Below are 70,232 nucleotides of genomic sequence, written 5' to 3'. Positions count from 1 at the left end.
GAACCTGTACTCTTTGAGGATATTTTATGTCAAATGATTGATATGATTGGACCAGAGGTTCTTCGCTTATATTCAAACGACACTTAATCTTTTATATATCTGTGAACATTAGCTGTTCTCCTAATGGCTTCTCTTTGTGCAGAATGAGTGCTATTTTACACTACATGATTTGAAAGGCTGCAAACTTTCGGGAAATATTTTTAATATCCTTTTTAATCTGAATAAATTTATGGCATTTGAAACTCGTGATCCATTTCTCATTCGTCAGGTGACTGCAATCTGCCACTTTTTTTTTTTTTTTTTCCTTTTCATGAGGAAGCTTTTTGAGAGCAATACCATGTAGAGGCACTGAATGATCTGAATGTTTATTCAGGAGCGTGAAAATCCAACTTTGACTGAGTGGGATCGTTTTGCACACCGGGAATATATTAGATTGTCCATGGAAGAAGATGGTGAAGATGCTTCCAACGGAAGTGGCGATGTTTGGGATGAATCACTCGAGGCACCCTTCTGAATTCTAACCAATGTGAGCAGCTTTTAGATTTTGGTATTGCATTATTGCTTCACGGTTGATGTTTGTTTTACTTTCCTATTTACAAAATGTTCTTGCTGTAGTTTCAAATTTCAAGTGTGAACAATATGGTAAAACAATGTTGTGGGAATTTCATAGTGTTAGGAATATTTTTTGTATAAATACAATATGCACATGCATGCAAGGAGGGAGTTCTATGAATTCACAATTCGCACTGCTGTACTTGATTTTAGGCTCTTCAAGATTTTCTATAAAATAGCTATCACTATTTTAGAGGATAATTTTATAGTGCACTCAACAATATGACCTAATGAAAAGTGAAGTGCCGTAGGAGATAAATTCATACTTCCAATGGATTATGAGAATGAAATTTCAATAATCAGTAGCATTTACACTATAATAACAGTACATCAATTTGACTATTTCTCATACTCTTGTTCTAATATTTTATAACCTACTAATTCTATGCCGTAATCAGCTACTGGTGCCTGAAGATAGATGGTCCCATGGAGAAGCTAGATTGAAGCTGGACCAAAAGCGGCTTAATATGGAGTGCTTGTTGTTCACCTTGGACGGATCTTTCCATCAGCGTCCGTTCCCCACTGATGAATAATTACAAATTTTGCCAGGCAGGTCTAATTCGCATCTGTATAGTCTCCAGTTGTGCAAAAAAAAAATTGTGCTTCCCTGGCTGAGCAAGTGACTTCTTCAGAAATGATGATGATGATTAGGGTAACACCTCAATAATCTCGCGATGCCAAGAATTGGGGCTTTCTGATCCTTTGCTTCAATTCTTATTACATGGCAAAAAGAATCATCTGTTTATTGAATCGCTCGGGGTTTCGAAGCGGCATTGTTCGATGGTTTGTTGCCGGTTTTTTTCCCCTTGCCCCTGTGAAAGAGTTTCTGGGTTAGCAGGTAATCGCAGTTTCAGTTTTCTTCTGGGATGTACTTTCTAATTGATGCGGTACATTGTTACATGATGGCCTTTTCTACTTTGGCTATTCTTTCACTTACTATTATCGTAGAACAACATGCGAAGGAAAACAATTTATATTCGAATCTGTTGATTTAACTTTTTGAGTTCTGATTAAGTGTGCTTGTTATCCTGAAATATATGTTACTGCAGCATTATTCAAGTGTAGTTTTTGCCCGTTTATAGTCCGAATTATTTGGTTATCTTTATTCTTTACTGACTAAAACTTCATTGCTTTATATTTCTTCAATCTACAGCAAATCATAACCGATGCAATTTTCAGCTTTGCTCACTCTTTGTACATTTAGATCCTGATACGGATACCATTAGGCTTTTAATTGTCCCCGAAATCATCCTGCTTTTACTGCTCATCAGTTCTTAATCTAGTAGAGATTTGTATTTTTGAGTTAGAATTAACTATTTTAATTCTTGGTTCCAAGCATCTAAACCTCCTGTGCCTGTAAGTCACCCATTAAGTTCAAATGTTCAATCATTTAAGCTTACTCTCTGATGTGGATCAGCAAGCATAAATGTGTAGCTGGTAGCTCCAACAAACAGAGTCACACAATAAATGTTGGCAAAGAAACTAGTGTTTGGTTACAGGATTTTTATATATGAGGAATTAGAATAAGCATTGGTCAAAGAGTTCTAAGGTGCTAATGAGGATTATATGTAAAAATACTATGTTGATCTTTTCTATGCAAATTACATTTTGTGGCCTGGGTGAGGATTCATTTATCATTTGTTCCATGTTATTCCAAATGAAAAGTTACCAATGTTACTGTGGCGCCTCGGCACTGAAGTGTAGGTAACAGAACTATCAAATTATGCAGTTGCAAATTAGTACACATTAAGGGCACTGCAACAGTTCTATGTGTGACGACGGTAAAAGACAATTGGTGTTAATAAATTGCTGTGTGGCTATAGAAAATGATTTTGTAGCCTGTTGCATATATTATGTGGTCCAACAAATGATGTCCAAGAACTTTTCTCTACCATTCTAACCTGAGCTTATGCATTAGGGACTGTAGAATGTTAACTACTCTATTTGGCTTTTGCAATAAATGTGATTGATAGATTTGATTTAATAATAGTGATTGAGGAAACTAAATAATTGAAAACTAAAGTGAAGCATTCCTAAGGCAAATATTAGAGGATTTGATTTGGGGGACGAAATCGAGATTTTAAAACAAAGCAGATCTCATCTTATGGATTTTGATCCAAAACAGGTATTCGTATTGCAAGTATATATCATGAAATTAATTCATTTTGTGTCCCTGCATTTTCTCATTGTTGTCTTTGAATGCTTGCTAAATCAAATTATTGGTTCCTACACTTCTATCTTTGCAAAGTGCTTTGCGAAAAGATTGTGTTTTCAGAGTGGTGTTTGAGTACAGTTGTTAAAAAATATACTTTCAACTTTTACACGCAAATTGCTCCAACAGTTTTCAGCTTGGTAGAGGCAGAAGCTTTAATTTTTTCGGCCCAGAACCACATTGGAAGTCAATGACACAAATTTTGCTTTTTTTTTTTTTTTAAGAAAAAGATAGCATACTATTCGCTTCGTTTATTTTTTAAATATGAATTTAATTAAAAATGTGAATCAACTAAGCTTGAAACTTGGGTAATTAGGTATTAACTCTCAAGCTTTTAGTCAACATTGCTGTTTTTTAACGTAGATAAGTTGTTGGAACAGCTAAGGTCAATTTCAGAAAAAAGAATATACTTTGCCTCACAGAATGATTGCTTGGTAGTAGGTCATATTTCTGGGACCCTTGTTGGCTATGTCTAATCTCACTCTTGTGGAGCAGTTGTTTTGAGACTAATAATTTGAGGTAGGACCCTGTTTGGCTCAACAAGTGGAGGCAGAAGTGCTTTTCCAAGAAGCCATAATACATCTTATAAGGCTTCGTTTGGAATTGCACGTTGGAAAAATATCATGTTTGTTTTCGTAAGTAATATTGCGTTCCGCATATCGCGATGAGTCGGTTACGATATATTTTCTATGGTCCCACCGGAGAACGCAGAAGCATATCCCTATATATTTTTTTCTCAACTTTATTTGTTTCTAATAGCGTTAGATAGGTCTCAGTACTAAACTAAGCCTAATTGTGAAATGTTCAATAAGTCCTTATTTAACTTTTTTCACAAAAATCTTCCTTTTTTATGAAAGAAAAGCTTCTAAAACAATTTGGACCTTTTGGAGTAATGCTACTGGGAGAAATATTTTAGTCCCTCCCATTAATCCATTATCATCTTTTTGTGGCCAAAGCCTCAAATAAAAGCTTTTGCTTTTATATCTTAAAATAGTATTTATGTTTCTCTTAGTATAGCAAAAAAAAAAAAAGAAGTAAAAGTAGGACTAAACAAGTCTTGAATTTGCAAGTGCATCACCTGTTCAGAACTCAGACTCCGACGACAAAAAATTTTCTCCATTTCAACTTCTTGCTTAGCTCGAAAGCTCTACTTTTGTTTCATTATTTTTTAAGACACCTTGCTGAGTTTTCGGATGTCGAAGTTGTTTCAGAAATCAGGAGCAAAATGCATGCATTATGTCTAAAGATTGCAGTCCTGCAGATGTGTGGTTGGTTAAGTAGTCAGTATCTGCTGTTTATTTTGCTGCTTAGCTTCTTCTTTCTTTTTTTTTTTTCTTTTTTTCTTTTTTTGGGTGGTTGTAAACTTGTTACACATAAAGGACCAAATTGAATGCACCATGTGCTTTTGCCGCCTCTTTTTCCGCTCCACAAAAAGCCAAGCGAAGGAAATAGACTCCTTACCCTACAAATGCTTTTGCCGTCTCTGAACTTTAGCGCTTTTGCAAATAGGCGTCTGAATTTTTAATTTTAATTATTGCATTCGCTAAACTGAATCAGATAGTTCAATAAGCTCCTCTTTCTAAGTGAACTTATCAATTATACTGATGTTTATATTTAATGCCGTGCGTATGTTTCTGCAAAATTTTAAAATATAATAAAAAGTTATTTTTTTCTCTTCCTTGAATTATGCATGATGATTGAAGAACAAGTTAAACCAAACTTCAACTTTTTATCGTTCTTTATACATATTAGTATCCAAAAGTAATACTATTTTTTTTTTGTGTTCTGTAGCTTTATAAAACTATATACAACACGTACAACCAAAATGATTATATAATAAATAACTTTGAAACCACAAGTGTCTGTTTACAAAAGAACTAAAGTTTAGAAAATCTTTGTATATTTTTTCCTCTTATGTTTTCTTTTTAAGTCTTCTAGCTTTTCTGACAGTTTTGCTTTATTATTATTATTATTATTATTATTTTGAGAGAGAATAATTTGTTAGTACCTTAAAAGAGAAAAGATTTTTCTTTTATTATGCCTTTTCATGAAGTGAATTTCTCGAAGAAGATTACATTTTGAGTTGAGGAAGCGTGAGACAAGGGGATATTTTCTTGCTTAGTTGATTCTCACATGGTTCACCTGAATTATTATTCCCCATTATTTTTAAACAACTATATATATATATAGAGAGAGAGAGAGGCTATTACTAACTATTGTATCAGAGCTCCGGTATTATAATCTCATTTCGATTTTAGTGCGTTCAAATCAACAATTCACACTATCAAAGATGATCTAGTATATATGAAGTTTTTAGAAATAAAATTTTAATTTTTTTCAACATCGTTTACTTAGTAAATAGATTACGTCAAGATGAACGGTGAAAATTGAACAATTTTTAAAATTTAAGGATAGAATTTTTGAATTCAAGATCAAGAATGCTGACCTTGATCTAGATAGTTTAAAGTATTTTCTATCAAAATTTGAATAAATTTGGATTTTTCTATACCGTTAAACTACAAACTTGCCATAGTAATCTTTGAAAATTGGCAAGTTTGAAATGGTTTGATCATAAAGTAAACTATATCGAAAAAATATAAAATTTTATTTCTAACAACTTTAAATATCCTAGATCAGTTTTAATGGTGTGGATCGTTGATTTGAACACCCTAAGATCGAAAACGAGATTATAGTACCAGAGCCCCGATACCACATATAGTATAAAAACCTAGCTCTCTCTCTCTCTATATATATTAGAAACTGTATTTTAATTTCGTATGTAAATTTGAAACAATTGTTATTTTTTTAAAATCAATTACAAAATAAAATTTTAAATATTTTGTACTTTAAAATTTACCGACGCCTCTCTTCAGCAAGTATATATTCTATATAAAGTCACACATCCAGAACTTCAGTTTAGAACTTCTATCTTTCCTTTTTAAACTTTTCATGCTCCATTGGAGAAACCCTTAACACTTTTTTTTTTATTCAAAATGTCCAATTCTACAAACNACTTTTTTTTTTTTTTTTTGGTATTTTTGTGGGGGTCAGAAACTGGCCAATGACTGCATATGGGCATTTTAACAAGGCTAAATTATAGAAAACCTCCTGTCAAATGCCGATTTTTTACTTTTCTCCTGTCATTTAAAAATCTACACTTTGCCCCTTTGTAAAATGAAAAATATTCACTTCGCCCCCTGCCGTTAATAATCCATTATGGTTCCGCTTATAAAATATTATTATATATTTTTTATGCCAAAAATGCCATCAGTCTTCTCTCCTGTAAACATGGGAGGAGTAAAATAGTGAGGGGCAAAATAGTCATTTTATTATTACAGTTCACACCGTACCTCCTGTGAACATTTTTTATTTTACAAGGGGGCAAAGTGTAGGCTTTTAAATGATAGGGAGGGAAAGTGAAAAATCGGGTTTTGACAGAGGGGTTTTCTGTAATTTAGCCTTTCAACAAATTATAATAACTTTAATTAAAGGGGTAATTTCATGCAGATCCCTACAAACATAGTGAAATACAAATATAACCCTACAAAGTTCAACTTTTATATGTCGTTCTTATAAAAATTCTAATGTTTTCAAATATGTCCCTACCGTTAGAATCCGTTAGAAAACTTTAGTTAGCTATAAGTTAAATGCTCAACTCTAATTAATTTATGATATAACTTGATATTTTTACCCTTCTTATCTTATACTGTTGTTACTTTTGGAGGAGCATATTTGTGATGGAAAAATTGATATTTTATTTAAAATATAAACAGTTTTATAATGTTAACAAATCAGAGGGATATATTTAAAAATATTGAAACTTTTGCAGGAGTAATATATAAAAGTTAAACTTTATAAGAATATATTTATAATTTATTATGTTTATAGGGATATGAATGCATTCAACCCTTAATTTAAAAGGCACAATTTGTAGGAGTACAATATTCCATCATATGATTGTAAATTTTGTTAACCCCACATGCATTGTACAAGATCATTATTAGTACAATACAATGCCCTTAAATATTAGCAACACATTTCGCTCATAATTTCTTTACTTTCTTATGAACTGGTTCTACTCACATTGTTGAAAGTCAAACCTTTTTCTTAAAACTTTTTTTTTTTTTTTGTACAATGACTTAATATCATACCATAGGTCTCCAAATTATACTGAAAATATAACACGCATCATTGTGGCCTTCTAATACTTGGATCTCTTTTTGTAGGGTTTTGAGATATCTAATGTTGAACGCTGAATCTGACAATCTCACAATAAGGATGGTCCTAGCAGGTTAAATTTTTATTCCTTTTATAAATCAATATCTCAGATCGCGCACTTCACTTCGTACGGCTATTTTTATCTAACATCTCAGTTTCTTAGAATTCATATTAATCATCAACCGAACTTTGATAATTATACACTTGTTCTTGATCTAATTACATGAGTTGGCAAAAATACAAATTTGAAGGTCCTGATATAAATAAACTTAATAAGGAGTTGTACTCATGCTACATGGTGTCCATGATTAGTCATGTACAATTTTAAATGCATTATTTAATAATTGGTGATCTCATGATGCTTTTTTTTTATTTATTTTTTATTTTATTATTATTTTTTTTTTGAGAGAGAGTGGTGCTTCCACTCTGGAGACACCTATTCCTTCACCACCCATCAAAATCTAAAATTAAAAAAAATATCAAATAAATAATAATTGTGAGTGGCCTTTGTACTTTGGATTTAAACATTTACTATTTAAAATTCCCCAAATCATAACATAATTTTCTACTATCCCCTGAGGTAATATGAAATAAGTTATTCATTTTATAAATAAAAAAATAAAAAATTCTGAAAAATAGAATAGTTTTAGTTTGAAAATTTTGAATTAAATATATATGTAAAAATTTGAGAATGATAATGCTTGGGTTAAAAACTATAGAAACTTTTCATTACAGAAAAAAAAAAGGTAAAAATATATGGAGACCCCTCAACTATAAGATATTTAAAATTGGCACTTGATATATATTTTTTTCTTATTTAACACTCTCCTGTAGAATTAATAGATTAAAATACAACTCAATCATAGTACATCAAAGTCGAAAAAAAATAAAAAATCAATAAAGAAAATAAATTGTAGGGACCTATTTCAAATTTCCCTTTATGGAGGTAGTTTCCGGGGAGTGGCATTTCTAGTAATAAGCAAGAATCTTAGGGTCAAAATAGCTTGGAGATCGCGGGTATCGTTGTGGCGTCCACATAGCCGAGTTGGACGTGCATGTGGCAACGGTATTACCCAGCTGTAGTATCACATATCGTTATTTTTTGGATCAATTGCATACACGTCCCTATAAATATAATAAATTATAAATTTATTACTGTAAAGTTTAAGTTTTATAAATTATTTTTGTAAAAATTTTAATATTTTCAGATATGCCTTTACGGTTAGAATTCATTAGAAAAATTTAGTTAATCATAAATTAAATATTTTACCCATATTAATTTTTAATATTTTTACCCTTCTTATATTATACTGTTATACCTTTTGAAATGATATATTTGTGATGGCAAAATTAAAAATATAAACAGTTTTTTAACGGTTGTCTAACTGTAATAAATCAGATAGACATATTTGAAAATATTAGAACTTTTACAGAAATAACTTATGAAAGTTGAATTTTACAAAAATGTATTTGCAATTTACAATGTTTGCGGGGACCTGTATGCAATTAATCTTTATTTTTAAAATGAATTAATTTAGTATAGGTCCCTGCAAATATAATGATTTACCAATATATTTCTATAAAGATCAACTTATATATATTGTTCCCTAAAAAATTTTGATATTTTTAAATATGTCCATTTAATTTGCTATCGTTAAAGTACTGTCTGTTTTATAAGTAAAATGATTTTTTTGTCATCACTAATATGTTTCTTCAAAAATTTCAATATTAATTTAAGACGGGTAAAAAATTCAATTCATCTTATTAACTAATCAGGGTTAAGTATTTAATATATGGTTAACTAAATTTTTCTAATTAATTCTACCGGTAGGGAATATATTTAAAAATATCAGGACTTTTGTAAGAATAATATATAAAAGTTGAACTTTATAGTTATAAATTTGTAATTCATTATGTTTGCAGGAACCTATACGCAATTAACCCTCTTTAAATCTCCATACATTCTCTCTGTCCTACGGGAACCCCATTGTGTACCCCAAAGTGTACCCCAAAGTGTCCCTATTGGAACCTTTATGGATGCAGGGGAAAGAGGAGCTCTTAAGTTGATGGTTTTTATTTGTTTTGATATGTTTTCAATTTCTTTTTATTAATTAACCCCAGATTTTGATTCTTATTTTTTTGGGGGTGAGTTTCTAGGCTTTAATTTGGATTATTATCCGTTTTAGTACGAAAATAATACTGTATCGTACAAATTGAACTGAATCGATTTAGATATAACTTTTAAAATTCAATCGAAAGAAAGAAAAAAAAAACAATTTTCTTTGTATGTTTTCGCTCCATCTGCTTTTGACTTGATTATGTTTGAGCTGGTCCTCAATACCACAAAAATAAAGAGTAAACAATTGATTAAACAAGATAGAATGTTTATAGAGATCTCTTTAACTTTTTGTTTTAAGTTTAAATGGTTATCAGTAAACAGATAAGGGCGACGATTTACGCGAGTTTAGTTGATTAATTTGGGGGTATACTTATTATGAAAAATACTGGTTAACATAAAGCTCAATAAGTATTAAGTGGCACCTCTTTTGGGATTATCAAGTATTGTAGCTTTTTTGAATTTCTAAATAGCTATTTTCTACTAGTTAAAGGAGGTTCTAATCCTATATATGAGTTAGGGATGTCAACTGATCGAATTCGAGCAGATTTTTAAAAATCTGAATCTGAACCCGATCGTCAAATTCAAAACCCAAGTTTGAATCCGAATCCGACAAATTTTAAAAAAATCATATCCAAACCCGAACTTGACCAAAAATCCGAATTCGAACCCGAAAATTCGAACTCGTAGTAATTATTTCTCTTTATAATATCTCATGACATATTATATTAAATCTACAATTTTAAATTATAAATTCAAATATAATATCAAACATATATATATATATATAGAGAGAGAGAGAGAGAGAGAGAGAGAGAGAGAGTTTTGCTAGAATACTATCGGTAGTAAACGAGCTGTTTTACTACTGGTTTGTTTTCGATGATAGAACTTCCAAATTGACGATCGGCTATATATATATATATATATATATATATATAGAATTATGCTATTATACTATCAATAGTATCAGGCCTTTGGTACTATTGAGTTTTTGGCCGTTGGATGAAAAGATATGTGGTTAGGAAGATAGTGGTCCCCAGTTAAATTGATAGTGGTTCCCTAGGGTTGAGTGGGTGGTTGGTTTAATAGTATAATCTAACGGGTGGAATGATTGAAGATAGATATACGGTAGAAACTCAATAGTAAAAGGCTTGGTACTATCGATAGTATAGTAGCTGACTATATATATATATATAATATATATATATATATATATATATAATTAATTAATATTATATATATATATATATATGTAAAATCAATTCTGGTTCGGTTTGGATCGGATATAATCAAAAATCATATTCGAATTCAAATCCATCAAATTTTTGTTCCTGATATTCATATCTAAAACTATATCTATTTTAGTATCGGATAAATCTATTCCGTTCGGATTCGGGTCCGAAAAATTTTTAGAGTATTCGTATCTATTGGCATCTCTGATAGTAGTTGGTGGTAGAGATAGTTTAAATATTTTTGGTATGATTGGTGAAAGAGACTAAACACCTTTAGAATAGAATATTGAATATCACACTTTTGTGTAGATTGTGAGATCAATGTCCTCTACATGTCTCCATCTCTCACCCTCCTTTCCCTTAAATATCTTGTTTATTTGGGTAAGCAATTTTCTTTTTTTTTTTTCCATTTGATTTGTTTAGAAATTATTAAAAGTAACATTGGTTGATTCTTTATCTTATGGGTGGTATTTGGGGTGACAATTTATTCAAAAAACACTTTAGTTTGAGCTAGGTTTTGATTGTTTGTTTTATAAACTTTATTTAAGTTTGAATTAAATTGATGATTGTGGATGAAAAGTTAATTTGACAAAATGTTTTTTTTTTTTTTTTTTTGATCTGCCTACCCTGAAGTGGATTAATTGAGAAAATCACTAAATGTCAGTTTTTTTTTTTTTCTCTCCAGGGCCTCTATATGCTATTAATTATTATGCTCTTGCAAATACTATGCTTGCTATAATGACCCAATCCGCTAGCAATAATAACTTGTTGCGCTCAAACAATCGGCCCAAAATATTTAATTCCAGTTATTATTACTAATATGTAGGTCTCATATATTCTAATGAGATTTAGTTTTCTACCCGATGTGGAACTATTGGGGCGCTACAAACTCTCCACATGATGTGGGATTATTGGGGCGTTACAAACTCTCCCAACGACCCACATACATGATGTGGGACTATTGGGGCGCTACAAACTCTCCCAACGATCCGATGTGGGACTAAATAGATGCAGACTAGAATTACCGGACGATGTGAGATTCTAGAGGTAGCTCTCACCAAATCCATTGGTGTAGTACTTTGTCCCATATGACACTTAGGCTGCAATGTTGTACAATCCCAAACGATCCGACCCGCTAGCAATAATAACTCATTGGGCACAACAATCGGCCCATAATGTTTAAACTCAGTTATTATTACTAGTGTGTAGGCCTCATATATTCTAATCAGATTCAGTTTTTTATCCAATGTGAGATTATTGGACTGTTACACTTGCAGCCTAGCGTAAACTAAAAAACCTTACACCCATAGCCATTTTGTGGTTTTTTTCTATTACTAAAATTTCAAAGGGATTGAATCGATTCTCTGATCACCGATGTAAGATATATACCTCTTTAAGAAGCATACATATAGTATTTTCCAAATGAGAGGGATAGAAATTTTCACGCATTTTTATTTTTAGCACCAAATTTATACCATTTTATTGGCAAGGAGGGAGTTCCCAAACGCTGCTTCGTTGGAGAGTCTTCGATCTATTGCCATGTATTAATTTTTGCACCTATCAAAAAATTCTTCAAGCGTCTTTGAATAGAGAGAAGGTTTATAATCTTTGAATAGAGATAAACTTGATGCGGGGTAATATACAAATATATCAGAAATTGAGGCCCTTTTACTGATTTTTTTTTTATTTTTATTATTATTTTTTTTTGTACGTTATGTAATCTTTTCTTACCAAATTTCTCAATTCAAAAACTCTCTCTCTCTTACTCTCTCTCTCTTCCCATGTACATTGTGCACTTTCCTTTTTTACTCTCCTTTTCTTCTGAAGCACTTCTCCTCTCACTCCATTTCTCTCTCTCTCTCACACACACACACACTCTCTCTCTCTCTCTCTCTCTCTCTCTCTCTCTCTCTCTCTCTAAAAGCTTCTCACTTCTCAACCACTCCATCTTGGCATCTTCTTCTTCTTCTTCTTCTCTCTCTCTCTCTCTCTCTCTCTCTCTCTCAGTTGGAACCACATTTTACCGCCATTAAAGCGTTTTCCTTAAGCAATTCCCCTCCGAGTTCCTCTAATTGGGATTCGCAGGTGATGGTGCTTTGTGTAGCGAGAGATCCCCGTTTGTGAGATCTAAGAGGAGGAGACATAGAGGGGAGAGGGAGTGGGGAGGTGACGAAGAGGTGAACATCCTCCGATTCTGCTACAATGAAGTCGGAGGCTCGGTTAGATTCGGCTATGTTCCAGCTCACGCCCACTAGAACTAGGTGAATCCTCGGATCTCCCACGACTCTTGCGGTTTTTTTTTTTTCTTATAATTTTGGGGTTTTGAATCCATGAATTGGAGATCCCGATGAGATCGGATCCAAAAGATGCGGTTTTTTAAGTGTTTTTTGTGTCTTCGGGTCGTAATTTCGTTGATCTGACCCAGTAGGTGAGCGCTTTGGTGGAGTTTTACATGCTGCATTGCGTAGTTCAATGTTTTGCTTTTGGAGGAAGTGGCATAATTAGGGCAGTTCTACTGATGTTCATGCTGTTGATTTGTTTATGTAGTTGGAATTCGTTTGGATTTAGGTGCTATGGAATGCTCAGGAGATGATCTGATCATTTTTCTCTATTCTTTTGTTTGATAAGTTTGCGCTTGTGATGTTCTAATCCGGCGCTATGTTGAAGATCTGGTTACGTAGATCTGTTCACGGCTCTTGTTTTGTTGTGCACTGAATTGTTGTCGAAACAAGTCTAGCAATTTCTTAATTGTTACTTACTGAGAATATCGAAGCTGATTTGCTGTTCTTGAGCAACAGTGTAAAAGTGGGTATTTGTTGATGGATTTTTATTGTAGTAGTCTTATTTTCCCTGTTTATTAGGTGTGATTTGGTTATAATGGCCAATGGAAGAACAGAGAAGATCGCTTCTGGGCTATTTAAACCATTTCTCGCGCATTTAAAGGCCGCCAATGATCAGATTGCAAAGGGAGGTTATTCTATCACTCTTGAACCAGATCCTGAAATGGATGCAGTATGGTTTACTAAAGGCACATTAGAGAGGTTTCACTTCTAATTCTTAATTATATATGGTTTCTTTCTTTTCTCTGCTACTTTAGTAACCTATCTACTTCAGCTAAATCTATGTCCTTTTGGTAGGTTTGTTCGCTTTGTGAGCACGCCTGAGGTTTTGGAGCGGGTGAACACAATAGAGTCTGAGATCTTGCAGATTGAAGAGGCAATCATAGTTCAGGGAAATGAAACAGTGAGTAATTGAGATAGCCTTTCATGCCTTTGTTTTTTCAAGTAAGATGACATTGTCTTAATTTTTTCTGTTCTACAGGTGGAAAATCGCCAAACCAAATTGACTGGATCCAATGAAGGTACACTACAAATCTACAATACCTTGAATGCTTTAATAGTTCTGTATTTTGATCCATGAAATCAGTAGAAGAGGCATTCAACTGGTTTCTCAATTTCTATTGAATTTCTCAATAAACTTGAAATAATCCTGCGGAATATCTTGTGGTATAATATTCAATAGTTTGTGAAAAAAGTTTTTGCTTAGTTAGCATGTGTTAAGTGGTCTCAGCTGTTGCAATGCCAGTTGTACGTTTGCTTAGTTGTGATTTTTCTATTATGTCGCTGGTAATGACATGACATTTTCATGTCAGGAACTAAGTCAACTACTGATTCTGATGCAGATAAGGCGATTGTAATTTATAAGGTACTTACAGAAAGATATTTGTCTGGAAAGATTGTAGTTCTTTATATACTAATCTTATTGTGATGCTTGTTGATTCGTGGCAGCCTGGATCACACCCACAACCGCCAGAGTCAAATGGATCCGCAACACAGGAGGAGAGTTCAAAGTAACAACATCAAACTTTGTTCTAATATCCATAATGCTTAAATGTGCAAGAGTAGATGAAGAATAATCTCTACTCTGCATGAGAGACGAGCACATAAATTGAGCATTGTGCAAATTAGCAAGGCGTAAAATAAACATTTGAAAATTTGCAGCTCACTATTTTATTTACATGATATTTTTATACTTGCTTAGATACTTGAATTCATGTGTGAGGAATAGTGTTCGGCTCCTTAATATATCTTGGAAATAAATTTATTTGTGTTTAATTACATACATCATGCTGTAATCAATTTGTTTTGCTATTGTTTTGTTACCTTGAGTGAAATTTTAGTCCAACATTCTGATACATTAGTTTTTTTGGGGCAGAGTTCACCTTCTGAGAGTACTCGAGACCCGCAAAATTGTGTTGCAAAAGGAGCAGGCTATGGCCTTTGCACGTGCTGCAGCAGCTGGTTTCGACATGGATAGCATGGCACATTTGATATCATTTGCGGAGTGTTTTGGTGCTGCACGCCTAAAGTAAGTCGGTGTTCCTTTTTAGCAATTTGGGCTTGTTATGGTCCAAATGTACCAATTATATTGTAGGACAAGGCTAGGGTAGCGAATCTTGTACTTGAGGGAGACACTACTTTCAAGGATGACAAAGTTGTCAGATATAAGTCAATGTATAAAAATCTACATAGATATCTGAAGAAGAAGGGCTCCGTTACTTTCAGGACTAGGAGGAGAATAAATGGTACGAGTATTACTGAACAAATCTTGGTAAAACTTGGACATAAATACTTAACATTCTATTGAGCTTGTGTGACTTGTTTTATCGTAATATACGTAATAACTTGGTAGCTCAATTGCGGCCTTGTCATTGTTTGCTACAATGTTTAGTTGTTTATTTTCTTTTGGACTTCATGAAACAGGGAAGCATGTTTTCAGTTCATGGAGTTGTGGAAGAGTAAGCATGAAACTGGACAATGGATCGAAGTTGAGGCTGCAGAAGCATTGCATTCGCAATCTGAATTTTCTTACTTCAATGCCTCCGGCATTGTACTTTCTGAAGATGCAATGAAACATAACCAGGAATCATCTCCTGTTTCTGGTGGTGATGCAAGCATAGAGAGTGCTGGAAAAGGTCAGTTTGCATTTTTCTTCTTTCTTGAAGCTTGGAAATTTTATGTTGTCCTCACACTTCATGCAGCTCTACCAAGAACATTGGTGGCTAACCAAACCAGACCTAATTTTCTTCAACATCTTCATGAAAATTGGGTGGTTGAATTCCTTNNNNTTTTTTTTTTTTTTTTTTTTTTTTCACTGTTCTAGCCTTCAGTGGTTCTTTTCTTTTAATTCTGTGCCGGTTGTTACTGCAAGCATCTTTTTTTCATCAATGAAAATAGATTACGCCATTTGGTTTTTTAGCCTTTTTGACTTACCTTTCATCTTGTTTGTGACGAAATGTAGCTGGTTTTTCATGTCTAAAATGTTCGGAAGATAGTCTTTTTGTTGTCTGTAGTTGGAACCATTTGTTACTCATATAGAAGCACCACTCCTAGGAACGCCTGCCTTCTCAATACTAACAATAAGCTGCTTCACTTTTCTTATCCTATTATTAGATAAAATCTTGAAATGCACATGTGCATGTCTCGAACTCTTGATATATCCTCACAGAGTGACACAGAATGCATGCATATTGTCTCTGCGTGGTCTCTTTTTTCCTTTTCTGATAGTTGTCATTTTTACCATTCTATCATTGTGACGTATAAAGGTATCATTAAAACTTGCATCTTTTTTTCTTTTCTTAACATATTTGTAGATCAAAAGATCCCTCAAGATCCTCAGCATCCAGTGGGATCCCATCAGTACTTCCAGGGCCAGTATCACCAAACTGCTTATCCCCCATGGCAAATGCACCCCCCACCAGGCCCACCTATTTTTCCACCTTACCCAATGCAAGGCATGCCTTACTATCAGAACTACCCTAATGTCTATCCTCCGTATCCTCCAATGGACGATCCTAGATTCAACACGCAACAAAAATCACGGTCCAAAAGGCACTCTCGCAGTAGTAAAGATAACAATGATGTTGATTCGGAGGCTTCAGAGACAGGTGAAGATGGTTCAGATCAGAGTGCCTCAGAGTATGAGAAATCTCATAAAAGGATTAATCGTAAGGGCAAGAAGAAGAAGAAGAAGCCTGGTGTGGTTGTGATTCGGAATGTAAACTATGTAGCGTCAAAAAAGAATGAATCGTCAGGAAGTGAATCAGAATCTGTTTCCGAAAGTGAAGCGGAGGATGAGAATGTAGATCAGCGTTCTATTTCCCAAGGGAAAAAACAAAATACCTCTTCAAGTTCTTCAAATAAAAAAGAGGGTCAGAAGAAATATACAGATTCTTTTGATGCAAGTGAGAGGGATGAAGTGGCTTATGGACAAGAAGCAGATACAGGAACTTGGCAGGCGTTTCAGAGCTTTTTGTTAAAAGCTGAAGAGAAAACAAGAACTAATGATGGAGATATCTTTGCTGGTGAGAGAGATCCTCCAGCAAGGAGAAAAGAAAGTAAAAATGAAGATGACCCCATTCTCCCTGTAGAAAGAAATACTGGAAATGTTCAGGAGCTCAAAACAGTGGGAATTGATTCAGTTGATCGAAATGGTATTAGGATGAAGCAGATCTCTTCTACTGATGAGATGCTGGTTTCGAGTGCAAGAAGGGGTTTCACAGATAGTCATTTGAAAGAAATAGAAGGTGGAGGAGGAAATTACCGGAGGGCTACCAGTGAAGAATTTATGATTTATGGACATGAAGAGCAAACAGGCAGGAGTTCTTTAGATCCTTTAGCAGTTCATGACTATGAAATTCCCTCCAATAAGGATAGGAGTGCAAATAATTTAACAGATGAGTCCTTTGTGGTTCCTTTTAGGTCGGGGTCACGGGATCAGTTTTTACCAGAAAGCCGAACTGCCATTGACATAGAGTCCGAGTTACCACCAGTTACTAAGAGGATAGAGGGTTCTTCTACTACGGGCAGAAATGAAGTTAGTTATGAACCAGAGGACTTGACCTTTATTCTTGGGCGTGGTGTAGAAAACATCTCTATTGGGTATGATCCGGCTAAAGACTATGAGAGTCAGATTATTATAGAAAAGGCTGTCAAGGTTGAAGTCACAAATGAGGAGAATATTTCAGCAAGCACCAACGAAGATGTCAAAAGTGCAGAGAAGGACAAGAAGTTAAAAAATTTGCAGGATGGGTCAGAGAAGAGGAAGAAGGAGGTTGTGAGTAGGAAAGTGACATCCTCGAGGTTTAACCCACTTGCCGAAGCCCAAAAACGTGCAGAAAAGCTTCGGTTGTACAAAGCTGATCTTCAGAAGTTTAAGAAAGAACAGGTACTTGTCCCTGTTTGCAGGCCAAGTAGTTTGTTGAAACTTATTGGTATTTTCTCTTTTTCAATTAATTACTATTGAACGGTTGGTTGGGTTCTAAGTAAACGGGGATAACTTTCCTTTATCCCTAGTTTATGCCATCATCACGGGATGACTAAGAAAAGGATCAATTTTATGTTTGTATTTGATGTAAAAGAGAGGTTGTATTGATTCCTGGATAATTGTAATTATACAGGAATTAATGTAGATAACCCAGTTTGAGAAGAAGTATTATTATCTCTCAGATGTCGTTTTGTTTAACGGAATGACGATAACTTAAGTTAATCTCCTGCTGTTCCGGACATAGAACAGAGTCTAAGAGCTTGCACTATACCCACCAACTGGGCTTAAATAGGTTTCACAGCAAGTGCCCTCTATTTGGCACAGTGTCTAGTCAGAAACAAAATAGTACATACCAATGTTATCTTGTTAATGTTTGACCGAGAAACAGTTAGGAGTTAGGACATGGGACAAATCAGTGTTCTCTTGCCCTTAATAAGGGAGAAATTTCTGAAGCTTAAACTAGTGTCTCTGGTTCCAACTTAACATGATATTCTGTCTTTTCTCCTGTACCGTATTTCTTTTGGTGATTAAGGTCTTGAGTCTCTTCCAGTACCCAATATCTGACATTTCCAGTAAAAATGTTCAGCAAATTCATGTGTACGCCGATTATCTTTCCTTGTACTTCTTTTGCTCAGGTTTGAGAATAATCATTTTGGAAGAAAACAAATTCTTGCATTTAAATTTGACTCTGTGCCTTTGCACATTCTTCATGGATTAAATCTTTTGCCTTTCAGAAAGTTTTTTCCCAACCAAATGTGAATTTATTTATCTGAGATCATCAAGGAGTAAAGGTGATTCATATTTCAAAAAGGATTAAAGGTGATTCCCTTAATTTCAGGAAAAGGAGCAGATTAGGCGATTGGAAGCTTTAAAGATGGAGAGACAGAAAAGAATTGCTGCAAGAAGCGGTTCAAATGCTTCTCATTCAACATCAACCCCACAACAGGCCAAAACCAAATTGGCAGCAAAGCCATCTCCTAGTTCATTGAAAGGTTCAAAGTTTAGTGATTCAGATACTAGCAAATTAAATGGTAATGCACATGGAATAACTCGATCTGTCTCCTCATTATCTGAGATGAAGAAAGGAAGCAATGATGGAACACTGGACCAAAAAAAAGAGCCTCTCAGAGCAAGAAGTACATTAAAGTCAGCTAGCTCTGATCAAGCACGCAGGAGAAGCATGCCGGAGGAGTCTCATACAAAGATGTCTGCAATAGAGCAACTGGACAAAAGCAAGTTAGCAACCTTGCCTGAGCTGAAGATCAAATCACCGAAAGCTTCTTCAGAAGCTGTTCAAAATAAACCAGCTTCTAAAGAGCCATCACAGAAAGCACCTGGAAGCAAAACATCTCCAGCTTTGGAAAATAACCAAGCAAAAAATGCTACTGAAAAAGCCCCTAAACCTAGCATCAGCGAGGACAATGTGGTGATTGAGAAGACTGTTGTAATGCTTGAGAATGAGGTGATCCCTGCTCCTCTAGTCCAGCCATCTGAACAGACAGTTGATGTAATAGATAGATCTTATGAGGATGATAATAAAGAGATGAGTGCAGTGAATTCAGGATATTTGGCTATTAATGGCGACCAGAAAGCTACTAATGATAATATAGTCGACGAGCTGAATTCTTATGAGGTACGAGTTGTAAAGTAAGAGTCGAATAATTCTTGATTTTTAAGGTCCATTTTTCTTTAATCATACTAGTTTACGGTTATTGAATAAACAGTATTGTTATTTGTTCACTTCGAGTTCCATTGTTGAATTAGGAAGACAACAAGTGGTTCATCTGATGCTTCATATTACCGTCTCTTACTATGCAAGCTGTTACTATGAATAGTGCTTTTTATATCTTTGCTGAACTACAAGTGGTTCATCTGATGCTTCATATTACCATCTCTTACTAGGCAAGCTGGCATTACTATGAATAGTGCTTTTTATATCTTTGCTGAACTACGAGTGGTAGCCTTGATCCTCATTTAAGTAGTGAAGCCTAAAAGGCTCTCCATTCATTCTAAGAGAGGCTACACTTGAATCCGCTTCTCCTTGAAGGCAAGATAGTGGGTGCAAGAATTCATCTTATGTTCTGAAGTAACTTTGTAAATATTTTCACAAAATTCCCCTGCAAAATTTTCCAAATCTTTGAATTTCATACAAGTTCACTTGGTGAGCTAAATGAAAATTCAGAATTTTATGGGAGTATATGAAAATCAATGATTTTGCTGGGTTATATACGTGAAAGCCCTGTAATTCTTGAATGAGATAGATCTGCTTGCTATTATCAGGTTATTATTGATTACTCGAAGGAAGAAAGTCAGGAAATCTCAAGCCCCAGCTCCATTGTGAAAGCTTATGAAGCTGACGACCCTCCCACCATGGATTCAGCAAACCCTGAAGCACCAAGTATTAAGACACCGGAGTTTAAGTTCCCAGAAATGAAGTCAATAGATCAAACCCCTGAAATATATGAGAAGCCTCGAAGCAAAGAATCAAAAGGGTTCAGAAAGTTGTTGAAATTTGGTAAAAAGAGCCACACTTCAGCTTTAGGTGATGATGCCCTCGACTCTGATGCATTGTCTGTAGATGATCTGACGGCAGCTGCAGTTTCAGCCAGTGATGGTATGTCGGTTTCCTACCGTCTGGTTCATTTATGTTTATAAAACTTTTCTTGGGATATTTATGAATATACCCTGCAAAATCGTCAATTCACATTGTAAACCCCTGTAAAAACATCTCATTGTTTATCTATCCTCTTAGAACTTAAATTCCTACAATAACTTTTTATTCTTGCTCTTTTCTTTATGCATCATCCCACAAGCTTTTATGATAATGCTAAAATCTAAAGCCCTTTATCTCTTTCTTCTTTTCTTTTTTTTCTTTTTTTTCCTCTTTTCAATACAAAAGCCTGTTTGAGATAGAAATGTCGAAGCTAATGATGTTTATTTTAATTTTATTCTGACCTACTTTGTTTATAAAAAGAGTCGAGTTCTAATTTCTAAGTACAAAATCCAGAAGAAGTGGTCGGACAGTTTGATATTTTCAGGCCTTGGTGCAAACTACAAATATGTATCCTCTCTCCTCTTTTATCTTTTGTCTGATAGATCTTTGTTCTTATTACAGTTCCGATACTGAAGAATCTCATCTCTCAAGATGATACTCAAGCTGCAGCCACTTCAACTAAAGGTATGAATTCCTGCTGTTACTAAAATCCTCCCCAATTACTGGAAAAATATTTGGACAACCCTGACCAAGTAAAGGTTCCGATGAAAAGATTCTATTGAGAATCCATTATGTGAATATTTGGAGTTGTTCTCGACTAGCCATTCCTATATTGGAAAATTCTTTTTCATTCAAATTTGTTGTTTATGAAAAACTACTCTGCGTTCGTTCTAATCATTCGATCCTTCTTTTTTGCAGCTTCTCGGCCCTTCTCCCTCTTGTCGCCTTTCCGCAGAAGCAGTGAGAAGAAGATCGCGTACGCCTAAAAGACGCAGTTGTATGGTATTTGTTGTGTGATTATTTATATTACAGTATCTTGTAAACAGTAAAAGCTTGTATTGTTGATAATTCATTTTGTTTGTTTGTTACCATGAATTTGTTTGTAATAATCAGAGTCAGCTGGATACAACAAAAGTTTTGTTGGATGATGAACAAAAACCACCTTAAAGAAATAAATTTGTAGAGTAATTCACTTTTTGGTATGTGCAAAATTTCTATCATATCATATTGTGTGTTTGACATTATGATGTATAATATTGCATTAATTATAAGGTCTCTTAATGGTTGAATGCAACTCATTTTGGAATTACCAAGTTGCGTATTAATTCCTTTTTTTGGCCCCTTGTTATAATATTTTACAGGATAATTAAATATTATCACATACAAATTTTTTTTTTCCCCCACAGCGTTTGTAATTTTTACTTAAATTACTAAATTTCAGCTTGATGCGACCTTAGTGTCTTCGCTTGTCACTCGATAATTCGTGTGTAATTAACTGAAACACATCACTATCCACCAAAGGAAATCTATGAATCTATAGTGTCATATTTACATCATATCATCTATCATTAGTAACAAGTTAATTATATTTCTCTTCTTGAAAAAAAAGTATAATAAAAATATTTTTCTATTAATCATAATGGGACGGATAAATATGGAGAAGGACAATCCTATTGATTGGAGACATCACGCCAGCAGTATAACTGATACATTCTAAACTTCTCCCCACTAAAGAGATGAAGATGAGTGACTACTCCTCTATTAACACTTTTTTGTATGATAAGACAATTATGATATGCCAGTATTAGATCTGGATAGCGGACATAACCTTCATTGATATTGCAAATATAAAACTTTGTAATGCCTGACAGGATTAAAAGTATTATTTTTATATTATAGAATGTCTACAAAAATTAAAAATAATTTTTAAATCTTTTTTATTTATACTATAAAATTACCATTGCTATTTGCATCTTCTGCCTTCTATCTTATAAAAATAATGCTTTTAATCAACACACCACCAAACTAGGCCTGACCAGTATAAATAAATAAATAAATATATAAATAGAATTAAAATAAATAAAAAACAATAGAGTCAAAAGTAACTTAAGTAGTGTCCTAAAGTGGTTCTCCTAGGAAGCATCCGAGATGTCACACCGCAGTTCAAGAGGCCGACAAGCTGCATCCAATATCACAAGAATTGATGCAAAATGATCGGTAGCCAATAAAGAAATTTGCATTAGCATTTTGATATATATATATATATATATATATAGAGAGAGAGAGAGAGAGAGAGAGAATTGAGCTAAAATACTTTTAGAAGTACCAAGCCTTTGGTGCTTCTAAGTTTCTAATCCTTGGATCTACTCATTAATTACTAATAACTTTTGGATCAAACACTATTCTACCTATCATTACTTATCACCATCATCTCAACCCTACATCTCTCCATCCAATGACTCAAAAGCACCACATTCTTAGTATTTTTGAGAGTATTTTAACTCAACTCTCTCTCTCTCTCTATATATATATATATATAGAGAGAGAGAGAGAGAGTTGAGCTAGAATACTCTCAAAAGCACCAAGGAGATGGTGCTTTTGAGTTTTTAGCCATTAGATGGAGAGATATAGAGTTGAGATGATAGTTGTAGGTGGTGATAGGTGGTGGTAGGTAGAATAGTGTTTGATCCAAAGGCTGTTACTAATCAAAGAGTAGATCCAAGGGCTAGAAACTCAAAAGGATTGGTGCTTTTGAGAGTATTCTAGCTCAATTATATATATATATATAGAGCTAGGCTCCTATGCTTTCGAAAGTACGGGAGGCCCCGTGCTTGTAAGTTGTTTTCGATGATGGGACATCCGATTCGGCGATCGGTTCTGTTAAACTTGATCTACGCTATTGGAACTATCTAGAAATCAAATTTCATAATTTTTTGATTTCGTTTGTCTAGTGAACAAGTAGCCTCAAAATGAATGGTTGAAAATGAAAATCTCATAAAAACAGTGATAAAGGATTCAAATTTTAAATCGGAAGTATTGATCTTGCTACTGATGTTAAGTAGAATTTTCTATTAAATTTTCATGTAATTTGGATACTTCTACACCGTTGAACTTAAAAATGTGCCACATCGACCGTTAAAATAGTCATTTTTTAGACCTTTTAATCGCTTAGGGCCCGTTTGTTTTGGTGTAAGTGGAGTGATGGAACTCAAGTTCCATCACTTCCGTTATTTGTTTTGGTATAAGTGAAAAATATAATGTAACTCAAGTTACGTTAGAGCTCCACTTCACCTACTCTCGACTTCCGACTCTAAAGTACCGAACTCGACTTCCACCACACTCAACCTTCTCTAAACAATTTATTAAACAGTAAAACCTAAACTCTACTTTCTTTATAATGGGTTAGAATTACCTTATTTATAATAAATTAAGATTATCTTTAAATAATAATAAAAAATTTAATTATATAATAGGTTAAATTTTATAGTGATAAATTTATTACTATATTTAGGAGATAATGGGATCCACTTACTTACATCAAAACAAACAACGGAACTCAAAAAACTAATTTTACCAGCACCAAGTTACATCAAAACAAACAGCAGAAGTGATTGAATTTAACTTTTAGTGATACGAGTTACGTCAAAACAAACAACAGAAAAATAATCACACTTCAGGGAAACTCAAACACCACTACACTTGACTTACGTTGAATCTACAAATTCGTCAATCCAAACGCCCCCTTAGTTGAGATCAAAATTTCTTTAGGGCTGGGTTTTAATTGGAATGAAAAATTTTAAGTAATGGTAACTCTACAATAAAAAATTGGTTGTAATCTTATAAGTTCACTCTTTAACAACCAACTCTTTCACACTAGTTTTATAACTTTTTTTTTATTCTAATACTAGAANTCTCTATATATATATATATATATATATATATATATATATATAGGCTGGGGCCATTATACTCTTATGAGTATAGATCCCCTTGTACTCATAAATGTTTAACCGTTGATTGATGGGATGTGTGGTTAGGATGATGGTGGTCCCCACTTAGAATAATAGTGGTCCCCTAGGCTTGAGTGTGTGGTTGGTTGAATAGTATGATCTAACGAGTGGAAATGATCAATAGAATAAATCTAAGGGCCGAAAACTTATGAGTATAAGGGAGCCAATACTCATAAAAGTATAGTAGCCGGACTCATATATATGATTAATTTGTATAAAAATTTATTAGTTTTGAACTTTTGCAAATATGAGTCACCTTTTTCAATTTTGCAGATTTGAACCGAATTTTTTGCTGTCTGACCAAAATACCCCTCATCTCCATCTGCCTCATTCATATTCGCTCAGATACGTATATCATAATGTACGGCTGCGGGCGAGCATTAAATGCGCCCCAAGCGTGCGTGGTTACGCAACCTCCCAGTCATCGAAATGCGAACAAAATCGGACCAAAATTAATATGGACACTTTTCGTGGACACTTTTCGTATGTCCGTATGAGACACGTGTCCGATGTAGACACTCTTTGAATACACCTTCAATGCCAATCCATAGCGCAAGCAAATAAAAAAAATTATTTAATTTTTTATGTATATATAATATAAGATGATAAATATTTTAGCGTTTTGATGAATACATATAAATTTTTTTTGACAATATAAATAATTATGTATGATGGTTAATTTTTTCTTAAAATATATGAGCTATCAATGAAAATTTTATTAAATTTCATTTATATGAAAAATGTAACAATATTTTACCAAAATTAATATTTTATACATAATAAATATATATTATTATATTAATAATATTATATTTTATTAACGGTGTTCATATCGTGTCCATGTCCTAATTCTTTTGAAAACTGCCAAGTCACCGTGTTCGAGTCGGGTCGTGTCCTGCGTCCTGTGTCAGTGTTTATGGCGCCTAGTTACACGACAATCGTAATTTATAATTTACCATCTCACTCTAAGACTCCGTTTAGAATTATAGGAAGATTGCATTGAAAATTATCATATTTGTTTTTATACGAAATATCACGTTGCGCATATGGCAATAAATCGTTTATGATATATTTTTTTACAATCCCACTAAGTAGTGTGAGCATATTTATACAATGCTTTTGCCCTCTGTGCCTAAAAACATTAGATGACCTTCAATACCACAGGGGTCCTAACTAATCTTCAAGAAGAATTAGAAAAATCCAAAATTTTGGAACCAACTTTAAGTCTTGTGCCATTCTTTGCGAGAGTAGAGGTGTGATTTGAGGAACATGCGATTCTAAGATTCGATGTGGGTATAAACTAATGGAGACTCTGCCACTACTCTTCCAGTAAGTCCGGCTTAGGTTCTAAGAATATTTGTGCTTGCTTGCGTATTATCTGAGGAGATTCACCGTCCAATATTAACTTCAACTTCTATGCTGGTCGACCCGGTCATATTGTTGGCGCTAGAGCTGTTAGAAATACGCAACTAATTTACTTAAAACGTACAGATACAACACCCACAGATCTCAGTTGTGGCTTGGTCCAACCAGCCTCACATCATTTCGAACATGACTCGGCCCAACTCAGTCTCACGCCATTTCGAACGTGACTTAGCCCAACATGACCTCTCGTCACATTGCAGGATGCTGACTCATTTAAGCCAACAGACCCAAGCCTAATATGACCGGCTTTTCTACTTATTATCTAAAGCCTAACAAAAGATTGAGATTGAGGTTTCTTTTCTATTTTTTTTTATAATTGATCGTCCCTAGCGCAAATGGCAAAACGTTTGGTAGCTTATACTCGAGATCCCAAGTTCGAATCCTAATTGATTCACATTCCTAGCTAAATTTATTTTTAAATAAAATAAACGAAACAGGTAGCATGCTACCTCTCTCTCTCTCAAAAAAAAAGGTTTTTTTTATAATTTTTTTTTTTACACTATTAATTACTTGTATCATCAACCCTTGCAAAATAGCTAGACATAGGTGTGCCAAACCTCTTGCTACATTGTATTGGACTAGGATACAATTTATATAAGCATTTAATAAGCAAATCTCCTTTGATATGAGCCAGCATGCATTGAATGAACATGGTTTTATTGTGTATATCTTCTCTCATGATTTCACCCTCACCCCTAAAAGAGCAATCCACATGGCCTCACTTAATATATTCCCACATATATATATATATATATATATATATATATATATATATATATATATATATATATCATATAATTCACTTTTTTTAAAAAAAAAATTGGAGGTGAAGTGTAGAGTGGCCATTGTGCATGGTGGGTGGTGGGATTCTTATGCATTCTCATTTAGACCATTTTGCACTTATACCACCCCCAACCACCAATACTTTGCTATTTCTTTCTCTTGCCACCATTCTTTGTTTTCTTTTTCTTTTTTATTATCAACTTGGAGTTCATAAGAGTAGGAAGAGAGAGAGAGAGAGGAGGCGATGGGCGGGAGGGCGCAGCTGCCAGGAGGGAAGANTTCTCTCTCTCTCTCTCTCTCTCTCTACTTTATAAAGCAACAAAGCACTAAGACCTATCTTATTGGGCACCAAACTAGAGGGAGGGGGAATAATAACAAGAAGAGAATGGAGAGAGGGGAGAGAGAGGAGAGAGTGGTGGTGAAGGGAGAGGGAAAGGTGATGGATGTGAGCCTCAAAGAGCTCTCAGGGATGCTTGAGGAGTTTGCAAAGGAGAGAGATTGGGAGAAATATCATAGCCCAAGGAATCTCCTACTTGCCATGGTTAGTTTTGCTAATATACATGTATATATATCTCAATCATTCTTATATACATATGTTCTCTTCTTGTTACTAATCATGTTACTTAATTATCTCCTAATACATGAATGGAAAATACATAGATGTAAAGTTATTTATAGATTTATAGAAGTTGTTGGTTTTAGTGAAAAAGTTTAATTTGATCCATATATCTTTATATTAATTTTAGTTACCTGACACTGTTTCATTGATGACCCTCAAATTCAACTCAATCTTTATTATTTTTATGATTTTTTTTTTTTTTTCAATCATAGTTAAACTCATGCAAATGGAGCCAGAAGCGGCCTAATTTAATCCCAATAAAAGAAAAAAAAATTGCAAGCTTAATATTTCGTCTAGTTCAGTTTGTAACAATTTTGATTTAAATTAAATGAGAATCCCATCATTATATATCCACTGTTAATTTGTTTAAGAATTTCTTTAAAATGTGTACGGATTTGGTGGCAAATTTCAAAATCTTTCTGAAATATTATTTCGACGAATAATACAACGGCGATAGTTCCAAATAAACTAGTTTGGCGATATTAGCTAAGGTATCGAATAAATTCGCCTGTCAAAGGATTAACAAGGATAGAGTTGCATTGTTGTTATATTATTCCATGTTCTTCCAAAATTTATCTTAAGAGGTATCAAACAAAGAGCCTAACTTTTGCTAATCCAAATATATCTTAGCATTTATTTTTTCATAAACTTTGCTAATTTAATATATCCTTACTATAGCACTACAACCAAAAAGGTCTATAGCGACAATTTTAAATATCGGTACATGTCAAAGAAAGTGTTGCTGGCTAACTTACCGACACTTTTAAAAAGTGTTGCTATATGTGTGTTCGCTAGGTATATAGTGACAGTTAAAAAGTATCGCTATAACCTAAAAAGAGTGCTGCTAATTTAGCAACACTTATTTAAGTATCTAGCAACCGCCGGAACTCTATCTTGTTGGCTGCGGTGGTAGAGGAGGATGAGAGGAAAGGGCCCTTCGTCTAGGATTTCAGTGGAATGAGTGAGAGGAGAAGGGGAGATGGTAATCGATTTTTCTTTGTTTTTTCTTTTTTGTTTGTAATCGGGCCAAATGGGCTGGGTTGGGTGGGTTGAGTAGAGTAACCTTTTATTTTTTGTTGAATTCGGCTTTATATTTAGATATTAGTAGATGTTTTTTTAAATTTTGGTATAAATTGGACACTTAGACAAAAGTGTCCCAAACATGTGTCGCTATATCCTAATTCTGTTGTAGTGTAAATGTATAATAACTTTGTCCTTTTTGATTAGGTTGCTTAGCTACATTCTCATCTTAAAGGAAAATATTTATTTTTTGGTATGTTTTATTTTTGTGGTGATACCAAAGTGGACCCAAGAAAAGGAGCATTGCAGAGACAAAATTCTCAGTGCACATAGAGAACTTTTTATGAAAATGTGATATAAAAGATCATGCAAAGTAATGAGTAGCAACTTTGAAAGCAAATTCAGGTGAAAACGGCGAAAAATAGATTTCATTCTCAGAGAACTTCTTCTACCGAGTTATCGCTCGCATACGATTCTCATGATGGCACGAAGATGCTTGTCTCTCGAAAACTATGTCGATCGCGGTGCGCTAAAATCGCTCGAACCGATTCATGTAACAACTTTAGAATACAACATGCATGAAAAGCTATGTTTACCAAAGTTGGTTGGGCACTTTACAAGCAACAACATGTAAAGTAAAGGCATATATATCTGTTGCCTTATCTTTGCATTGTGGTGCAGTAAGTTTCAGTGGTGTTATGATTATATCTCATACATAGTTTCAGAAGCAAATTGAAATGTATATATGGATACTTTAAGCTGCAGTTATAAGTGTTAACAATATGTTTCTTGGTACATAACACTTGATTGATATAGAGTAGATATTCTTTTTCAAGCATGTAGTGGCAAAAGAACACTAAGGAAACTACATTTTGGTCTCGAATAGGTTGGCGAAGTGGGCGAGCTCTCGGAAATATTCATGTGGAAGGGAGAAGTCGCGAGGGGGCTACCGAATTGGAAGGAGTCGGAAAAGGAGCATTTAGGCGAAGAGCTCTCGGATGTCCTATTGTACCTGATCAGATTAGCTGATATATGCGACATCGATCTCGCTGATGCAGCGACGAGAAAGATTGAGAAGAACGCGGTTAAGTACCCTGCGACGATTATACGAGAATAGTCCTTCATCATCCCTTCCCTTCCCCTGAGTTGCAATAAATTTGAGCTTTGGAACAGTCATGTTAAACTATATACAACTCTTATAAGAGTTTTGTGGCTACTAATGCTTTTCTATATTTTGTTGGTTGTTTGGTTTTCTTTAGTGTGAGTGCTTATTCGAATTGGCGAAAACTTAAAAAGAATTTCGAAATCATGTAGATACAAAAGAAGCTCAATTCAATTGGTCACAACATCATTGTATTGAATTGATAAAGATGTTAAGTTCAATGTGATGAAAACAGAAATTTCTAAGTGTAACTCTACCTATGCATCATATTATATCTTCAAAGAAGAAGAAAAAAAAAAAAAAAAAGACACACAACAAATAGTTTGTTTAGGCACTAAAGTCTCTTTTTTCTTTTTTTTTTCTTTTTCCCTTTTTTTTTGGGTAAAAAGATCCAACAGGGTTTTGAAATATAAAATAATATATTATTAGCAAGTAGGCCAGCACATAGACTATATGATAGAGCCGAAATGGGCTTAGTCACAACTGAGATCCGTGAGCGGTATTTCTGTACACTTCAAGTAATTTAACTAGTTGTTCTTTTTTTATAAGCTTGAGCTTTTGAAGTTATAGTCAACGTTAATGATCCAAAAAATGGTATCAAAGCAAGTTACAGGTTCGATTTTCGTACGCTATAATTTGTGTATTGAGGGAATGGTTGGGGGAGCTCGAACTTTAAGAATTATTATTAGTGTCAACGATCCTACATTTATGTTTATAAAAAACTAATCAAATAATATGTTTTCGCATAAAAATGATCTGCTAATATCAACTTTTTCGATATATATAAAATTTTGTTTTATTTTTATCCTGTCCAAAATTTTTCTGATAAAATACCATTCTACCAGAACCAGATCAAGTAAAAAAGGGATTTATTTTGACAGAGGGTCAATTTGGACTCCCCTCAACTTTTTCCTTGTTTGAGTTATTCTAGCTGTTTAAATTTAAAACTTTCATCAGATTTAATTACTCTATTGGTTATTAATTAACCATTAAATCACCAAATTTTATTTGCTAAAAAATAGTTAAAACCTTTCAAATTGGTAAAAATTGTCCAAATAGCTTTTGATTAAAATCCACTTAATTCTAAAATGTCAAAAAAATTGAGAGAATGAGAGGTCTCCAAAGTTAAAAAAAAGGGTAAAAAATATACATAATTATTCGAACTGCGAATCATTTTGAGTCACTTGTCCAACCTTCCAAAATTTTTATTTTATTACCCAAATTTTTAATTTATCTTATTTGAGTCTGAAAATAATATTTACTTTAAAATTTAAGCTAATTACTTATTTTAATATATTTATAGTTATGAGAATTGCATGAAGTATATTAATTAAGCCTATAAAGATAAACGACGCATTCATATTTTGAAGTCAAAGCACAGTTAACTGACTTAAATCAAATAAATTAAAAAAAATTAGATAGCAAAATTAAAATTTTGAATAGTTGAGTAGTCAATGCAAAATGGTCCATAATGCAGATAAATTTGGTACGTTTTTACATAAAAAGAATAGTTGAGGAGGCTATTTCAGAATCTCCAATAGTTGAGGGGTTTATTATACATTTTCCCCGCTCTTTTTGTGTGTTTTAATAATGAATCCGATTCCCCTGGTTTTCTCAACATACAAAAGTGTATGCCCGAGTGAGTCAGGGATTATTTTTTTTTATTAAACTCAAATAATTTCTCGATCTTTACCTAGTTCGGAGTCGTAGAATCACATACCCAGCGCGACTCCGAAGGATTCATCGCGAGTTTGCGAAATTTTCTTCATAGTAACGGTTAGTTGCTCCAAAAATCGCTTTTTTCCGAGTAATTTTGGTAATTTTTTGTGAAAATTCTCATCTTTGGTTGTATTTTGATACGGATCTGAGTAATCAACGACGGAGAACGAGATCTAAGTGAAAATTTGATTTGAATAGGTTTTTTGTTTTTTTTTGTTTTTACATTGAATGAGTTGCGATAATTAAATCATATTACGAAGTTGTGGTACCTCAATTTGTTGTTTAGGGTTCTTCTTTCAATTTTACTTGAGTTGATTTTGTATTTAGATCTACTGGTTTTGCGATTATTATGTGAATTTGTGCAATTAGATTCCAGAAACCTACGGATCGGAGTTTATTTAGGTGAAAAACTTATGGATTATTATGTGATTATTGTAGGGCATTTTGAAATAGATTCTCAACTTTAGTTGCTCCGAATTTAGGGTTATTTTTTTCCCCCAGATAAAATTAATAGCTCTATTAGTTATCAGATGTTGACATTCAAGTAAATCTGCAGTTCTATTCTCTAAAGAAGTGCTTAAAACAGTTAAATTTAATGTAGCCACTGTTAAATTTGACAAAATCCTTAATTCGGTTGAATCAAAAATTGAGGGGGCTGTGAAAAATGTAGGTTGAGGTAAAAAGTTGGATGATAAGGAAATGTGGTATTTGTTTATAATAAGGATTTAAGTGCTGCGGCACAGGATCTTGTCAGGAATTTGCTGATGTGCGTCGATCACAAAAATACATGCGTACAGACATACTATTTCAAAGATAACTACTTGAAGTTAACTTCGAAGAAAAGACAATGTTAAGCTGCGCCATAAGCACAGGCGTCGTATTGTGTCAATATCTTGTTAGCATGGTACGGCACGGTGGGCACGGCTCCTGCTGATCAATGCTTAAAACTTTGGTTTATAATGACTCGATTTATTTATTGATTACATGGTTTTGGATGTTGGGGTTCGATCGGTGAGTGAATTAGGTTTGCGGAGATGGAAGGGACTGTGTTCACTCCCTCATTAGAAGGAATGAAGCACGTCAAGTCGGAAAACGGGGAAATGCTTACCAAGCCTTTTCTCGATGTGTGCAAGCTCATCCTTCCCGTCTTAGGTAATCTACTTACTCTTACTCCTCTTTTTCATTAAACTGCAAAGTTGGTTTAAATTCTATAAATTGTTGTGACGATTACTTGAGTATCAAGATCTTTTGTGTCACTTCTTAATGTGGAGAAAATATCAAAATTTTGGCAATTAAGCATTTGATTACGAATCTTTTATGATGTTGTAGATAAGTTTGGAGCTGCTATGGCACTTGTAAAGGCCGATATAGGGGGTAATATCACGGTAAGAACGCCCCTTTCGGACAACGATAACTCCAAATTCCCTGTTACTTCTGCGCGATATATGATTTGTTCTCCTCCTAAGCTGTTCTATTACTTTTTCTTTCTTCATCTCATATGCTCCTATTTGTATTTGTTAATTTTTCTTATTCAGAGGCTGGAAAACAAGTACGTCTCTAATCCTTCGAAGTACCAATATTTATACAGCATGGTGCAAGAGGAAATGGAAGCGAAAACAGCAAAAGGCTCTTCGAGTTGTACCAATGGGATTTTGTGGCTAACAAGGTGTCTTATGTGTCCCATTCGACACAATTCTTCTTCTACCTCAGCGGTATTGAACTTGGTATTAATCCGCTTCTCGAATTCGCAGGGCTATGGACTTCTTGGTTGAACTATTCCGTAACTTGCTTGTGCATCCGGATTGGACCATGTCGGAAGCCTGCAGCGACTCGTATGGCAAAACCTTGAAGAAATGGCATGGCTGGCTCGCTAGTTCCAGCTTTTCGGTATGTTATCTGAATTCTAATCCTTTACAAGTCGCTAATCCATCGTTCTTTCGGTTTTTAGAGAATATCTAGGTTGTCGCTTTTCTTTTTCCAGAAGAACAGCAGCTTCCCAATTAAGTAAATACTGCTGGTCACATATCGGATCATTTTGGTTTGTTCGGCTATTTACGGGTTAAGATATGCGGCAAATTGGGATAACATAGTAGGATAAAATAATGCAATTGAAGCCCTTTCTAGTGAAAACTGCAGGTTTTCAAGCAATTTTGACCATCACTAGTCTCAACTCCTTTAAACAGAACATACGCACATCAGGTTTCGTGAGTAATTAGATTTTATCATGAATGATCACTTCTCATCAGGTTTATAAGCAATTTTGACCTGATTTTAGGCTAAATCGTGCATGACACTTTTCACTTTAATCATATCCAAATTTCCGTATTGTACTTCCACCTTTTCTATCACAAATAATAGAGAAATCATAAGACACACCTGTTAATGTTATTCTATGGGGAACTTCCTGTGTGATTGCTCCTCTTTTAACTCTTCTAAAATTCAACTTCGCTGACGTTTTTCTCATACTTCAATGATGAATAAACTAATAGTAAGCTTTACAGGTCGCCATGAAATTCGCTCCTGATAGGAAGAAGTTCATGGAGGTCATTGGTGGCTCAGGTGACATCAACGCCGACATAGAGAAATTCTGCGCTACCTTCGCACCTTTACTTGCCGAAAATCACAAGTTTTTGGTACCGTCCACGCCCATTTCTCCGTTATAATTTGATTCATTATTTCGCTCACACGATTACTCATTCTCTCTTCCTTCAGGCTGGTGTGGGATTGGATGATCTCAAGGCCTCTTAATGCAAACATTCCGCTGTTACAGCAACATTGCAATGTGTCCTCTGCCACAGATTACGTTTTCACTTCGCCTCGAACAATCATAGGGCTATAAAATAAGTTACCAGCAATATCGCAATGTTAAGAAACTTATCTGCACTACAACACTGATGTTTTTGTTTCCAATACTTCCAGCTAAAGTGTGTTTGTACGATATCTGTCTCTTTTTAATCTTCTTTGTTTGTTTTTTTTTTTATATGTATTTCAGTTTTAACTAAAGTAATCTACCTACAACTGGATGTTAAAGTAGGGTTCAGGGTTCAAACATCCAACCTCTTGGTTGATTCCTAACTCGGCGGTTTAGTATCATTGAAGCTAAAGTAAACCTAAGAAAATCCTAGCTAGCTAAATCTGAAGCTCAGAATTAGAGCTTTTATTTTTGAGATTAACAAGCTCGTTTTAACTTTTTCGTAAAGGTTGTAAGAGCAAACCCTGAAGCCCTGCGAGTTGACCACCCTCGGGCGACACAAATCAAGTTGATTTGAAAAGTTAACAATCTAAACCGGAAATCGACCTGAATCTGACCCTACTAGTGACACTCAAAGTGTTTTGAATCAAAGATAAGCTAAAATGTAAGATGGCCTGGAACCTCAAGCAATCTTAGTGCAACACCAAGCATTGAAATTCTTAACTGACTCAAATATATGAAAGTTTACATTATTAATAAGTTGGCCTATTAGCTCAGCTGGTTAGAGCGTCGTGCTAATAACGCGAAGGTCGCAGGTTCGAGACCTGCATGGGCCAAAAAATAATATAAAAATTTTTAAATTTTTTTGAGAAACTGAAATTTAATCATTTTTTTTTATTTTTCTGTACAACTCAAATTTTTTTTGAGAAACTGAAATTTAATTAAATTTTATTTAAGAAATTATTATTATTATTATCATTTTCTGAGAAAGTATAATTTTACTGTCCAGGATATGAGCTTCAGATAAGTAATGGAATTTCGTCAAAATAATTGGGGCAAATTATGGCCGAACTGCAGTTACGTCGATCCAAACACGTCCCCCAAATGATTTCCTCTCTGAACCCCACATTCCAGCCCCACCCCATCATTAACCTTCATAATTATGATGATGATGATACTGAGTGATAAGTTTCCCTTCAAAAGCAACACACATACACTCACATTTTGTCACGTAAACTCTTTTGCATATTCTTGATAGGCATCATATACATGGAATCCAAAGAAACAAAAAAAAAAAAAAAACAAAACAAAACAAAAAAAACAAAAAAAACAAATTAGTACTTGAATTCACATGAGAAATATCATATCTTGATGATGAGAGAGTAAATAAAAGGAGTAAATTTTTTTTTTTTTTCCTTTTCCATTTCATAATGATGTTTTCTAATTTTAGGATTAAGCATGTAAAGTAGCATATCTGGTTTCACTCATGTCTCTACACATACAAAGAACTGCAGCTATGATTACTGCTGGGGCTGCTACAAGATCTTTACAATGTTAAAGGATATGTTGAAAAGAAAGAAATGCCGCCAAATAGCCTCATTTACCGATAAATTTTTACGAAAAGGGGACGGCGAAAACTTTACAGGCAACACAATTCAGAAGCACAGAAGGAAGAAGACCAAATTCTGATGATGCTAACGGCGCTGTAGATCTCTATGCAACTCGATCCAAGCTCAGAACGATCTTTTCGACATGAATGTGTGCATGAAATATTAAACCTGTAATTCATCAACACAGCATGAATATGATAACTTTAATCAGATTGCCATTTCCATTTTGCTGGAAGCTCTAGATTTAAAACTTTACACTTTGTGGGGAACCAGGAACACTCATCAAGCACAACAATCGAAGACTGCAAAACTCAAATGCTAAGAGAGGGAGAAAGAAAAAAACAAGTATGTAGCTTTAGTTTTAGGAAAATTTGCCAAGTTAATAATAAAGCAAAATGCTGACGTAATTCGGCTTAAAGGAGAATAAATGCATGAGATGTTGCATGTATTCATTACTTTCAGGATACAGATCAAAGAAAAAAGTAGGTTTATAAGTACGAATATCTGTTATGTCTCTCATCTTGCCCAAACTTACTGTACAAGAATAGTGAAAAGGTTAAGCAAAGTCAATCGACAAGTTCTTTATGCACCTAAACAAGCATGCGAGTAGAAAGATGAATGTAATGATAGTTGGTCAAAAAAGAAACTTCTGCATCTCTGTGGTCCAAAAAGGAACTTGCACATCAGCTCATTAGTATTCTGCATTGTCGAAAAAAAATTGACAAAGGCAACGCAACTCACAAGGCATTCCCCGCTTTAGGGTCTCAAAAGGCTCACCAACATGCAGCCACATCCCCCAATAAGAAAAAGAGGTTCCATGATTCAAACATATTAAATCCAAGTCACTATTGCAGGAACAAAAGGTATAGTGTAAAAAAAGAGAATAGCTGACGAGTGAACTGCTCAACTTTCACTTTATGAACTTTTATGAAGAAGCAAGCATGCATTTCCCTCATTCCAACCAAAAATTGAGATAGTGACTGAGGAGACAATTTGGAGAGTAAAGTGGAACACACACACACACACACACACACACACACACACGCACGTACACGTGATATGTATGAGTATGCCTACATAACAATGTTGTAGGCACCACAGCTACGGAAAACAAACACAAATTGCTGTATAGAGGGAGATAAGAATTGGAGATATATGTATATCGTTCACTACCCTAGGTCCCTAACTGAAACTGTCTAGCACTTCAATAACATCAATTATATGCTTAGAGAAGATCCTGTACGAGTTAATAAAATTCCAAAAAAGAAATAAACACAGAGGTAAAAGGAGTGCAAATGTCATGACCTTTTCAACCAAGGGACAAAAGAATTTACGCTTTGTCAGAAATGAGACAACTCTTCAAAGAAGCATTCTCAGGACTAATCATAACAATTTAGAATTTTCTTTAATGATCTTGCACTCAACTAACTTCTTATGCAGCCTGGCAGCCTCTTCCACCATACCAGAATCAGCAATTCCTTTAACTAGAGTAGCATAGATTGCTCTGCTGGCCCTATTACTTCGAGATATCATCATATCCAATATCTCAATAGCACTATCTACCTTTCCATTTCTACACAATGCTTGTATTACAAGGGTAAAAGTAGTGCCTCTAATCCTAAAATTAACATCAACCATCTGCCTTAACATCTCAACTGCTTCCTCCACCATATCTTTCTTACAAAACCCCATAACAAGCGATCCGTAGGTGATATCATCAGGGACTATCCCATCACTAACCATCTCGTCAAATAGAATCATCGCTCTCTTAACCTCGCCTTTCTTTGCAAGCCCATCTATAAGGGTATTATATGTAATAACAACCAAACAACACCCATTTTCCCTCATATAATGAAGTATGTCGAGAGCTTCCTCTAGCATGTCCTCTTTACACATAGCTGCCAAGAGGGTGTTGTAAGTTACTATATCAGGAGAGCATTCCTCAGTTACCATTTTCTGCAAGAAATCAATTGCTCGGTCTAGAAGGCGATACTTGCATAAACTATTAATCAATATATTGTATGTCACAACAGTTGGAGGAAAGGAAGCTTCGTTCATTATAGAAAGTAAATCATCCGCTTCATCCCACTCCCCTTTTCCACATAGGGCGTGAAGTAAAGTGTTATAAGTCACAGCGTTTGGCTCCAAACCATAATCAAGAAGACCGTTGATAACAAGTTTTGCGTCCTCAAACTTTCCACCTTTGCAAATAACATTTATGAGAGCATTAAATGTAACAAGATCAGGATTGCATCCCTCAAAGGCCAAATCTTCTAGAACTTTCATGGCCTTCTTAATACCATGATTTTTGCATATGAGCTCAAGAAGTATGGTGTAAGGTATCAAATACGGCGGAGAGCCCATTCTTAACTGACCTTTCCAAAAGGAAATTGCCACTTCACACTTACCCTGATCAAGCATGCACCTAAATAAAGTGTTATACGTGATCACATCCGGAGGACAACCACCGAAATTCATATCTTCGACGAGTTTTATCGCGAGATTGAGCTGTCCTTTGCTGCATAGTACGCCGATCAATTTATTACACGTTATGATATCCGGTATTCCCCCGGAGAAGATCATTACCTGAAGAACACGGCTTGCCTTTTGCATCTTACCGGCGTTAACCAGCCCGCGTATCAGATTAATGCAGGACGAAAAGTCAGGGATTTGGCCCACGCGCGCCATAACATCAATCAGATTAGCAGCTTCTGTGACCTTTCCGTTCTCGCAGAAACTTCGAAGGATTTCATTGTTGGACGATTCATCATAGTCAATAAAGTATCCCTCGAGAGGCAAATCATGTGAATTTAAATTTAAATTCAGAAGACGGGCCGGTCTAGCGTGTGAGGATACAATGGTCTTCTCAAAATTATTGCCGGATTTTGTACTTCCGTTTAATACATTTTTGTGGCTGCTCCGTAATTGCGACTGATGATTCGTAGACTGTAAATGGATGGCATTGTCTTGGTAGACATTTGATCCATGTTTATGCTCGAGATTTTTCGGATAATCCAAATAAGCTGCATATGGTTTCGTCGGCAAAAATGGCTCCGAACTATACTGAGATCTATCGGAAAAGGCGAACGAGGGAGCATCCCCCACACAATGCTTCATAAATATCATATGCCCCATATCATTTAGCAAATCAACAACCTTGTTAACAAAGCATGAATCTTTTTACTGTGCTAAACAACAATTTCTTCATTATCTGCAGTCCCGCGAACCACTACAGTAGCATTAAAAAAAAAAATTAAGATGTGCCCATTTAATAATGTAAGTAAAACAATGAACAAAGGGCAATTTCAACTGATTTAAACATGTTTCAGATCATTAGAGACAAACCATATGAACGAATCAATAAAAAACGAGCTTTTAGCAGGATTAAACCATACAATTGCTCGTAGACGTAAAAATAGCAAGCAAAAAAATTGGAAAAAAAAACTACAAAATCCAGTACGATTACTTCAGATGCCTGAACCCTATAAATCGTTTAAAAAACTCGTTGAATCCACAGAAAAATTAAATAAATACTATTCTTATGTAAAAGAGGAAAATGGAGGATCGAAACCTATTGGAGAGAGAGGCGCTATCTCCACTTCGATCGATAAAAACCGCGCAATTTCCAAATATTTTTTGTTTTGGGCTTCGTGAAATAGGAGAGGAGAGGGGGATTAGGGAGGGTTCGAACGCTCTCTCTAGGGTTTTGTCCCCAGGACTGCCACGTCAGCATTTCGGCGGTAATCGCGAGAAGCGTAAAATCTGATGATGCATGTTCCGGACGCCCAGAGCATGGCACGTGGGTTTTGAGATTCGTGTTAGATTTTTGAACGGGCCTGATTTTGGGCTTTGAATGGGCCATGTTAAAGGGGCCCGGTTAGATGATTTTTGAGCAACGCTAAGCCATAAGTGATTTTTAAATTAAAAGTATTTTTCAGTTGAACTAATATTTAAGTTAAAAAAAAAAATTAAGCTACTACTTGTTTGATTAAAAAATAAACACTTTGGAGCCGTAATTATCCCACTTTCTAACTTATTTTACATTCTCAGGCTAGTACATAAAAAATATTAAAAAAAAGTTAAATCAGGTAATATTTTATTATTCTTTCTAAAACAACAAAATTGAATGTTTACAGCGCAACACTTTATTCATCTTAGGACTCTCACACTCAATTTGTCTCATTAATTATATATTTTTTAAACTAAAACTCAGTTTGAATTTTTGTGAACTCTAGAGTAAAAGAATTATAAGATTTATATTTATAAATAGGAGGGCACGTAATATTTTCCTTTCTAATTTATCATGGATTTTAAAAAATACTAATATATGTTAACTATTTAGGGCCCGTTTGCTAAAACAGTAGATAAAAAAGAGTTGAGTGTATAAAAAAGATATTTTTTTTATTTTTTATTGGGACGGTAGAAAATATATTACAATTACTATGTCAAACATAATGTTATATTTATTATATTTAAAAATAAATATAATAAATTTTTTATTGTATTTTGTGTTGTACATATTGCAAATTTTTCGCAATCCCGAGCTGAGCCTTTGATTGCAGGATAATTATTTTTACATAAATTAATAAAATATAATAAAATTTTTTAATAAATAATGCTATATTGCTTTTTCGGCAATAAGCTGCACGGGGCCGTAAAGTCGGAAAAATTCTAGAATGCAACGGGTATATTAGTGACGTGGCGTAACAAACCAATCAAGTTAATCCTTTTAAGAATATATATCCCATCATGATTGTAAAAAAGTATTTTTATTGTACTTTTGTTTGAAAAGAATGAATGTGATTGGCTTGTTATTGATGACGTGGTGCAAGTGTGACAGTGTAGAATTCCTCGTAAAGTCGGCATTGTTTTTTGAGCAATTGCCGTATTTACTCCAAGGGCTTTCTTGTAATTTGGCGTCCCCCTCCTCTCTCGGCTCTCGCGCACCGTTCTCGGGTGCTTTTTAACCCCGCGACGCTGCCTATAAAACCGAGCTTCTCCCCTATCACTCACTCGCTCTCTCTCATTCTCCATTCTCTCTCTCTCTCTCTCTCTCTCTCTCTCTCTCTCTCTACCTGAGGAACCCTAGTTTCCGAAACCCTAGAAAGACGAAGGAAGAAGAAGCTGTAGAAGGAGCGAAGATGCAAGGGTTTCCCGGAGGGCTCCCGGATTTGGCCCATCTCCAGGCCACCATGAACGCGATCGAGCACGCTTGCTCTCTAATCCAGGTTACTCTCCTCCCCCATCGTAAACCCTACTGGACTCCGCGATCGTTTCTTGCTATGGTTTCCATCAGCCATCAAATGTGTTTACTGAGAATCTGGATTAATGTTACCGTATCTCGTAGATGGTTGTAGGATTAATTTATAAAGAAACCCCACCGTTCTTTTGTTAGAGCATGATTATTTGTAGATTTTGTGAAGGTAGAGAGATTAATTTCATATTTCTTGGTTATATATTTGATTTCTTGATTGTGCAGATGCATATGAATCCGGCTGAAGCAGAATCGGTTATCGCGTCGCTGCATTCTTCTCATATGCCTTATCAGACGTGCCGATTCATTATTGGTATGTTCTCTTGTGGAGCTTTACCCTTTGGTTGACAGGATTATTACCGGAAAATAATTGCAAAGACACAAGTTCTTGGATTAGTTTCTTTTTTTATATCTTCTGTTTGTATTGTTAAGGTGAATTTATAAAAGCATATACATGGGGCTAAACTGTTTGAAATACTTAAAGAAGGGAGGAATAATAGCATCTCTGCGTTCATTTCCCATATATACACCTCGTTCGAATCAATGATTTCAAGTTTAGAGAGCCTTACCAACAATATGGAAGGAGGATCTTCATCAATATTTTTTATTATATATTTCTTGGTGCTTTTATGACACTATGGCCAACCTTTTCTTGCAATCATTGCTTTCTGCTGCATGAAATGCTCCATTATAGATGTCCTAGCATTTTCTTGTTTAATTCAATTTATCATATGGGATCTTAATCACTTTTTATATCAGAAATAGATATATATATTTTCTTGCAACATCATCACATTATTTAGTTTATGATGTATCTTGAACCATTTGAAACTGTAGGTCACAAGTTTTAATTGACACTTCTCTCACTTTTATCTACATGAGCATGATTGTCGGCACAAAAATGAGGCATGGCCATGCATAATGTAGAATTCTCGAAAAGAGAGACGATTTAACAAGGTGATGCGATTAGAAGTAGAGAGAGGCCAAAAATTGACATTAGTGGTAGTTAAGAGAAATTTAGTCACTGCAGATTTAGTTCCATGATAATCAAATAAACGACAATATAAGTGAATAATGTATCAAGATTGATTTCTTTTGTGAATTTACAGAATTGACTCCTCTTTGCGCGGCATAAGGTTACGTTGAATCATGTCAAATCTTTGAGTTTTAATGCAAGTCAGTGCCTATGCCTGAACATGTATTGATTGTATTCTTTTTTGCCATCAAATGAAGCAATACGTCGTCAAATGCAGATTAATATGTTAGTTATGGAGCTTTTCAAGTTTTCATATAACTCTTACGAGCGTAATGCCTGGTTGAATATAAATTGAGCCATCTTGGTTCAGAGTGGAGTCTAAAGGTGATTGTTTAAGGACTAGTTGCCTGCAGTCAATCCCTTTCTTTTATTGTTTCTCCCCATCTACATTGGTACCATAACTGATGCTGCTCTTTTTCAGAAACTTCTAAAGTACCGAATGCAAGGTTTCAGGCTGCTGGAGCAATCGGAGATGCAGCAATAAGGGAATGGGGAATTCTAATAGATGAGAACAAAAGAAGTTTGATCATGTATGCTCATTGTACATTGTAGATGAGTCTGGCTTTGTGTATATGAATGTACTGTTATATGAGTAAGTGAAATATCATTCTTTCTATTGTAGATTCTGCCTGCAGTATGTCATGGAGCATGCGAGTGCCCCTGATGCCTATGTACAATCAAAAGTTTCCGCTGTGGCTGCTCGATTGTTAAAAAGAGGCTGGTAAGTTGCTTGACTGTCAAAAGTTTCATGCCTCATTTAGTGCAATTTATCATGTGTTTGGGTCTTCTTGCTCTAGGATGTTGCTTCAGATCTGGTAGAATCCTGTGCATATGATTATCTTAAATAACGATTCTCATTATCTTAAATTATGATATTCATTGACGCTTGACTGTTTATCTTTGTTAGATTAGTTTTTTTTCCTTGTATTGGTTATAATGGCCATATAAGACTAATTCTTGATATTCTTTGAAAGTTCCTGCACTTCTAGCATAGTTTTTCCCTCTTTCTACTTTGTCTGTCTGTTTGCATTGAGTGCATCACCACCTTTGATGTTGGCTTTGACTCTTGAGTGGTTAGGGGATCAGCAGATTAGGTTAATGTTAACTTCCCAGCCAGAATTCTCTGCAATTGTAAATTGACTATATATTTGGTTCCTTTACCATTTGAAACTCATAAATAAACTTGATTAGAAGGGTGTGAGGATAATGGATACGAATAACAAGTGCGCATCATCCTAAAACAAGTGACATAAAGAAACTTAACATTACACGTATTGGGCTTGATGTACAGAAGAGATCATCCAAGTCACATGGTTGCATGAATAGTTACTTCGGCAATATCGAGATTCTAATTCAATGTCTACTTCAATCTACATTGTTTTTCCCATGGTCTATATTGACTGGTAAGATAGAGAGAGGCTTATGCACAAGCCCTGTTGAGTGCTGGCTGTGCAATCTCTGTTATAACGGGATGAACATGCCAGGCTAAATTATGTAATGATAATATTTTATTTGCATTCTAGCTGATTATGCTGGTTTCAGTCATTGCAATTATCTATTATGCTATCTTGTTACAAGAATTTCTTCACTATGATTCTTTTCTTGATGACCCTTTTTTTTTTTTGTCTCACTATGTTGAATTTGATCTGTTGTGGCTTTTCGAGGCTTGGAAATTTGGTGTGCTGCATGCATATTCTGATGTGTATGAGTTTGTTTATAGGCTAGAATTTCCTGAAGCGGAGAAGGCAGCTATTCTTTTTGAGGTATCTCTCTATGGTTCACTGAATCATTTAGTCTGACATTCCAACATTTTGTGTTATGAGCTGTTTTTTGGGATTGAATTTAGGTTCTTTTAATCTGAAATATCTCAAGAATTCAGAATTCTTTTGCAGATGTCTAACAATTTTCTTCTCAGGTGAAGCAATCTATTTTGGGCAACCATGGCTCTGGCCCACAGTTTGTAGGGATCAATTTTGTGGAATCCTTGGTACCCATTATCAACTGTGTTTGCTTGAAGGTCCATCACTGTTCTTGCAGCTTTTTGAGTTAGTAAATTCATTTTTTCTTGGTCCAGGTGTCAGAATTCTCACCTTCAACCTCCTCTGATTTGGGCCTTCCTAGAGAGTTCCATGAGCAGTGCCAATCTTTTCTGGAGATGAACTATTTGAAGGTTTTATGAACTTTGAATTCCCTTTACTCCGTGTTTGTCTTCATGCCTAAACTTTAAAGTGTATTTTGTTTACACATCTTTTAGGGGGTATTTGTTTGTTTGTAAGATTCTTTTTTATGACATTAATTTTCATTCTGGAAGGAGTTCTATTGCTGGGCCCAAGCTGCTCTGTTAAGTGTCTCAAACAAAATTTTAGAACACCCTACAAGTGTTCCAGAAGAAAAAGTTTGTTCTGCAGCCTTGCGTCTCATGTTTCAGATCTTGAACTGGGATTTCAAGCATACTGCTAATGAACCTGACAACTCTCATTCTAGAATAAATACATTGACATCTGGGATTAGGCATGACGCTGTAATGCTGAAGAAATTTGATCATTCGTTGGTAAAGGTAGGTCCTGTTTTCTCATATATTGCATGCAATGTTTGTCTTATCTTATCGCTTGTAACTCTGCTCCTTTATGGTACTTGTAGCCAGGGCCTACTTGGAATGATGTTTTGATATCAAGTGGTCATACTAGCTGGCTTTTGAATTTTTATGCTACACTCCGGGAAAAATGTTCGTACGACACTCTTTGGATTGATTCTCCTATTGCAGTGTCCGCTCGGCAACTTATAGTGCAACTTTGCTCCTTGGCAGGAGCTGTGTTTCCTTCTGGTAAAAACATATGTATACAGAAGATTTTTTGTCAGATGTCTTTTCTGTGTCATGCTACTTTGGCTTATATTCATACACATGTTTAAAATAATCTTATATTCCTGTATCCCTATGTATTTTATCTTAGTATTTTTTTTTGAATTTGTCGAATTGCTGTATCAGTGTCATGCCATATCTATATTCCATATTGGTGAGTATGCAGCATAGACTGTAGAAAATCATGGGAGCATCGTACATGGTATTTGGTCTAATCCGCAATTAAGCTTCTTTTTCGATCATAACCTTCTTTCTTCTTGATAGGTGATATCATAATTAAATTTCTGCAATTTCACCTTTGACAGATTGGTCTAACAATCTATTGTTTTTCAGATAATGGAGAGACACAAATTAAGCACATTGCACTAATATTGTCAGCTATCATTCAGTGGATTGATCCTCCTGATGTTATTTCAGCATCAATTCAATCCGGACAAAGTGAAAGGTCTTTTTTGGAACTTCATTAAGCTTTAGGCTTAAAAGTCAAATTTCATTAAGTTAATTGATATTGATGATTGCCTCCTTTTGCTCTTAATTTTCTTTGTCCAGTGAGTTCATTGACGGTTGCCATGCATTGCTTTCAATGGCATCTTTAACTAGTGCCATGCTTTTTGACAACCTCCTAACGTCTGTAAGGTCAGTTGATACATGCAAGTGCAGATTACTTTTTCCTGAACTAATTTGTCTAATGTTGCTATCATCCTTGAACAAATTTATCTTTTTTGATTGTTCGCCTGACTACAGAATATTTGGTACAATCAAATCTTGTTCCAAAACTTGCTTACTGCATAATCCTTTTTTCTCTATAGTGTCATTTCATGTCTTATTGGTCTATATATATATATATATATATATATATATATATATATATATATATATATATATATATATATCCTTATTGTCCTCGATCACTTTTCAGGCCTTATGGTACCATTCACGTATTGTCCTCCTTGACTTCTGAAGTTGTTAAGATCCTTACAGTCAACCAGGATGAAGAGGAAACATGGAGTGCTGATGCTCTTGATATATTGTTGGAGACATGGAGTGTCACGCTTGGGGTACCCTATAGTCTTTTGTCCCATTCTCTTCTTTGACAATTTGCATTCTTCTGCTACTCTCTGTGCTTATACTAGTTCACTGGTGGCTAATGTGGTTGTTTATCTTCTTTGAAATGGATCTAGAGCAAAACTATTTTTTTACGTAGATTTTATTTTGCTGCTTGTTCTTGTTTCCTTGTCTTTTTTGTACCAATTGAAAATTTTCTTCTTGTCGTATTCTTCGTTTTCTTTTTGGGGATGGTCACTTTTTAGCTGACCATTGCCTTTCTTTTTCTTATGCAGCAAATGGATGGTGATAAGACTATACTCCCCCATGATAGAGTATTTGCAGCTTCCAGTTTATTTAATACTATTGTAGAGTCGCATTTAAAAGGTATTCTTTAGTTAACAAATGTTTTTATTTCTTTGAAGATTGCTAAATAAAATAAAATACTCATTTCAAATATCATGGTTGTGATAGGGATTTTTTTTTCATTTTAACCCTTTAAAAATTTATAATTGGCTAAATAATCTTGTAAAAAATTTATTTGTTGAAATAACCCTATTTCATCCAACTCACTGTTGGGGTATAAAAATAATTGAAAAATGGTCAATAATTTACCGTCTTTAATGAAATTTAGAAGACGGTGAATCATTCACCGTCTTTTTCTTTTCTATTAGAGGCAGTAAATGGTTCACCGCCTTTCTCTTAAAGTATAAAAGGTGAATGATTTATCATTTTTTTTTTTTAAGATTTCAACAAATCACATATAATCCTTACAACTTAAATATCTTAACAATCTATCTATATAATTTTAACCATAAATAAAAATTTAATAATCTTCATACAATCTTAACAACCTTAAAAAAAATCCTCCCAACATATAAAAATAAAATAACAATATGAAAACGGTGAATCATTCACCGCTTTCTAAAGATGGTGAATGATTTACCGTGTTTCTCAGGTTAGTTTCCCAAATAAAATTTTGAAAGGATTATTTGGCAACTTAGAAATTTTAATAGGGTTACTGTGCAAAAAAGTCCGTTGTGATAAATATTTTGCTTGTTTCTATTATATGAACTGATAGTGGATCTGAAACCTGTAAACTTGTGGTTTCTTTGTTATAGCTGCTGCTGACTCTGCCCTTGATGAAAATGATGATACGGAGTACTTTCATGCCTCTGTTTCAAGTATGTTATAAATGCTGCAGTTTCTCTTGTTGCAATTTTCATGTGAAGTTCTCTCTAGTCTATGTCCTTATACTGCTATATTTTCCATCTATGAATCTCTCTGGTTTGCAGAACGAGATGAAAGGTTAGCCTCGTATGCTCTCATTGCACGTGCAGCAGCTGACATGACTGTTCCTTTTCTTGTTCGACTGTTTTCAGAACGGTTTTCCTTGCTGAGTCAGGTCATCAAACTTGTTTTTGACTCATTCAATCTGTTATAAGTCCTTTTTTTATAGTGAAACTTTATCCATATTTCTTGTATTTGTGCATCCTTTTGATTTGTGAGAAGCTAATCAACTTACTAAAAATCTTTCAACCATTGTAAGTCATGTACGAGATAGTTAATTGAAAATCTTATTCCTGATAATATTATATTGTTTGTAGCAGGCATCATATCTGTGTAGTCATTATATTCCATGTCTATGTCGAAATTTTTCTTGGTTCTAATCTAATTTTCTTTCTGGTGTTTTCTTCTCTTTCATCGTCTTATTAACTTCTTCTATGTCCAAAGTTTTGTTAATATATGACAAATTAAAATAAGCTAGTAGTGTCCTTTTAGTTGTTGTTTCATAATGCTTATATCTTTCCTGCTAGTTGAGTTGTCAAGACTTTATCAAAACCTGGAAATCTGAAGCAGCAAAATTTGCGAAAGATCTGATATCATCCTCTGGAGAAATAAAATAGGACTGCACTATTATTATTGTGAGATGTATTGAAATGTTAACCATTTATTTTTGACGTACAGACATCTTTTGGCTAACAAGTAGCCACTCTTCATATGTAGAGCTACTCCTTAGTCTGCACTATTTCCAATTGTTGTTATGTACTGAAATTTATGCATTCTAATGTTCTCATAATTTCTTAGCAGAGAATTTCTGGAAATGAGAGCACTCGAACACTGGAAGAGCTATATTGGCTCTTATTGATAACTGGTCATGTTCTCACTGATTCAGGCGAAGGCGAGACTGCGCTTGTAATTACTCCAACATGGTTTATTTGATTTGCTATCTTGTTAAGTCTGCAGTAGTCATTATATATTGATATCGATGGAAAGTATTTATTACTTAACAGGTTCCAGAAGCGTTACAAGCTGGTTTTTTGAATGTAGTCGAAGCAGTACATCATCCTGTTGTTGCATTGTCCTGGTATGATCTTACTTTTCAGTTTTCAATCACTTTATTCTTGTCAGTTGCTGAGTGTAGTTTAAGGAAAAAAAAAAGAAAAAAGGAAAATGTGGCTATACAGAATTTAGTCATAAGAAAGCAAGCACATTCAGTCCCAAATCTGATCATTCAAAACCATGCTCAAAGTCTGAATTCTAACAGTACTGTTTTGCTTCTGATATAATGCAGCAAATGAAATCTTCTTCCTGAGCTGCCCGAGTTCCTATCAGATATTTCATCGAAGTCCTCTGAGCATTTTATATGTCCTAAGCCTTTCATAAACCTTTAAAAACTGCTTTTTCTGTTGTTGCCTGACATTTTGGTTCAACGTTGATGCATTACTTCTGCTTTATGTAAAATGAGATGCACATGCAGCCTTTGAAAGGCATAAATTAAAGGGAACTTAGGATGTCCTGGAGTTTGAGTGGTAGCTGAAGAAGCTACAAAATTAGTAGAAAGCACAAGGGGTGTGTAGCAATGACTATGACTGCTACAGACTGTGGTTCAGCATATAACATTATTCAAATGCAGTTAGGAAACCCCCACAACATTGATGTGCTGGTGACCTTATATGGGACAATTGTGTGCGTGAACCAATCAAAGCCCTCCACATTATGTACATCAGCATATTAGCAGCCCAATAAGGGCAGCATTTTGGGGGACCTGCAGCAGTACACAGATGCACAGCCACTTCATGCAGTTGGTGTGTATGGCTGTTTCCTAGTATACTCTTCTAGGATCCCACATCAGTGGGACCGTAGCTGAGTTGTTGATTTTTTACTTATAACTGCTGTTTGGATTTGTTTTTCCTTTTTTTTTTTTGGTGTTTCCATTGTACCAGTGCCATCTTTTGATTTATTATTTTGGTATCATTGCACATGGCTCTTGCTTTGTTTATGCAGGTCAATTATACAATTTTCCAGGCAGTGTTTGGATACGGAAATGAGATCAATGTACTTTAGTCCTCGACTAATGGAGGTAGTCTTTGATATGTTGAATATGAATTATATAGGTTTTATTTTATAATATATATATATAGAGTCCAGCTATGGTGCTTTTAAACGCACCAAGCACTTTGTCCTTGCAAGTTTTTTACCATTAAAACTATCCTTTTGACCAATTCCATCCCTTAGATCATGCTATTCCACCAACCACCCACTAAACCATAGGGGACCATTATTATCCTAACACTACAAATCTTTGTCCAAAGGCCAAAAACCCACCAGCACCAATGATGTGCTTTTAAAAGCATAGGAGCTCAACTCTCTCTCTCTCTCTATATATATATTTATATAGAACTAGGCTATTATACTATTAATAGTACTAAGTCATTGGTGCTGTTAGGTTTTCAGCCCTTGGATGAAGGGATGTGCAGTTAAGATGATAGTGGTCCTCTAGGGTTGAGTGGGGTGGTTAGTTGAATAGGATGATCTAATGGGTGGAAATGGTTAACGGGGTAGATCTAATGGTGGAAAACTTGGTAGCACCAAGTGCTTGATGCTATTGATAGCATAGTAGCCGGACTCTCTCTCTCTCTCTCTATATATATATAACTTTTATCCGACAAATTGGATGATTGGCTCTTAGAATCAACTTTCTCTGTTGTTCAGTATACTTTAGGTAGATAACTCTTAGAATCACCCAGTCCCCGCTTCAACCTCTGGATAGTATATTCAAGTGCAAAAAGCCTGTATGTTGATTCGTTTTCACCATAATATTTACACGAGGATGATCTTTGGCCGTTTCATGGCTTGCCTCATGGCTCAAATCTATATATGGGATAACACTTTATACATCAGGCCTCCGTAAACCCGGAGATTGTGAGAACCTTGTGCATTAGACTGTCCTTCTGTAAATATGGAAGAATTTTAACACGCTCATCAGTTTCTTCTTTGATTGTAGAAGAACACCAGACTATTGGCAGGGTCATTTTACCTATCTTATATCAGCATTTTGATTCTAACATTCATTTCTCTGCACAGGCAGTGATATGGTTCCTTGCTAGATGGGTTGCTACATATTTGCTTCCGCTTGACACGCGCAAGGAACAAATCAGCACAACATATCATGATGATGGGAGTCAGCATGAGTCTCAATTTTCTAGAAAGATTTTACTAACTTTTGCAGTGGAGCATAATCAAGTAGATTTCGTGCTTGATTCTGTTGTTCGCATCTCTGCGGCCACTCTTACTTTGTATCCTGGAGAGAATGAGCTGCAGGTATATGTTTCAATATGATTTAGATTCTTCTCATAATGCTTTTCTCCAACAAAGTAGTAGTTTCTGCTATGCGTGGGCCGCAAGCATTGTCTACAGGCTATGTCCAAACACTTCTATGCTATGATTTGTGGACTTGGATGCAAGTATCTCTTTAGCAAAACGGCTAGTTAACACCTACGGTGACACGCGCACACACACATGCACATGTGATTAAATAATACATGTGTTGTTCTGCTTTGTTCAGTAGTTATGTTAGTTTGTTGATCATTGGAGTTTTTGAGAAGAACCAGTGTGACTTGAATTTATGAGATTCAGCAAGATATTACTCTTGCTAAGAGAATCTTAGTTTGATGTAATTGAAATTGATTACTTGGTAATTTGTTGGTTATTTATTTTTTATTTCAAAATTATTGTATACAATTTTACTGATATCTTTTTGCTTACTGCTGTTGGGAGGCATATCTAATATCTGTAGTCCTTTTGTCAGGCACTCACATGTCAAAAACTTCTTGCAGCACTTGTTAGACATAAGCAGATCTCTGTCCGGCTGCTTCTACTGGTGAGGCCAAGTTAATTATTACCATGAATGAGACTTTTGGCTGTGTTCTGTTTATTACTTTCCTAGCACATGAATCACATACTATGAAGGTGAAGCGTGCTGCTTGCCAAGTTAGCTGAACTTTACATTTGTTTTTGCACTTTCAAACGTATGATCATGTTTATTTGGTAGTTCTTAGCTGGCATCCACATACAGCCAACAAGCTATCTATTGTTATTTTTCAGTATATATTGCTGCAGCTTTATTGTTACTCCTGAATCCTGAATACTATGTGATAGTACCTCTGAATCGATCTTTAAATGAGCTGAAAATTTGTGATTCCCTTCTTTGTCTCATTTTACTTCTCATTTTTATAATGTTTTGCGAGTTCTTGGATTGATTTGAAATGCATATATGTCTATCAGGGCCATAATTTTTACTTGTTCAGTGTTATCTTCCTGTTATTGGCAGTTAACATACATTATACATTGATTCTATATGTTTGTTCCCCCTTGGTGCATATCTATAATAAATAAATGTCTTCTACCAAAAAAACAGGTGTGTTGTTAATATAATTACCTTTGTTATTTTACATTTATAGACCTCTCTTTTTTTAAATATGTTTGCTTCGTTTATTGTTAGGCTATTCAAGACATCTGACTTCATAATTCAATGAAACTGGAAAAAAAAAACAGACATTAAAAGGGAAACTGCTAGAAATAAAGAAGACTCATTCTTAGGTTAAGCAGTACTTTAACAAGCAATAAGCATGCCACACCAGTAAAGGACTAGATGTGCTGCATCGTTGGTGAAAAATGGCAAAGTTGATGATTAGCCAGCCTTCTTCTCTAATTTTTGAACTTATCGGCAGGCTTTCATTTGTTCCTATCTCTCGTCTGTCCAGATTGTTATATTTTTCTTTTTTACTTTTCAGGACTCTTGGCGTGATCTTGCAAGAGCTTTTGCAAATGAGAGAGCCTTATTTTCAGTAAATGCTCGTATACAAGTAAGAGCTACTCTCTATATTGAATGCTTTTTCTCTTCACATTGTTGCATTATGAATATCTTTCATGCTTATCTGACATCTTCTCACAGCGTTCCCTTGCAGAAACACTTGTTTGTGCAGCTTCCTTCATAAAAGATTCTGAGGCATCTGCTCAGTGAGTCTATTTTGAGCACTATTCTTCTGACTAAACAATTACAGCCCTAGATATCCTAAGCATGTCAGTGTTGGATGCTTTATAGGTATTTGAGAGATCTCTTGGGACCAATTGTAGCATGCCTTGTAGATAACTCCAGTAGGAATGATCTCAAGGCTGTTGCACAGCAAGCAGATGCAATATATATGGTTAGCATACTCTGACATTATCTGAAGGTAGTACTGAAAAGCAAGCCTTAACATAAAGATTTGTATAGGTCAGTTGCTTGCTGGAACGGTTGAGGGGAGCGGCTAGAGCTACTCAGCCTCGAACTCAAAAGGCTTTGTTTGAGATGGGCCATAGCATGATGAACCCTTTATTAACTCTTCTAGAAGCATACAAGAATCAGGTGAGCTTTCTACAGCGGGATATCCTTTCTCTGGATTTCCTGTCATGGTCTACCTTTATTTTGTTTTATATTTCGAAAATTCTTCTTTGAATAGGGATGTTAATGAAGCGGATTCGGAGTGGTTTTTACAAGAACTGAAAGTGAAACAAAATCCAACACCAAACAATTTTAGAAATCTAAATCCGAAGCCAAAGCCTACCCAAAACTGAAATCTGGTTTAATTGTTAATAGAGATTTAAAATCTGTTCTAGCATTAACAGAGATTTAAAAAAGATTTAAACACACAACAATATTTGTCCCAATATGGATGTTTCTTCAGCTCAAAACCTATTCTACCATTACTAGATATTCTGACAGCCATTTTGTCCTAACCATATCATTAGCAGAAGCAGATTAACTAAACAGCAATAAGCTAGTTTCACAACTATAACATGAAGACAACTATAACATTTCATACCAAACTATTAAATATAAAGACACAGTATATATTACTGGCCTTTATGCAGGCTCCAATTCGGGCCTAGTTTCGGGTTCGGGTGCCCATTCAGGTCAGGTATAGCCAAAAACTATAACTGAAACTGAATCTGCGGACATCTGGTTTTTCCCCCCATAACCGATTCCATCCCCATCTAGCTCCGGTTAAAACTGCCGGTTCAGGTTTGGATAAAATGTTGGGTATCAATATCTGTTGACATTTATCCTTAGCTTTGATGCCATGGTACAACCGGGTGCTAATTTCACATGTGATGCTATATTGGCTTTCAGTCTGCAGTTGTGTACCTGATACTGAAGTTTGTAGTTGACTTTGTTGATGGACAAGTTGTGTATCTTGGTGCTAAAGAAACAACAATTTTGATCAACTTCTGCTTGAGATTGCTTCAGATATACTCCTGCAATAATATTGGTAAGGTAAAGTGCTTTCCTTTCTCCACCTTCAATATGATACTCGATATGATTACTATATGTCAGAGTCCTGTGCGATTATTCCAGCACCCATTGTTTGTTAGAAACTTTTGCAGCAGTTGAATAATATGTATGGATTAATGAAAGCATGATAGAAGACATGATGAACACATGATTTCTCTGGAAGGTGTCCTCCCATAGGTTGATGTGTAACCTTCATATTGGAGAGTATAAGTATTGTAACTGTAGGATGATAAATTATTCAGAAAAATGTAGAAGCATTGTTGAAGAGTCACCTAAAATTATCAAAATTGAACTATGATGATCTCGTGTTCTACATCTTAAATTTACTTTCATTCTGGTGGCTGGCCTTTTATCTGTAACTATAGGATTACATTTGATACATGGTGATGATATTACATCCAACTTGCTCATGTCGTGCTTGGTTTAGTTTTCTGGGTTTTTAGCAACTGAACCAAAATAATCAATTGACCATAATGAGGATGAACCGAACTGGGCTGAATTCTAATTGAGCCGAACCAATTTGAATCTAATTTGGATCGGTTCAGCTTAGCAATTCAGTTTGGACTTCCCTTCTAAGTTAGGGTTTTTTCTACGAATTGATCTCAACCAACCATATATGCATACTAACAAGAAAATGGTTTCATCTCGTAAGAACATAAATCTTGATGCAGAACAAAGGATACTGTTTAAAAATCAAATTACTAGTTCATGCAGTGAACTAATCAACCAACTAGATATTAGGTTATGATGTACTGTGTAACTCCTATCTCAATTTGTTGGTGGGGCCTTTTATGTGCAAGTATGATCAGATGCATCTATCTCTTAGCAGTGCGGCCTCAACTGTCCTTATGAATGTGTTTTCTTGTCTTAGATATCACTCTCTCTTTCTACTAGCCTGCGGAGTGAGGCACAGGTGGAGAAGTACAAGGATTTACGTGCTTTGCTTCAGCTTCTCACAAACATCTGTTCAAAAGATTTGGTAACTTACAAGCCCTTAAGCTGAAAATGGTGGAAATAGCTTTCCCACAACTAGTAATAATTGCTAAAATGCAGGTTGATTTTTCATCAGTTGGTGATGACGAAAATACCACAGATATTTCTGAGGTAACTATTTACTAATCCTATCTGCTATTTTCTGGCTTCTGCGATCCATGATTCTCATACTATATTTTGCAGGTTATCTATGTTGGTCTCCACATTGTTACCCCATTGATATCTTTGGACCTTCTTAAATACCCTAAACTCAGCCGAGATGTATGTTTTTATTCTGATTTTTATAAATTAAAATATAATACTTAGCAGATGCTCTACCAGATTATCTTTCTACTTTGCAGTATTTTGCACTTGTATCACACATGTTGGAAGTGTACCCAGAGAAGGTTGCTCAATTAAATAAGGATGCCTTTGCTCATGTAATTGGGACTCTTGACTTTGGCATACAACATCAGGCATGTAGAGCTTTTAACTGCATCTCCTATTTTAGTTCTTATGCATCTGTTTTTCTTTGTTTCAAGTGGCAGATGATCTAGTACTAACATGTAGCCATCCAAGTAGTGTAAGAGGCATGGGCTATGATAATGACTAGGATATAAAACAGTATTGTATTGCCCCTTTCCCTTTTGTATCTAGCGGTAGTCAAATGGCAAATATGCTGCATGTGCTTTCACATAAAGCGTCCGAACTTTTGGCCAATTACATCAACTAAATTTGTGTGTCATGTTATTACTAGCATAGTTCATTTACAATCAGAACAATCTATTATTAAATCAACCTGCAGTTATTACCCATACTCTACTTACAATCATGTTAAAGCCAGCACCAGTGCAGGACTTGAAGAATATATAGATTGTATCAATAGAGAGAAAATTAGGAGGTTATAATTATCTGAATAAGATGAGTTAGATAGCCAAAGTTTGATCTCCTTGAGTTTCTGTTTAGTTAAAACGCAGTTTTTTGAGAGCAATCTTTTGATGACTCTCACTATTTGTCCTTGCAAATATTGCTTCTCTACATGGAAGACCGAGTAGTGAGCAACTTTCATGAGCCACTATCAACTTGCTTGAATCAGTCAGCAGTGTTTTTTATGATACTTTTTACATCACCCACATTCACACTTCACATGATCTTGTCTCCTATGATATTAATGCTGAATTGAGTGTGTGAAAGTGGATTAGTGCAAGTAGATTTTCAGTAGGTTGGCGGCAGTAGAATGTGCAATCGAGTGGAGGTGACTATAATCAATCTTTCTCATGCTTCCTTTGACAGCAATTTCATGGTATAGACTATAGAGAAGAGAAAAGGGAGAGCAGGGGAGAAACTACTAGGCATCATTAATTAGTGCATGCAGGCTCCCTCGACCATCCTTCCATGCCTCTTTAACATATGAATCAAAATTCATCAAATTCAAAATTCACGGGGTTTTGATTCATGTGGTTTGATGCGTGGTTACCTAATTCACAAAACACCCTTCGAATTTTGAATTGGAACATTCAATCCAGTTTGTGGATCACTAGCAAATTGGAATAGCAAAACAAGTGGTCCCATCCTAACCTATTTAATTAATACGGGAATCATATTGAGACCAATATATACACATGTATCCATGTAACTTAGTATTATATATATATGTGTGTGTGTGTGTGTGTGTGTGTGTGTGTGTGTGTGTGTGTGTTCATTTATCTGTCATTATTATTTTTTCCACTGTGTGTTTCAAGTAAATGCTTTTTGTTCCTATAAAATGTGTCAAGGAAGACTACCCCCTTTGTACCAACGTTTTATACCGAGTGGGCTTCTGCGATCCGATTCCCATTCTGCAATCCGGTTACCACGTTGTAGGTGATCTTAGTTTGGTGTAGAGTGTTATCTGAGCAGTGAATTATTGCCTAGTCCAAAATATTCACATTTAATGCATATTTAAAAAAATTAAGGCTCTTATTATTACGCAAAGCAATTCCTAAAGAATACTTCGGCACAAATCACAATTTTATTTTGTTATTATATATTTGTTGGCTATTGTTGTAAATTTTGAAGGCAGTGAATAGTTATGTGAGTAGCTGACCTCCAACTTTGCTTACGATACTAGTGACCTCCGAGCTATTCAAGTCTCTATGCATAAGCCATCAAACAACATATAGGATAAAGAAATGGCGAACATTTCTCCTCTAGCTTCAATACTAGTAGTCAGACTAGATTTGGATCCGGCAGTTTATTTACTGAATATTAAATTTTATATCTTTGGTTAACTGTGTTTTTCCATGTTAGCATACACATTATATGTTCTACAAGGAGGTGGTGTTGTATTTCCATGTTGCAGGACATTGATGTTTTCGAGAAGTGCTTGTCAGCAGTAAATGCTCTTGCATCCTACCATTTTAAACAGAGATCTGCTGGCAAGGAAGGACTGAATGCACAGACCGTGGAATCTCAGGGTTCAAATGGAAAGTTGCAGGAAAGTATAACAAGCCACTTCCTGAGGCTGCTGATGCAGTTACTTCTGTTTGAGGACTTCAGGTTAGAATTATGAATGAACTGATTTTACGCAATTGATGCATCCGTCTCATCTGGAGTGTTTGGAAAATGGAAACAGACTTTGTTTTGGGAACTGATAGTCCCAATTACGCTCGTTGCAGCTTGCATTAAAATTCTTCCGTATGTGCCTTTTAATTACGTTTTATGCCACATTTGATGTCGTAGAATGTTTGATCACGTTTCGTGCTACATTTGATGGTGCAGAATGGAACTTGCTGGTTCTGCAGCAGATGCTCTGCTTCCTTTGCTTTTGTGTGAGCAAGACTTATACCAGGTCCTCTCTCGCTCTCTCTCTCTCTCTCTCTCTCTCATACAAGCATGCACGCACCATGAGGGGAGGAAATGGAAAAAGACATACAAAGCCATACACATGCATATGAATGACAAGAAAATGACTGTTGGACTTGCCGCTTATATTACTTGGCGACAGTCCCTTTGCTTTCCCAGTTATGTAAATTAAGATACTATTAGTTAAGATTCGGTTACTTAACATGATGGAAGGACTATATGCTCGTGCTATATATCTTTCCCCATAGGACTTAATTTGTTCTGGTGATTACTAATGACAGCTTAGCTCTTTTTCTTAATTTTGACATTTTTTATTAATCATTAATCATTAAAAAAAAAAAGCAAATACAAATGGGGGCAGAATCTGTTTTATATATGAAGACAGTGTGTTCCCCCTTTATTTGAGCGTACAGCCTAAGTGAAGCATCTGAAAATTACGGTAGCCAATAAAATGTAATTCACTACTGTATTATGTGTAAAAATGTCGAAACCCATTTTCTGCAGAGGCTGGTGCAAGAACTTCTGGAGAGGCAGCCAATTCCTGCTCTGAAATCAAGGCTTGCAAGCGCATTTCATTCTCTCACAAGCTCGAACCAGCTCTCCTCCTCACTCAACAGGCCAAACCGGCAGAGATTCAGAAAGAACCTTCATGAATTCTTGGTAGAAGTATCAGGCTTTATGAGGATAAAGTGACCTTAAAAAGCACTAAGATAAATCAGGCCTAAGTTAGTTTGAGTGAATCTGGTGATATTTGAGTTCACGACATTTCCGGTGTTTTAAGTGGCTGATTTTCTTTGCGACGGTGCCGTTGCTGGATAAAGAAAAAAATTGCTGAAGAGAGTCAGAGGAGATGGGGATGGTGAGGACGACCAAGTGTTGAAACTGTGGATTTCAAAGTTGTTAGTGCCGATTTTGAGGGGGGCGCTTGGCTATTGTTTCATTATGCCTTGTAAATAATTTGTTGCGTGGATGTATGCTGTGTAAAATGATTGGACAGTGAAAGCTTACAGGATAGAAAGACGATTAATTTTAGGAACAACTGTAGGGCTCACCTGAGGTTTCGGGTTTTGTTTGTTGCACTTAATTATTTGTTTATATTTATTTATGTTGTAAGGTTACTTCATTAACAGTAAGTTAGAAATGACACATGAGCTCACAAACTAACTCAACTTACATGTTGGCACGAAACTGAACCGGGACTCTAATATGTGCCATTCCTAATGTACTGTGAATGGAAGATCCGCATGGCTTAACATAAAGCGCAAGACAGCTTTAGAGATGTGGCAATTTATTTGTTTGTTTCTATGCTGGATATCATAAATGTAACAAATTGAACCAGGTAGTGAAGTGCGGCTATGGGAAACTGCACGGAGAAGTTCTCGGATGTTCTTTTTTTTTCCTTCAGATTTACATGACAAGCGTCGATAATGGATGAGTGTGAATATCCCAATAAAGAACAGTTGGTTAAGAAAAGGCTTATTGGAACAGAATAATTGACATAGATTTTTTGGTTAGTAGATTTTTTCTATGTCAATTAGCCATTATCAACGTAATGCTCTCTGTTGACAATTGCAATTATGATCTTACTTTATCATTTTTTCTATATTTGTAGAGGTACCAGTGAAAGAGGCTGGAAAATACATCAATCATGATTCATAAGATAGTTTAAGTGTAATTTTTTAAACTATATAATGGCAAAATAAAAAAATATATAGAATAAACTTCAGGTGGGAGCATCCAACGCGAGAAGTTTTCAGTTCGCTGTCATTAATTTTACTTTTATACACATGTTATAATCTTTACTTCTAGATTTTATTTATTTTTAACTTTAATGTTAAAAATTTCAGTGAACTCTTAAATGAAGATAAAACTGATACGTGACTTTTCCTAACGAGATGTCGTTGAAAACTTTCTCACTGAAGTATCATTTGAGAGTTTTTCACTAATGTTTTATTCTAAGAACACCCTAAATTATAGAATTAAGTGTAATTTTTTAAATCCCGGAATTTACCAAAAGGAAACGCAGAATCTTTGCATTTTTACCAGAAAAATGAAGAGTATGGCTGCCCTAAATACTAATAAATACGCTTCTTAGCAACCAAAATTTATTACAAGAAAATCGAGCACAGATTCATTTGCCCTAAATACTGCGCCTCACGTGAGTAAAAATTAAAGTAACAGTAGTCTCTCCCTTTTCTTTCTTCTCGCCGACAAACATTTTCCACGCCCAACCCCCCTAAATTGCAAACCTTTTTTCGGTTCTAATCCCACGTCCCCTCTTAAACTCAATTTTTCTTTTTTTGCCCTTTCCAAATATAAAGACATGGAAACTCTTATTATTATTATTATTATTATTATTATCAATTGTAATTATCATTTTATTATTCATTCCCTCTCACTCACTATTTATTTATTTATTTATTATTTATTTATTTATTTTCTCAGATCTACGACACTCTCCCCTCCGACACTTTTCGCACTCTCCCCACTCCTCCCCCGCTGCTCTCTCTACTCACTCTCGCCTCTTCGCTTCCTCCCACAGTAATCTAGGGTTTTCATCGCCTCCGAAATCGAATCGGAGCGTTTTGGCGTCGAATTTCGCGGAGATCGAGCTTCTGTGAGCGGATCCGCGGCTCCGTTCCTCGGTGGAACATCCACCAATCTCTTTCCCTGGAGGTTTTGCCCGCGATTTCATTCGGTATAATCTCTCATGAGCTCGATGCCGATGCGGTTTGTTTTTTGTTCAATTTTGGTGATTTGGGCTCTGAATGGATTGGAAAAGCCACTTTTTTAGGACGAAAAAGTTGGGATTTTGATGCTGTTTCCGATTATATCCGTCAAATTTGAAGCTTTTGTCGGAAATTTTTCGACTTTTTTTTTTTCGAATTTATTACCTCTTTTCTAATGGTATTGGACCAACACCGACGCGCTTTGTCGTTGTGCCTATCACTTTCCTTTGGACCCCCTTTATCAACTTGCTTTTTTTTTTTTTTCTGTTTACAGTGGACCGAGACCTTCCAATTCTATTGCTGTGGACCAATACATGGCAGTAGATTAGATATTGTTCCTGCGTCTTCGCTAACGTGCGCCATTTGATCGTTGGGGCCTCTTTAATTTATAATCAGTGTGAGCTACAGTATGATTCTGTATCCTATAGTGCTAAATTGGGTAGGCAAAAAAATTAGCTATGTTCTTCGTGGTCTTGGTCCATCTATTTTGTCATATTCTCTGCTGCTTCTTTGAGCTTTTCTATTAGGATTCTTTGCCTCGTACAGTAGTACTGATGTTAAGATCTTGGTGATTTTAGGTGTTTGGGGGTGAGGATCTATTAGCTGCTGCTTTGTTTTCCTGAGTTGTGTGAGAAAGTTTGCAACTTGATTGATTTCATCCTCTGTTCGTCAGTTTTTTTGGGGTCCTTTTTAACCTTTTCTCTTTTATTTTCCGCCCTTCTTTTTTGTCTCAAGCAAAGGTCCTTTTTTTTGCAATTTTACATAGTGCTTTCACATAGTGCTTTTTTGCAATTTCAAATTCCCTTTATTATAGAGCTGTGTGTTTTTTCATTTGAGATGATGGTTGATCATTCATGGCTCCTACTTCTATGCAGATTTGCTTCACAATGGGTGCTTCAGTTCTGAGGCCGTCTACGATTATTTACGAGCAGTTATGATCTCAAAGAAAAGTACTGTTGTGCTTTTTGCTTAAATTCTGTGTACTGTATTAAAGAGGTAGTTAAACGGAAATTAAAATTAGGCTACACAATGAGGGGGAGAGCTGACGCGGCGCAGAGTAAAAAATTAGTTACCTCACTTTGTATCGTGATTGTCTTTGTTGGTTTACTGTTTCTGTACAATGGTTCATTCTTTGGGCGCAAAGGGCAACCAGCTAGCGGTGCTTTTGAGTACAGGAATAAGATCTCACGCTCGTTAGGGTGGGGTAGCGATGACGATGGTGAGGTCGGTAAAATTGATGAATCCATTTTTGCACATGAAGGTGGAGATAACAATGTCAGGCTTAAGAACTTTCCTGTGAGCTTCTTCTTGAGTAATCTATTTTTGTTCAGAAATATCACCATATGTTATGTTACAGTTCTGTGTCTAATGTTATTATATTCTTTGAAGGTTTGTGATGATCGGCATTCTGAGTTGATTCCTTGCTTGGATAGAAACCTCATTTATCAGATGAGGCTGAAACTGGATTTGAACCTGATGGAGCACTACGAAAGGCATTGCCCTCAGCCGGAGAGGCGCTACAATTGCTTGATTCCTCCTCCACCTGGCTATAAGGTCGATATTTCTTATGACTTTGTTTTTTTCGTGTTTAATTTTGCATGCCTGAGTACTTGTTTGATCTAGCTTCTAGAACAACTTCTCCGCACTGAAAGGTAGCTATCATGCATTTGTCATGTAAAATGTTGAGATCTTTTGCTCTGGCAAGATGCTGGAACTAGTTTCTTGGTCTCAACAGTAGAAGCGCCAATTTTGGTATGATTTTTCTGCAGTAGGAAGTTGTTGCAAAATTTGTATATGAGCTGCTGGTCCTTCTCCAAGCAGTTCTACTCAAACATCACTTATGCAAAAGCTTCTTCGAAACCCAAGTATTCAGAGACCCTCTTAGTTGATTATTTATTTTGGTTATTGTATAGGTTCCAATTAAATGGCCAAAAAGTCGGGATGAAGTCTGGAAGGTAAACATACCTCATACTCACCTTGCTCACGAAAAGTCGGACCAGAACTGGATGGTTGATGCAGGTGAAAAAATTGTTTTTCCGGGAGGAGGAACTCACTTCCATTATGGAGCTGATAAATATATAGCATCAATTGCAAATGTAGGTCCTGTGAATTCTTGATATTCTCTCCTTGCTTCAATGCTTAAAATAATAATATTGGTCATACTTACAGATGCTAAATTTCACGAATAACAATCTAAACAACGAGGGGAGGATGCGGACAGTTCTTGACGTCGGTTGTGGTGTTGCAAGTTTTGGTGGATATCTACTTTCATCTGATATTATTGCAATGTCTTTGGCACCCAACGATGTACACCAAAACCAGATCCAGTTTGCCCTAGAAAGAGGAATTCCTGCTTATCTCGGTGTTTTAGGGACTAAACGGCTCCCATACCCTAGTAGATCTTTTGAACTTGCCCATTGTTCCCGTTGTAGGATTGATTGGCTTCAAAGGGATGGAATCCTACTTCTTGAGGTAGACAGATTACTTAGGCCAGGAGGCTATTTTGCTTATTCATCTCCTGAAGCATATGCACAGGATGAAGAGGATCTCAGAATTTGGAAAGAAATGAGTTCACTTGTAGAGAGGATGTGCTGGAAAGTTGCATCTAAAAGAAATCAAACTGTTATTTGGGTCAAGCCTTTGAATAATGATTGCTACATGAGCAGAGAAGCTGGTATGAAGCCACCTCTGTGTAGAACTAATGACGATCCAGATGCAGTGTGGGGTGTGATGATGGAAGCCTGTATTACTCCTTACTCAGAACGTAAGTGCCTTCTCTATGCTTGCCTTTAAGCCTTTTTTTTAAGATAGATTTGTATGGAATGACCTATAATTAAGGGGGTTTTTTATAAAATTTTGCTTTATTCTAGTTCTTGTTGTCAATGTCATGGGATCTTAATAATTTTCTTGTGCTAAATATCAACCTTTTTGCTTTTTGGTGCTTGCTTGACTAACTACCCTACTTCGTGGGCCTAGTTTTGTTATTTAGTTTTTTGGTGCTTCTTTGACTGCATAATTTTAATCAGCATGTGCAAAGTGACTGCAAATCTGCCAGAAGCATGAGCTTTTTCTTTTGAATCATGTTAGGATTAAAAACCGAGTTTAGACATATTACTTTTTCTCTCTTTTTTTTTTAGCCAAGTGTAGACATTCTACATAATTTTGTATTCCTTAGTGCCAGATATATTGTTGTTTTGGCATGAAACCTTGTTTTGCATTTGAATAGGTTTGATTTAATGAATCTTATGGAACCTCACCACTTTCTGCTGGTAATCGAGCTTGGCACGCTACTCATGATCAATTGAAATTTGTCCCTTCTACATTTTTTTTATTAATAATAATTTGGTTTGAAGAGAAAGAATTAGTTTACCCACCTCAAAATTCAAATCCAAGTAATCTTGCGTTCAGTGGACTTTGTTTCCATGTGCTTTTTTTGCATGTCATACTCAAGCCTCTGCAGTGTTTTTGTATCATACCTATGGTGAGGTTCATGAGAAATACTGCTTTATTTGTATGAATGATTTTTCAGGTGAACGGGAATTATCTAAATTGCAATAATAAATCTTTTCCCTTTTTAATTTCAGAGATGCATAGAGCCAGCGGAAGTGGATTGGCTGCTTGGCCTGCTCGCTTGACAACCCCTCCTCCCCGTCTAGCTGATCTCCAGATTACCACTGACACATTCGAAAAGGACACGGTACATTCAATATTTGTATAAAATTGCTTCATTCGAGTGTGGTGAAGAAATATCATGATATATTTATCTTGTTTTAGGAGACGTGGCAACAAAGAGTTGACAGCTATTGGAGCCTATTGAGTCCAAAGATCAAGTCGGACTCTCTAAGGAATTTGATGGACATGAAGGCAAACATTGGATCATTTGCTGCTGCATTAAAGGACAGGGATGTTTGGGTGATGAATGTCGTGCCTGAAGATGGACCGAACACCCTCAAGATAATCTATGACAGAGGCCTCATAGGCACCACACATGACTGGTATGCAATTATTGTTCTTAAATACTCTTGATTAGTACCACCAGGTTGCGACGTATAGCTATCACCTTTCTTTTCACATTATTCCTTGATTTGTTGCCCGTTCATAGTATCAGACATAAGTGCTAATGTCCTTGAAATATTAGGTATTGTTGAAGAAACAGTACTTATTCATGGTCTTTGTCCTCTGATTATATGTGTTCATGAGTTTGTGCCCGTGTGCGTGCGTGTGCGTGCGCATGCGGGTATGTGTGTGTGCGAAGTAGTTGTGAAGCTTTGTTTTTGTGTCCTTTTTCTGCTTTGAGAGATATTATGACTTCATGATAATGCTATAGCAAAATAGCATGTTTCTTCTTTGTTTTTTCTTTTTCTTTTTTTTTTAACCTATCCTCTATTATTCGCATGTTTCTTGTGAAACATATCTATTTTATTCCTTGTAGAGAACATGAAGTATAAGCTCCCCATCTACAGAAGTTAAAAGTTAAATCCCAAGAATCCAAATTAGTAAATTTTTTTTCTCTTCCAATAGGTTTTCCTCGTCATTCAGGAAAGATATATTTTCAGGGTGACAAGCATTGTGGAACTTCTGTTAGATTTTTAGATTCAAACCAATGATAGAACTAGAAAAAGTGTGTCTATTTCCAACTCAACTGACCCTTGTCCTTCTATTCTGTTAGTTTCTAATTTGATCTTCCTCCAAATTTTTATGTTGTACCCTTGGATAGAAATTCAGTTGTCTTCAATCTCAAGCTGTACAGTCAAAAAGAAGAAATGTTGAGCTATTGTAAAATACTGGAGCTTCTCAAATTTTCTTTGATAATGATTCTCTTTGGTGTATATTGTTTAGTACTTTTTAGGAATTATTACAATATTATATACACATACACACACACACAATTCTTAGATACTCTTCTTTTATCTGATTTAGTTGGTGTGAATGTATGCTTGTTGACACCTAACTAGTATCACTATCAAGCGCAAGTCTTATATATTCTTCATATGAGGCACTTGCCTATGTACCCCTAAAAATTACCTGACTTTCATACTTATCCAAAAAGGTTTTAAGTAACGAAAGCTACCCCTCTAAAGTTCCAACTTGTTTCAAATATAGCCTTAAGAGTTAAGTTTTGTCACTCTTACTGTTAAAACTAACCATTAAATATACAAAAAGACCATTTACCCTTTCAAATATGGCCCCTAAAAAGTTTTTGAGTGATGAAATTTATCCTTCTAAAATTCCAACTTCTTTCTACCCTTTATTTTAACACGGGGTCAGGCTGAGGATGAAGTTAAGTTGGAGTAAACCTGAGATAGCTGATGGAAAGGCAGTATATATATAAGTAATGGAGAAACTTTAGAAAGGGTAGATTTTATCACTTGGAACTTTAGTAGCAAATATGAAAGTCTGATATTTTTAGCGCATGTAGGTAATTATCCCTTTCCAATTTCTCATACATTTTCCCTCAATATAAGTACATACCCTCAACAGGTGCGAAGCCTTCTCAACCTACCCTCGGACCTACGATCTTCTTCATGCATGGACGGTGTTCTCCGACATTGAGAAGAGGGGATGCAGTGCTGAGGATCTGCTCATTGAGATGGATCGCATACTTAGGCCAACTGGGTTTATTATAGTGAGAGATAAGCGACCGGTATATGATTTCATCAATCAGTACTTAAAAGCATTGCGGTGGGAATTGATAACTTCAGTAGATGCCGAGCCCAACTCAGACTCAGAGAACAACGAGATGATTCTTGTGATCCAGAAGAAGATGTGGAACCCTCACAGAAGCTTGATGGATTCAGCATAAATTTTCCATCTATTTTGTTCGCCTACTTAGTAAATGCAGCTTAGGTCGAAAAAGTGTGGCCTGAGTGTTCTTCAGTTTGTTGTTTCAAGTTTTATTATATTTTTCTTTTTCTTCTTTACATTTTACGCTACGAAGCTTGACATTGATTTTTAGGAATATTATTTTTAGGCCTTGCCAGCTGATTTGTCAGGTAGCATCTAATATTTTGAGCAGCCTAAGGTACTATTTTTCTTTTTAGAAGAAATTGGTGTTGTTTATGTTTGGTTTTTTTTGGTTGAAGTAATAAGAAAATTGTTTTCTTTTAAGTCCCAGACACAGTAAATATTGCAGTGAGGAATAAGTTTTTAGACTTGCTGTAAATAAGAATGATTTTTCAGTATTCTGCAGTGCATAGCAAAGTTTGACAACAGATAAAAATGCATTTTGCAACAGTATTCTCAACTCTTTTTGTTTGATTTGAGTCATTTCTAATAATTAAATTGGCGGTTTTGTTAAGTTCAATGGTAGTTCTTAAATTTAACCATTCTAAATGTTTCTTCTGCTGAGGGAACTGTCGATTTCATTACACTAAGCGGCCAATGGCTAATGAAACCATTAAAACAAGCAGGGGCAGTTCTGCCCTAATCGTTTGTGCAGAAGCTGTTGATTCATCGTCGAAATATTCCACAAAGAAACTCGCATGGAGCTTAACAAATACAAGATTCAATACCAGGCACCTTCTCTTAGATTCATTATTGATGAGATGCTTAAACACCAATACTGTGCCCTAATTTTGTTACTGAAAAGAAATCATATAGTGATTTCCCTGCGCCATACATTGACAAGATATGGTATGTTATTCTCTAATCTCCATTTTCTGAGTTACTTTTCTCATTAGTAAATACACATACACATGAAAGAAGCTGATTGTAACCCATCAATCATTTCAGTGTCTGGATTGCAGAGAATCTTTCCACTTCATTAAACTGTCTGATGCTTTTATAGGTCTTTGCCTGTTAAGATGATGTCGAAATTATGCCTACCATTTGTTTTTTTTCTTTTAATCATAATCTCGCTACAGCTTATCAACTAACTGTTTTAGTGAAGCACTGGCTCCTTAAAATTTGTCGAGCTCATCCTGCCTTGAAATGTACAATTTGATACGCAAGTCACTGTCGCGACACCCACTTGCTAACCTCATGTATCCTATTATTTGAACTGGAACTGTGGGTATAACAATGTTTGTTCGTTTTCACCACCAACAAAAGTGTGTGTCTGTAACAATACTTGTTTAATTTAGAGTATCGTTACATGTATCTAAAAAGATAATCCTATGTGCTTTTGATATGTCAGCATTGTAGTCGTGATAGTAATTAACTAAGCATTTTAGACTTGATGTTCTATCAGCTTTCATATTTGAAATCTCAAAGCTAAACCATTTATTAATGTCATTTGTATAACATTGGACTCATTAAAACTCTTTTGATGTACCTTCTGATATGCATATAGCAGTATTTGTTTACTGTTTGGTTTTATTATGAAAGGTATCAAGTTGCAACTATTTCAACAAGACTATGGTACGCGGGTGTCGGTTTTAATCTTCCTGTTCCTATAGCAATCTTACATTATCTTGATGGCTACAATCCACATGTGGCCGCTATCACTCATCCTTGTTTTTTTTTTTTTTACCAGTCTAATATCTTTTTCATTGTAACACTTTGTTTGCCTGTTTTCTCTTCCATTTTACTCAATGATCAATTAGTGATTTGTCAGATTGGAATCACTCGTTCCGTGTGGGGCATTGAAATCGTGCCCGTGAGCCGCGGCCCAGTTCGCCTGCGCCCAAGATTGAAAGGTTGGTAGGAGAGAGTATGTTAAACACTTGTCCCTTTTTAATTGCTACTTCATCTCTATTAGCATTCTTAAATTCAATTAAGAACACATCTATTGGATCTTACCCTCTTCAATCATTATAGAGGGCTTGATCTGACTTAAGTACACCATTTGAAGTATTAAATCCTCTCTTATGTCATGAAATCCCTTGCTTTGTCATCTTACTTATGACATAATCTTTCTCTCGATTTCTCTGTTATTTATATATTTTTATATCAAATTGGTTTCTTGTCATTTAACAAGCATTCGCCAGTGAGTACTACTGTGCATGAATGTTCCTGACATGTCATTTCTTAACATAGATTAACGAAATCGGACCCGTGACCTCAATATAATCACCCTCGCATGATACTCTGTTAGGTAAACACTGATGCTGTATTTTTTTACTAGGCAATAATCTCTCGAGTTTTCTTAGCATGTCACGCATCGCTTTCCAGTTCGTTTTTTCTTTCAACCTAAACAATGCTTGTAGACAACCTTTTCCCCAACCCCTTAAGTTATCGATAAGTTCTCTATTACTGAATAAGATTCCAAACTCTCTAATATTATTTATCTTTCTTTAATTCGAATTCCGTCACCTATCATAGTCTCGAGAATGACACCATTTCGTGTTAATGATTATATTAAAAAAAATTTACTTGTGGACCAGTGTTCTCTGTTGCTTTTTTGCACTTTTAAGTAGCATGCCATGTACTCTTATATTGTTTAATTTATGGCTAAATGAGCAAACCAGTTATTGGTAATTTCCTCGGTGATTATAGAGTTGGCCAAGTGTAGTGACATAACAATATGATATTAGCTCGATAATTAGTTTGTTTATTTATAACTTTTTTAATCAAGGTTCATCCTCAAGGGAGGCCAAGTAATCAGTTCAGATTGCCAGCTATGTTTCTTGGATGAGAATATTCATGTAATATTCGTTTACATTGGAGATTTGATTTCGCCGAGGATAAGTTTATCATAGCTAATATGTTTTCTTAGTGATGGTTACTTTGTATTGAATCTTTTAGTTGATTTAAGAGCTTAATGCGAAAGTCTAATAGAATATTTCCAATTTAGCCATTTAATCATTTAATCAACTTGATATATATATATATATATGTAAAATATGATAGTTTAGTTACGTAATTGAAGATGTTATTTGCCGTGATTAGTCATCATCATCGTCATTGTTGCTGTTGCTTAATAATTCTTGTGTTGCTACTTCTTTGTACTTATCAGAAAAACAAGACTAAATCGTACCGCAAAATACAGAAACTTCTTTGTTCCATTCAATATCAATCTACTGCATTAATTTTTCCTGCTCACAAGTTTCTCTCAACATCTCAACTTCAGTAGCCATTACATTACATGCCATCATTCTCCACAAATTTTGTGAGTATATGGATTTTGGCTTCGAGTATGTGACATGTTATACATAACTGTGCGCCATTCGAGCACGTATTCATATGTTTCTTAAATAAACAAAATTAAGACACACCTCAGCAAGTTATGACTTATGACATGGCTAACACAGCATCAGTGATGTATCTATATTTGTCGTATGACCGACTATTACGGTTTGTTATAGAATTTTAAATCAATGAGAAACTTGCATTTAAAAACTTGAACACCTTGAGAAGACCAGTGATTTAGTTTAGAGGACACATTTAACTTCTTTTTTTTTTTTCTTTTTTTTTTTTGGTTGCAAATGATCCCTTAATAGTTGTTGGAGAGGGGTTGTCCCCACTATTGAGAAGGGAACAAAAAAACTCTCTGTTCACTTAATTCCCTCATGCTTGTCCCTTTGTTTCTAAAAGGTAGTGTAGAGCCAATCACAAGTTTCATATTTTTGTCACATGATGATGCCATATGACATTACCATATTACACCTTTCATATTGATATTACTACTTGTCCACTGTTTACATTTAAGTTTGCATGACTTAATGGCTTCCTCTTTTTTTACTTCTTTTTTTTTTTTTTCTTTCATTCATTCTTTATTTTTGGGAGGGTTTCAGGGACGAGGAAATGTACGAAGCGAAGCAAATTCAATCATTAGTTGTTTTTCCATCGCAATCACCATCTGATGGCCCACCGCGTAGATCGTATCGTATTCAGATCATGACCAATACGCGTTCAAGTTTCTCGCCTTTGTAAAAATATTATAAATGTTAAAAATGTGTGTGTGTGTTTTTTTTGGCGAGTTTGTCGGCGGCAGTTTTAAGCGAGAAGAGAAAAGCTGTTCCTGGAAGAAACTAAGGGGGAAGGGTTGGAAGGAGCCGTTACTCTTTGTACAAAGTTTTAACCTCTAAACCTCCTATTAGGATGGAGAAACCCTAGATTCTCAATCATAGAGTTAAATTATTGCATTTATTTCCACTTACGGGGTTGTACATCCATGTGCTAGGGCTCTACTAAGCAAAGCACCTCACCCCCTAAATTTGTGGGGTTGATTTGCTACACACAAAACCAAGGAGGCTTTTCATGGGGACACAATTGTCTAACTCTTACAATCTAATTATTGAGTTTGGTGAAATTAATTTCGAAGTGAGTTTCTTGCATCACACTTATTAATTCGGAGTGATTTAATTGCATCATATGGGGACCAAAACATTCCCCTGATGTTCTAGCTATGATGATAATTGTTCAACTGCACCACGTCTATTCAAACGAAGCGCCTTTCACATGATTAGGTTGTACGATGAAATTTTGCAGCTTTTGGTTCTACTTTTACTTCTGTTTTTAGCTTTCGGTTAAGTCATATATATAATAAAAGCATTTATCAATAAAAAAAAATATATATGATATGTATTTTCGCAGCTAAAAATATAGTCGTGCTGAAGGAAGATTCAAAGTAGACTTTTGATGTATGCTTCTTTGGACAGCACGTTTTAAGAAACATATATACTTCACCAAATAATATCACATTCTAAAGCAGAACCAAACAATCTTTTAGACACTAAACGTGC

General features: G+C 35.2%; 7 protein-coding genes and 1 non-coding gene across 25 annotated transcripts in view; 7 read left to right on the top strand and 1 right to left on the bottom strand.

The window, feature by feature from the left end:
- The window catches only part of LOC109713974 (serine/threonine protein phosphatase 2A regulatory subunit B''beta-like), an 11,073-nt gene extending 9,376 nt beyond the window's left edge, over nt 1-1,697 (top strand). For both annotated transcript variants that reach the window (XM_020238307.1, XM_020238308.1), the window contains 4 exons: nt 1-57; nt 143-268; nt 374-526; nt 1,011-1,697. The exon at nt 1-57 is cut by the window's left edge and continues 100 nt beyond it. In XM_020238307.1, coding sequence (XP_020093896.1) covers nt 1-57; nt 143-268; nt 374-514 — 324 coding nt within the window. In that variant the 3' untranslated portion in view covers nt 515-526; nt 1,011-1,697. The remainder of the gene's footprint in view (nt 58-142; nt 269-373; nt 527-1,010) is intronic.
- Nucleotides 12,283-21,412, top strand: LOC109713883. The gene is made up of 13 exons (XM_020238161.1): nt 12,283-12,651; nt 13,252-13,431; nt 13,528-13,633; nt 13,712-13,751; nt 14,043-14,095; nt 14,179-14,240; nt 14,606-14,758; nt 15,154-15,365; nt 16,044-17,617; nt 18,555-19,349; nt 19,997-20,330; nt 20,832-20,894; nt 21,129-21,412. The coding sequence occupies exons 1-13, from the start codon at nt 12,593-12,595 to the stop codon at nt 21,194-21,196; spliced, it is 3,699 nt and encodes a 1,232-aa protein (XP_020093750.1). The 5' UTR covers nt 12,283-12,592; the 3' UTR covers nt 21,197-21,412.
- LOC109714400 (dCTP pyrophosphatase 1-like) lies at nt 26,725-29,319 on the top strand. The gene is made up of 2 exons (XM_020239011.1): nt 26,725-26,969; nt 28,954-29,319. The coding sequence occupies exons 1-2, from the start codon at nt 26,814-26,816 to the stop codon at nt 29,182-29,184; spliced, it is 387 nt and encodes a 128-aa protein (XP_020094600.1). The 5' UTR covers nt 26,725-26,813; the 3' UTR covers nt 29,185-29,319.
- Nucleotides 30,833-33,890, top strand: LOC109713556 (glycolipid transfer protein 1-like). The gene is made up of 7 exons (XM_020237667.1): nt 30,833-31,005; nt 31,973-32,100; nt 32,278-32,333; nt 32,484-32,614; nt 32,700-32,835; nt 33,450-33,581; nt 33,661-33,890. Exons 2-7 carry the CDS (start codon nt 31,983-31,985, stop codon nt 33,694-33,696), a joined length of 609 nt encoding a protein of 202 aa, XP_020093256.1. The 5' UTR covers nt 30,833-31,005; nt 31,973-31,982; the 3' UTR covers nt 33,697-33,890.
- TRNAI-AAU lies at nt 34,403-34,476 on the top strand. The gene has a single exon. It is a non-coding gene; the product is annotated as a tRNA-Ile (tRNA).
- Nucleotides 35,093-38,985, bottom strand: LOC109714426 (pentatricopeptide repeat-containing protein At1g08610). 2 transcript variants are annotated; one of them, XR_002217376.1, is made up of 3 exons: nt 38,822-38,985; nt 36,556-38,479; nt 35,093-35,418 (listed from the first exon to the last, which is right to left on the bottom strand). XR_002217376.1 is itself a non-coding variant. In XM_020239051.1 (2 exons), exon 2 carries the CDS (start codon nt 38,383-38,385, stop codon nt 36,634-36,636), a length of 1,752 nt encoding a protein of 583 aa, XP_020094640.1. In that variant the 5' UTR covers nt 38,386-38,479; nt 38,822-38,985; the 3' UTR covers nt 36,491-36,633. The 2 variants fall into 2 exon arrangements, 1 of the variants encoding a protein (XP_020094640.1); XM_020239051.1 differs by lacking the exon at nt 35,093-35,418 and having other exon boundaries at nt 36,491-38,479.
- LOC109713923 (exportin-4) lies at nt 40,250-58,157 on the top strand. Of its 13 annotated transcripts, XM_020238221.1 has the most exons (32): nt 40,259-40,478; nt 40,730-40,817; nt 41,962-42,070; nt 42,163-42,261; nt 43,261-43,303; nt 43,456-43,527; nt 43,615-43,710; nt 43,852-44,097; nt 44,181-44,364; nt 44,734-44,845; nt 44,950-45,036; nt 45,320-45,458; nt 45,741-45,831; nt 46,566-46,628; nt 46,740-46,849; nt 47,536-47,640; nt 47,739-47,812; nt 48,733-48,808; nt 49,813-50,049; nt 50,537-50,608; nt 51,522-51,593; nt 51,683-51,747; nt 51,833-51,935; nt 52,004-52,135; nt 52,901-53,044; nt 53,934-54,041; nt 54,116-54,166; nt 54,239-54,316; nt 54,397-54,510; nt 56,376-56,572; nt 56,795-56,864; nt 57,383-58,157. In XM_020238221.1, the coding sequence occupies exons 1-32, from the start codon at nt 40,392-40,394 to the stop codon at nt 57,569-57,571; spliced, it is 3,513 nt and encodes a 1,170-aa protein (XP_020093810.1). In that variant the 5' UTR covers nt 40,259-40,391; the 3' UTR covers nt 57,572-58,157. The 13 variants fall into 13 exon arrangements, 5 of the variants coding, with proteins under 5 accessions (XP_020093814.1, XP_020093813.1, XP_020093812.1 ...); XM_020238222.1 differs by lacking the exons at nt 54,239-54,316; nt 54,397-54,510 and having other exon boundaries at nt 40,258-40,478; XR_002217207.1 differs by lacking the exons at nt 54,239-54,316; nt 54,397-54,510; nt 56,376-56,572; nt 56,795-56,864; nt 57,383-58,157 and having other exon boundaries at nt 40,256-40,478; nt 52,901-53,039.
- LOC109714005 (probable methyltransferase PMT1) lies at nt 59,090-65,715 on the top strand. Of its 4 annotated transcripts, none has more exons than XM_020238359.1 (9): nt 59,090-59,576; nt 59,882-60,004; nt 60,483-60,903; nt 60,997-61,161; nt 61,521-61,703; nt 61,777-62,371; nt 63,192-63,304; nt 63,382-63,602; nt 65,089-65,715. In XM_020238359.1, the coding sequence occupies exons 3-9, from the start codon at nt 60,637-60,639 to the stop codon at nt 65,408-65,410; spliced, it is 1,866 nt and encodes a 621-aa protein (XP_020093948.1). In that variant the 5' UTR covers nt 59,090-59,576; nt 59,882-60,004; nt 60,483-60,636; the 3' UTR covers nt 65,411-65,715. The 4 variants fall into 4 exon arrangements, with proteins under 4 accessions (XP_020093948.1, XP_020093947.1, XP_020093945.1 ...); XM_020238358.1 differs by having other exon boundaries at nt 59,882-60,014; XM_020238356.1 differs by lacking the exon at nt 59,882-60,004.

This window comes from Ananas comosus, linkage group 8 (genome assembly GCF_001540865.1).
Source record: "Ananas comosus cultivar F153 linkage group 8, ASM154086v1, whole genome shotgun sequence".
Taxonomy (NCBI): Eukaryota; Viridiplantae; Streptophyta; class Magnoliopsida; order Poales; family Bromeliaceae; genus Ananas; species Ananas comosus.
Note: the sequence above shows the minus strand (reverse complement) of the source record. Positions and strands in the feature narration are given on the sequence as shown.

Coding starts and splice junctions, on each gene's coding strand:
- LOC109713883 (XM_020238161.1), top strand. CDS start 12,593: ATGAAGTCGGAGGCTCGGTTAGATTCGGCTATGTTCCAGCTCACGCCC. Junction 17,618..18,554: donor AGAAGTTTAAGAAAGAACAG/GTACTTGTCCCT, acceptor CCTTAATTTCAG/GAAAAGGAGCAGATTAGGCG. Junction 20,331..20,831: donor TGCAGTTTCAGCCAGTGATG/GTATGTCGGTTT, acceptor TTCTTATTACAG/TTCCGATACTGAAGAATCTC.
- LOC109714400 (XM_020239011.1), top strand. CDS start 26,814: ATGGAGAGAGGGGAGAGAGAGGAGAGAGTGGTGGTGAAGGGAGAGGGA. Junction 26,970..28,953: donor GGAATCTCCTACTTGCCATG/GTTAGTTTTGCT, acceptor GGTCTCGAATAG/GTTGGCGAAGTGGGCGAGCT.
- LOC109713556 (XM_020237667.1), top strand. CDS start 31,983: ATGGAAGGGACTGTGTTCACTCCCTCATTAGAAGGAATGAAGCACGTC. Junction 32,836..33,449: donor TCGCTAGTTCCAGCTTTTCG/GTATGTTATCTG, acceptor TAAGCTTTACAG/GTCGCCATGAAATTCGCTCC. Junction 33,582..33,660: donor CCGAAAATCACAAGTTTTTG/GTACCGTCCACG, acceptor CTCTTCCTTCAG/GCTGGTGTGGGATTGGATGA.
- LOC109714426 (XM_020239051.1), bottom strand. CDS start 38,385: ATGGGGCATATGATATTTATGAAGCATTGTGTGGGGGATGCTCCCTCG.
- LOC109713923 (XM_020238221.1), top strand. CDS start 40,392: ATGCAAGGGTTTCCCGGAGGGCTCCCGGATTTGGCCCATCTCCAGGCC. Junction 40,479..40,729: donor ACGCTTGCTCTCTAATCCAG/GTTACTCTCCTC, acceptor TTGATTGTGCAG/ATGCATATGAATCCGGCTGA. Junction 47,641..47,738: donor GCGAAGGCGAGACTGCGCTT/GTAATTACTCCA, acceptor ATTACTTAACAG/GTTCCAGAAGCGTTACAAGC.
- LOC109714005 (XM_020238356.1), top strand. CDS start 60,637: ATGAGGGGGAGAGCTGACGCGGCGCAGAGTAAAAAATTAGTTACCTCA. Junction 60,904..60,996: donor TCAGGCTTAAGAACTTTCCT/GTGAGCTTCTTC, acceptor TATTCTTTGAAG/GTTTGTGATGATCGGCATTC. Junction 61,162..61,520: donor CTCCTCCACCTGGCTATAAG/GTCGATATTTCT, acceptor GTTATTGTATAG/GTTCCAATTAAATGGCCAAA.